Source organism: Diadema setosum, chromosome 11 (genome assembly GCF_964275005.1).
Source record: "Diadema setosum chromosome 11, eeDiaSeto1, whole genome shotgun sequence".
NCBI classification, from domain to species: Eukaryota; Metazoa; Echinodermata; class Echinoidea; order Diadematoida; family Diadematidae; genus Diadema; species Diadema setosum.
Window position 1 is genome coordinate 3,356,747 of NC_092695.1, and position 72,089 is coordinate 3,428,835.

The 72,089-nt window shown below is 37.5% G+C and overlaps 2 protein-coding genes and 1 long non-coding RNA gene across 6 annotated transcripts; all 3 read right to left on the reverse strand.

Annotated features, from left to right (window-relative positions):
- Positions 1–8,362: 8,362 nt before the first annotated feature.
- On the reverse strand, positions 8,363–27,855 carry LOC140235220 (uncharacterized). 4 transcript variants are annotated; one of them, XM_072315254.1, is made up of 14 exons: positions 27,696–27,855; positions 26,664–26,918; positions 26,181–26,335; positions 25,316–25,595; positions 24,124–24,394; positions 23,321–23,531; positions 22,116–22,266; positions 21,172–21,378; positions 15,514–15,642; positions 14,574–14,696; positions 12,999–13,036; positions 11,835–11,933; positions 10,545–10,592; positions 8,363–9,822 (listed from the first exon to the last, which is right to left on the reverse strand). In XM_072315254.1, the coding sequence occupies exons 1-14, from the start codon at positions 27,835–27,837 to the stop codon at positions 9,325–9,327; spliced, it is 2,607 nt and encodes an 868-aa protein (XP_072171355.1). In that variant the 5' UTR covers positions 27,838–27,855; the 3' UTR covers positions 8,363–9,324. The 4 variants fall into 4 exon arrangements, 2 of the variants coding, with proteins under 2 accessions (XP_072171355.1, XP_072171354.1); XM_072315253.1 differs by having other exon boundaries at positions 8,363–9,821; positions 10,541–10,592; XR_011901684.1 differs by having other exon boundaries at positions 9,732–9,822; positions 14,574–14,611.
- Positions 27,856–32,205: 4,350 nt separating this feature from the next.
- LOC140235221 (uncharacterized) lies at positions 32,206–34,742 on the reverse strand. Its single transcript, XR_011901686.1, has 3 exons — positions 34,565–34,742; positions 33,333–33,488; positions 32,206–32,360 (listed from the first exon to the last, which is right to left on the reverse strand). It is a non-coding gene; the product is annotated as an uncharacterized lncRNA (long non-coding RNA).
- A 12,199-nt stretch (positions 34,743–46,941) lies between these two features.
- LOC140234948 (sushi, von Willebrand factor type A, EGF and pentraxin domain-containing protein 1-like) lies at positions 46,942–53,232 on the reverse strand. The gene is made up of 6 exons (XM_072314986.1): positions 53,052–53,232; positions 52,163–52,315; positions 50,714–50,902; positions 50,169–50,375; positions 48,324–48,518; positions 46,942–47,195 (listed from the first exon to the last, which is right to left on the reverse strand). The coding sequence occupies exons 1-6, from the start codon at positions 53,230–53,232 to the stop codon at positions 46,942–46,944; spliced, it is 1,179 nt and encodes a 392-aa protein (XP_072171087.1).
- Positions 53,233–72,089: the final 18,857 nt, after the last annotated feature.

The following is a 72,089-nucleotide window of genomic DNA, read 5'->3' on the forward strand; positions in this document are numbered from 1 at the left end:
TGAATGTTTTACCCTTGACCTTGAAGCCCTTCTAAAAATGGCTGTAAATTTGCTAACTACAAATTACACACACGACAGGTGTATTATGGCATGATATACTTGTGATTCTTTCACAAACACAAAAGCTTTTTATGGTGTAAATGTATATGCTGGAATTAATCTACACTCATGCTTGCAAGTTAAGTTACAATTAATAACTTTGATCTGACAATGACCCTCAATTTCAATAAAAAAAGGGGACAGTAACATTTTGTGATTTTGTGTGCATTTCCTATGGAAAACAGTGCTTTGTTTGGAAACTCATAAAAACTTGACCATTTTTACTATCTATCACTTTGATTGATTAATTTTATTCTGGTTATGGTAGAAAAGTGGCCCGTGACAATTTCCAATAAAAGAAAACACAGTTATGCTTTAGAAAATGAAAAACAAAGAAATACATAAGAAATTCCAAAAACAGGAAAATACATAAGAATTGAAATGATTTTGGAAGTTTTCATACGGTACAGAACAAATCCCCCGAAAAAGAAGACTCTCAGTCCTTTTAATGTGCGTTTCACAGGCTAGAATAAGAATCTATATTATGTTGGGCGCAACGTCCATATTATCAACTATTATTCAGTACATAATACAGGTCTTTATGGAGAGGAATAGGCATTTCTCATGATTTTGAAGGTCATAAATTGAGGGTCATTGTCAGAACAAAGTTATTAATTGTAACATATCTTGCAAGCATGAGTGTAGATTAATTCCAGTATATACATTTACACCATAAAAAGCTTTTGTGTTTGTGAACGAGTCACAAGTATATCATGCCATAATACACCTGTCGTGTGTGTAATTTGTAGTTAACAAATTTACAGCTATTTTTAGAAGGGCTTCAAGGTCAAGGGTAAAACATTCATGATCAAATTGACACTAAATCTGAAAGAAGAGCACAAATACTTTAGAACCTTAATAAGGTAGGCTTTCAGCTTTCATAATTCTTGAAATATTGCTCTGTGAAATGTCTTTCAAAACACATATTTATATGCAGTGCAATGAGGAAAATGGAGCAATTTATTGTTTTTGTCAAATTTTGGATTAAATTTCAAGGTCATTATTAAGTAATAAAAGTGTTTTGTGGTATAGATTACTGAAATATGTATAACAGACTATGCCTACTGCAAATATCACAGGGCTAGTGCTTTTCATCTTGAAAGTGTGGACATTTGAAATGTCCTCTAAACCCAATATGTGATATTACATGGAAATCTGGCCGTTTACGACCATTTTCGGTGGGGTAAATTTGCCATTGAACATTTCGGTAGCAAAATTTCTTTGGTAACCCAAGATAATATAGGTAAATGTCTATCAATACACAAAAATTGATGCCATTCCTAGGTGGGACGAAGGGTGATCCGTGACCTTGAATTTGGCACATTTTTCATTTTTGTCAACTTTGAGGGCGCTCTCCGTAAAAACGGTGCGCATGAATGCGCTGATTTTTTTCAAAATTACTGAGCAAGTCAAAGCCTTCAACAGCATAATATTTTAGAACCTAAGGTGATGAAATGTGGAAGATATTAGCCTCTAAATATGCATTAAAATTTTCAAAATTAACATTTAACACCATTTTCGGTGACCTCGTGCACGTTAACGAAAAGTCAATTTCGCGTCACAGTAAGTTTTTCTTGCAAAGACTATAAAGTTCTCTCAATTTCCACATAATGAACATTTTTGCATTAATATCCATGCTAAAACAGTCAATCAAAAATGCCTAATTTTCTTTTAACTAATATTTTGGAATGCGCACCGGTTGCTATGTGAGGCTGTATCTTAGCAACCAATTGACCTTGGGGCAAAATATTTTGGGATTTTCCGTCAGACACTTTGGGGAACATTTGGTGCGATTTTAAAGAAAATCGGAGGGGGTCGGGTGACAACTTTTCTGAAAATTGGATGATTTGACGTGGATTGACCCATAAGCCTATGTTTCTCAAGAATGTAACGTGCTCTATTATATTCGAAGAGATTTTGGAAGAAAAATATCCATTTCAACCTCGACTTGTTTCGCCTTATTCACAAATAATTTACCTTTATTCTCTCGATAATAATTACCCATATTGTGTGATAACAATGCAAAGGATGTTCTAAACTTTCATCGATGCTATATTATGACGTCGTGCTTATGTTTTTCTTTGTTTTTAATGCGTACGGTTATAACGAGGTACCGGTTGTAACGAGGTAATATCGCCGGTCCCACGGACCTCGTTACAGCGGGGTTTCATTGTATCAATATTTCAATGAAGAATGTTGGTTTATTGTAGGTAATGTGCCGTTTCTGCCATTTACAACAGAAATTTCTGATAGTGTGTGAATATTGGGTTGTTTTATACTGTCTTTTTTTCTATACATAGTAATACTTTGCTGTTTCAGCCATTCACAACAGCAATGGGTTGACTTATCAGTGTCACCCATTGGGTGTGAATCCTTGATTGAGACCAATACATGATTATGGTATAATTGAATAGAAAGGTGATTTTGTTTTTGAAGCAAAGACTGTAAGGCCGTATGGAGTTAATGATAGCAATGTATTTAGATGAACATTATGTATCTTGACTTACAACTCATGATTTTATAGTCGCCTATATAGAATTTTCAAGTGTATTTTCCATTGTGTTTTATTTAACATGAAATGATTAATTCAAAGTATTTTTTAAGGGTGAACAAGAGAATTTAGATATCAAATAATGGTATTAAGTCAAGGAACACACCAATGTATGAATTCTGTTTGAGGATGTCCAAATTGTGATCTTAAGACTTAGGGTATCCAGTGACATCCCTGAATAATGGAACTATTTAGACAGCCACTCTGCTATTTGAGATTTAGGTAAATATGAATGGGGCTTGGTTAAAAATACTGTACATTATAAGTTAATTTCCTATGCGGTATAATAAGATTTGGCATGTTGATGAATTGTTCTAAGTATTTGAAATGTCTATGGTTACACTTACGGTATGGTATTTGTGTAATAACTCATGTATGAGCCATGCATGTGAAAGGTTAGATTTTGATCCAAAGGTTAATGTCATGTATCATGTAAATAACCATCAAGTGGATGGTGCAAGATGTCTTACAAGGAAACACAGTAACCCTGAAAGTAATTTTCTGATGTCAGTTTATTGACGATGTTATAATCAAAAGCGAGGTTAGAATACAATAGAACATAACAGAGCATGTTTGTTTTCATACAAAGAGCTATACAGTATAGTTTTATAAGCATGTGTAATTCTATTTTTCTTTGGGTGGGGGCCAATAATGTCATTTACAAATTACAGTGCTATTGTAGAATGTTGAGTATTTCACTGCTGCTATGTTAATGAAGTCAAACATTGGCAAGAATAAAGTCTCTTAAGGGTAGGAACCTCACACTAGTATAATTATGTCAATGTGTGATTTATTTTGTGACAATGTAAGAACAGTAAAAACCTATTTGAGCTAGAATATTTACCTTACAGTGTGATTTTGTGCTGCATTAAGTCATTGATTATAGGTTTAAGACATTGAAATGGACACTTCTTGAAAAATTACTAAATCTGGAAAAATTACTAAATCATGCATCCAGAGGTTGGCAGCTCTGTTTCAGTCAAAATATGATTTCTTGCATAAATTGGAATATTTAAAAATAGATAGCGAATTCTTTTTTTTTTTCTAATATGAAAGTTAAATTGCCCCCATCAGTAAAAATCTGGTCTGAGGTTAAAATAGCCTTAACCACAGGTACTACCAAGAGGTTTGAGTTTTAGTCCATTGTATGATTTTTTTTTTATAGCAGAAATAAATACATGCATGAGCATCACTTAGCTTCTACATAATTATTATTGCAATAGCTATACTTAAACAGTAATGCAGATTTACTTATAATAGTAGTACCGACAATAAGCCACTTAAAAAAAAAAATCAAAAGTACTGCAGTACTCCAACTTATAAACTGCAGAAGAATCATCAATAAAACTACCTCTCAAGTACTGCAATACTACTACAATGTACTGTGCTGCCTCAAAAAAAGTACTACAAAATTTAAATGAGAATGGCATGAGTACTGCAAGTATTTCGATGTAAGGTACTGCGATTTACTGCCGTATATATACTACCATAGAAGTACTGTACTACAGTACTACCTCAAAAGTACTGCAAAATAACGAGAATGGCGTGAGTACTGCAAGTACTTTGAAGGTACTGCGATTACTGCCGTACTACCATAGAAGTACTGCAGTACTACCTCAAAAGTACTGCAAAATTACAAGGAGAATAGCGTTAGTACTGCAAGTACCGCGAAGGTACTGCAATTACTGCCGTACTACCATAGAAGTACTGCAGTACTACCTCAAAAGTACTGCAAATATACTATGATTACTGCAAGTACCTCAAAGGTACTACGAGTACTGCAGTAGTTCTGCTATAATACTGCCGTACTACCATAGAAGTACTGCAGCAGTACTATCTCAAAAGTACTGCAAATATACTATGATTTCTGCAAGTACTTCAAAAGTACTACGAGTACTGCAGTAGTACTGCAATAATACTGCAGTATTTCCTGCAGTACTTGAGGTACTTTTTCACATGGGACACGATTCAACAAAACACAATTATAATGAAATCAAGCCAAGCTGTACTTTCAGCTTGAACAGTGCATTCGTAAAGAAAATACAATGCACCGAAAAAAAAACCAAGATACTCTACTTACTTACTTTCATTAAAATCAAATTGAGCTGTCCTTTAAGCATGACAGCGCATTCATTAAAAAAAAAAATTATATCAAATGGAGCTGTACTTTCAGCATAACGGTGCTTCATATAAAAAAATTAACACATCAATATGCACCCAAATAAAATCGATATACAACCAAATGGAATCGATATTCCCTTTAATCACCCCTCTCCCCCTCCCCCTCCCTCTCCCCACTACCCTTCCCCTCCCTTCCCCCCTTCCCCGTGGACATCTGGCTCCGGGTCCTTCCATACTTATTTTCAAATTTTCCCATTTACTTAAATGAATGGTTAAAGTTCCCCTCATTGATGCTAATTTCTTTTCCTCAAATCTCTCCTCTAAAATATTTTTTTTTATTTCATTATATGTAGGCGGCTTTTCATATTCTCTACTTTTAAAAATCAAATATTTAACCAAAATTAAAATATGATTTAACAACTGATGATTTCCCCTACTATCCTCCTTCCACCCAAACAGAATTTCTTCCAAAGTACAATTTTTTAAATCAATATCCTCTATCATTTCTTCACATAATTCCCAGAGTAATTTCGCATGCTCACAAATGTAAAATAAATGTTTGTATGTTTCTTCTTCTTTTCAACAAAAAGAGGATAAGTTACTTGTAGTAAAACCAAACCTGAAAAGATGGTGATTTGTATAAACAATACCATGCATCAGTTTAAACTGAAACTCTCTTAATCGGCTATTTAATGTACATTGTCTTGGCCTTAAAAATATATTTTGTATCTCCTTAACAGAAAACCCATAATTTTGATTAATTCTATCAAAAATCAATACTGCACTTTCTTTTTCCTTAAGAAATTGCAAATACATTTGTTTTGATCTTAAATTGCTAATATCAATTGTTTTCCCTCCTATAATAAAATCATTTTCCAAAATATCTTTTTCTTTTTCTTTCATATTTCTCCTCCAACCCATCGGTATATTTTCATAAATACATTTTAGCAAGAAATTATATCTTTAACTCCTAAACCTAAATCTCTAAAATATCTATCACATTTCAATTCACCATTATTTCCTAATATATGTTTTAATCTATAAACTCCCTTTTTATACATATTTTCATCATATATGCAATTTCTATTTAATCGTATATATTTACTATTAAATATCATAACATTACCACTATACAAAGCTACTACTAACATTGCTTCTCATTTGTTTCGTTTTTACCCACACTTCTAATAAATCCCTATAAGATAATGGAGCTTTCACTTTCAACAGCGCTGGTAAATAATCACACAAAAATATAAATTCTTCTCCTATGTCCCTCGTAACAAAATTAAAACATTGCTTCCATTTCATATTTTCATCTTTATTAAGAAGTTTCTTAACCTACATAACTCGCTGTGCTTTAACTAAATCAACAAAATTCATCATTTTTAACCCACCTTGTCTATAATCTAAAAATAATATATTTTTTTCTAATTTTATCTCTTTTTCCTTTCCATATAAAATCAAAAACCAATTTGTCTAAAGAGTCAAAAACCCACCTGGGAACTGGAGTGAGAGAAGCTCGATATATAACTTTTGAATAAATATGTACTTTGAGTAATTTAATCTTTCCCATCAAAGTTAGATCTCTTTGTTTCCAGAAATTCAAAAGAACTTTTATCTTACTCAAAATCTCTTTATGATTCATATTTTCCTTCGTTCCCTCATCTAAAGAAAAGAAAACCCCAAGTATCTTCACAAAATCAACTGTTTCTGCAATATTAGTATGTAAATGCTGATGGTGATAAGCACAATCAGGGTATGCAATCATGACTTTCTCACTTTAAAAAATTTTAACTTCTAAAAGAATGCACCAACTGACTTAAAAATTCACATGCAGCATGCCAAGACATCAGTAATCACATGTGGTAAGACAATAGCTAATTTCTTCTCATTTACTGTTAATTATTAAAGATTAATTACCAAAAAGTCCCCCCAAACCCACGTAATGCGTCAAAAAAAGCGTTTTACAACTTACATAAATTAATCAAGATTTGAGGTCCATATTTTAAGTCTACCCCTATGTGTTTGGTATCAAATCAATGGATTTTTTCCTGGCATTGCTTGCATGCAATAAAGAACAGTGGTTCTTTCAGCTGGAGAAAGTTATAAGGTCTGAAGTCCCATCCTGGTAGGAGTGTAATGCTGGCTTATTTTTGTGACATTGTGACTTTTTAACCCATGCTGTACAGCTATACATGGAGAAACAGCTTATTTTTTCGCTTTTCCTGAAAGTACTGAAGACACACTACAATATGGTGTGCTGTTTCCCAATAAATGTTCAGCCAGTTTTGAGTTTTGAGCCATTTTCAAATGCTGAGTAAAATAAGTGCAGCCGTTTTTCAGTACTTTCAGTTAGGTATATCCTGATTTGACTACTTTAAAGAATCTTTTCCCCTTATTGAATATCCTTGTTTTTTTTTTTTACCATGAATTGTACATATGTAGAAATCTATTGTGTGAAAATTTTAGCAAATTTGAGCAATAGGAACTTATTTTTTTATATTTTTACAAATTGCTGAGCATAAAAAAAGACCGATACACGCCCATGTAATACTGCATGAAGGTCATATGATAAGTGTTCCGTGTTCATATTTCAATGCTTGTTCAATTTCTAAAGATATCATCAGCAAAAACATAGTATTTTGGCTTAATATGTCATTGTTTGAGTGTCACAGCTTGGATATCAACTCAAGTCATCATAAATCTCACATTCATTCTTCTATCTGTGTTTACAAATATGAGAATTGATCCAAACACTGTGCGCACATTCAAGGTCAAACTGTACAGATAATTTTTTTGATGAAAAATATAATATCTTCCAAAGTACCAGCCCTAATTTCATAAAAATTTGTAATAATGGCCACTATATGTCTGTTACCTATTCCTGAAAGTTTCGTCTCTTCACTCTTTGGCAAAAATGAAATATGATAAAATATGTAAAAGTAGTTTTATTTGAATTCAAAATAATGCCTACAAAATTGATCATCCATTTCGAGAAGTGAAAATATGAAATTCATTCATATTTTGTGATATGTCATGGCTATGTGCTGGTGGTGAATGAAAGGGATATTTATCAGGAATATCTAACAGCAATATCAGATGAAAAAAGCATTCTCCTTTTTTTTTAATGAATTTTTCCAATATATTAGTCATTTCAATGTAATTCGACACCCCTAATTTAAATGCTAATTTATGCGCAGTTAAATGCAAAATTTTGACTCTTTACATGAAATGAAAATTTGAACACTCAGCTACAACAAACAACAAAAAAAGCATTTTCACCAATTTTTTACTTTTGCCCTGTTACACAATTGCATACCCTGATTGTGCTATTGACCTGATATGATCCCAATCTTAATACTTTAGTCTAATCCATATTTACCTTTAATCCCGACATTTTTTCATATTCTTCAAACAACATTTTTAATCTATGAATTGATTTCTCATTACGTATGAAAATAGTCATACCATCTGCATATAAAACTAATTTAATTTCCTCATCTCCAAACTTTATTCCTTGTACAGAATTATCTCTTCGTAATCTATCCATCATTATTTCCATGCATAAAATAAATAAATAAGGAGACAGTGGGTCACCCTGTCAAACACCTCTCTCCACTTTAAAATAACCGTTAGAAACCCCCTCATTCAAAACACAACTCAAAGCATTCGTATACAAAGCGTGTACCCACTTTTGAAATGACGGACCAAATCCAAAAGAAAGCAAAACCTTTTGAAGAAATTGATGAGAAATAGAATCAAAAGCCTTTTCAAAATCTATAGCCAATAAAAACCCTGGTAAATTATAATAAGATGTATGAAATATCATATCATCTATGATTGGAATGGCTACCCCAATATTTCTTCCCTCAATATAACCTACTTGATCTCCCAAGATAACTTCATTCAAAACTTCCTTTATCCGTTTAGCTAAAATCTTTGTTAAAATCTTATAATCTACATTAAGAAGAGATATCGGTCTATAATTCTTCAGTAAAAAAGGATCTTTCCCATCATTAGCAATTAAACTTAAATACTGCTTGCTTCTGTGAAGATGACATTTCCCCTAATTTATATGCCTCATTTAAGGCTTCTCTTAATACTCCTCCAATCTCCAGCCAAAATATATTATAAAATTTAGTTGTCAGACCATTTGAATCTGATAATCGATGTAAAGTATTGTTAAATACACTAAACGTGAACAATAGTTACAATAAAAACGGTTCCAGACTAAACCGTCTACAATTATGGTTTATTGAGAAATATACTGATATCTCCTTATATTTTAGGCTTTATTGTGAAAATTTTATATGGTAGGATTTTTCTTTTATACAACAGACCTACACATATGCATCAAATGTGATATCTTGACCATTTTTTTTTTTTTAATTCATTTTCCATCTGAGAAGATGGCTGGATAGCCCATATTCAGCTACGTTAAGCTGGTCTTCCATGGGGTCCAGTTGGGTGTGAGGTGGGACCACTTCACCGGGTTAAACACCCTGCTCTTTGCGATGAATGAATGAAGCGGGATCTTTTACGTGCATGAGTTGTTACTCTTTCATACACGGGACCTCCATTTTATGTCCTATCCGAGGGACAACATTCGTCGGCCTCTCCTCGTTCATGTTCCCGCACAATCCACAGGCCGTTGACCTATACTGAGTCGAAAGGCGCACCCGAACCTCTGTGGACGACCATTCAACAAACAGACCTTTGTTCGTCGTCACCAAGATATCATCCTCACCGATGTTTTCAATCCTCACATTCTGTAGACTATCGTGCACATACGGCGAAGCCAGAGTTTCATTGAAGACGTTCACGGTGCCGTTTGGACTTATTGTAATCTCTACACAGTCGACGTAGATATAGAGCGTCAGATTCATAGGGGTTTCCCCGCTGGTTGGTTCGTGCTGAACGCGCACCTCGAAGTTGGCCGTGCCTCCGCAGTCCTGCGTGAGGACGTAGCGGCATTTGCCCATCCACTCGAATCTATCCCCGTCAAAGGTGGTGTGATTGCCTGCTGTATCCAGTGAACATGTTTTAGTTTCTGTTGACACATAATGTAGAAAAGGTGAAACATATCAATTTCATAAACGATTACGACGTACAGACACAAACAAACGAACAAACAAACCAAAGTTTTAGTGTATATCCAAGATGGACATTACTAGAGATTTAATGTGTATAGATACACTTGTAGAGAAAACATAAGAGACAATACTTGGCTCAGCCAGTAGCGCGTCTGCCTCCAGATCCAAAGGACCCGGGTTTGATTCTCGAGTCTAACTGAACAATTTCATATGCTGTCATCCCGTCCCCCTTTGTAAGAGCGAAAACACTTTGTCCCTCGTATGGGGCATATGATGGAGGTCCCGTCCGTGAGAGAGTCACAACTCATGCACGTTAAAGATCCCATTTCATTTATTCATCGCAAAGAGCAGAAAACCCGGTATGAACTAGTGCCATTGAACATGGGCCATCTAGCTATTCTCTCAGTTGGAAATTAAACAAAACAAAACAAAAAAGACATGGAAGGTACTTCGGATGAGTTAAATGGCATACGATAGAGGGGTGAGAAGCGGAAGCAGGCAGAAAGCGAACATGAGAAACAACTCCACAATCAGAAAAGATTATTAGAATACTTTGTGACGTCATGAAAGACCGATAGACAGCTTAGAGAAGATGCAGAGAGGAGGATATGATTAACCCGTCAAGTGTTCGCTGCTGTTACCTTCTAAATAAGAGATTGAGAAGGGAAAATATTACCTGGTAGACATGTGGGACAACATGCGCCAGGCAGCCAGATCTCGGTTTCATCCTGTTACAGGAAGAACAAAATAAAAACATCGCAATAGTGCATTCGAGTTACGGAGTATTTCCAGTGATTTAAACAATATATTATCATCGGAGAAGAACTGGACTCGTTTCTGTTTTTTTTTTTCCTTATCTAGCAGCAAAAACGAGTTGAATCAAACGCATATAAAGATTCGCCATTTAGTTTACACTTTGATTGAGTCACTGGTTTACGTTGGTGACATCCAGAGAGGTCGAGTTCCTGATTGACAACTTCAAAACGCTAACAGGCCCAGGTTGTTATCAAACAGGATATGTGAGTGACTTTGTCGGAGCACTAATGCTTAATTGACATCAATAAAAATATGGACGCATTCCTTTTGATTTCCATTGCACATGATAATAACCAATTGTGCATTTTCATGGTGGTGAATTAAAGGACTTATCTGATTAAAACACCACAAAAGTAGGCAAGCTTTTGAGCGCCTACTAATACGTTAGCGTTTCGTGAACTCTCTCACCACCACTATCTAAAATTCTACTGCTGTTACATTTGTCTTGCCTCTGGACACGGTATATATGACGTATTATTTTCTAAGTGCTGCATATTCTAGGGTTGTTGTATTCTTTATTTACGAATGGCCTAATTATGTCAAGTGAAGGCAGAAACTTGATGTTGCAACTGATTGACAAATTGCCCTACATCGACGTAAAATAAGCACTGAATTGGTCAGTGTTTTAGTAGTAGCCAAATTAGTAGTCAAATTCATGAATTTGAATAACAAAGCAGTACCCGCTGCATTTAAAGGATTAGAACCAGCACTTGCTTTCGGGCGAAAGCTCGGTGGTCTAGTGGAGATGATGCCTGTCCGGTGATCAGGAGGTCTTAGGTTCGAATCCTGCTCGAGTATGTACGCCCATGGCTACTACTAAAACACTGATCAATTCAGTGCTTATTTTACTTCGATGTAGGGCAATTTGTCAATCAGTTGCAATGAAAACATCTCGACGGAAGAAATTCATGAATTTGAAGAACTTGATGTTATACACACATATGAACATGTGCAATCACTGTGTATAGACAAGCATAATTATATTGCGTCCTTACGTTTAGACTTTTTTTTTTTACAACTGCACAAACGACATGCATCATCATATCATTAAAGTATTACTGTATTTTAGGTATTATAGTTTGAATGCGTATGTCTATTAACACTGTTAGATGCCTGTTACAACAATACATACACAGCGACACGGGTTAACCTACCGCGTTGCAGTTCAATACAGGACAAGTTCTCGGTGAACATTGCGCTCTCCCGTTTTGACAAATACATTCATCACACCCGTCTTCCCACGTGTATCCTCTCTGTGACAGGAGAGAGTAAAATAAAAAACGAAAAAAACATGAAATGTAAAATAAAAACAAACAAACAAGAAATGATTAACTTGTTAGCACTTAATCTTCAACCGTGCTACTTGAAAGGATTGTTGCTTCCTGGAGTGTGCTGCCCGATCTGGGTGCCGTTTCATAAAGGTGTTCGTAAAGTTACGCACGACTTTACGAACAACTTAAATATGGCAAGCCTAATGGGTATCCTAATCGCCGTTCATTTCAATAGCCAAAGTTGAAATTAGCAGATGTTAGATGATCATTCTTACATATCAACACACATTTTAGTTGAAAGTGTGTTTTTGGACCAATGTAGATGAATCATTGATATACAGTTGTTTACTTTGTTCAAACGTAAGGATAAAACTGGGCACACATATTGGCACTTCAAATTCCATTCGTTCGTAAAGTCATGCATAACTAACAGCTTTTTGAACCAGGGCCCTCGTACATGAAGTTTTTACGACGTCGAATATCAACGATCTTCATACGGCGCCATCCAACATGACAAACCAGGCCTTGTCTGAAAATTTAATCTTCTGGCTACGGTATTTTGGTAGCTCCTTAGTAAAGTGTGTGGAGATTTCTGGACTTCGAAAACATATGAATTGATATATGATTGGATTTCTGCCGTAGAACGTATCTATATCTACAGATTATTTAATTCAATTTAATTCATATTTATTTGCAATTTTCGACAAAACATATCGAACACTCCACTCTTTTTTTTTACAAACGAATAATGTGAACATTGCAATAACGAAACATTGCAATAAATCACCAAGGAGAACGATCATGTAGGTACGAAAAGTGGAGGGACCTAACGAAAAGAAACTATCGTCATTATGTGGGCCCCTCTATGTCCCAGCATGCAAGCCACATGTTTTCATCACAGTTTTTGTGCCACTTCCTCTTATTCTACGGTGAAATCACCATGTGGCATATTGTTTGAAATACTACAAATGATAATTGTCAGCCTATTTATGATCTTAAAAGCCGTCATCTGGTCATCTCGTGGTCAAAAGATCTGGTGACACTCACGGCATAAAATGTCCCTTTGTACTCGCAGAAACTGATATCTGTGAAGGTAAGTGAACACACAAAATATTATTTCGTTGCAACTGACAGACAAATTGCCCAATCGACATTTGATTTAAAATCATTCATTATATAATTTGTGACCGTGCACCTCAAAACGAACATAAAGTCGCACACACTGATTTTGCGTGAGGACTGAAAATAAGTGAAATGGGTCAACCTAGCCGAACTTGACTTTTTCATATTTCCTGAGAGAGCGGGTCTTCCTTTACATTATGCTAAAATTTGGTATCATAAAACGGGCAGGAAAGTGTGTTTTTTAGCAGTTTATCTCGAACATTTTTGATAGAATAGTGTGATTAGGTGTGTCTTTAGAATCCCTTTTTCATTTCTGAAAAAACCTTGTCCACACTCTTCACTTTCATCTCTAATAACTTTTGAAAAGATAGTGCTACTGCTTTGAAAGTTGGCATTGATTATGTACAGAATGTGTTAATGAGGCATGCTAAATTTCAGTTTAATCTGATAATCCCTTCATTGTTGTTACTCTGGTGGTTTACTTCCTGTTTTTTGTCCCATTCATCGCACAGCCAGCACGGTTTGGTAAAGATTAAGCGCTTGAATAGACACTGTACTTCAGAGCCTCTTTTCTCACACGTTCACACTTTTCCTGAGTTTGTGCTTTCTTTCCAATATCTAGATAAGTTAGGAGAGTCCATTTGATTTGAGTTATACACTGTACATCATTTTAAAGCTTAAAGTCTGCTCTTTCAGAATATGATCATAACTAAAAATGCATATCTGGCGACTTTTTGTTTGTTTTGAGGTGCAGTGTCACATTTAATATTTATCAATTTTCATATTCATCATGCCATTCATATTATCATTATCATCATTCATTCATGCATTCATCGTCATGTTCCGTTGGGTTTTGAATCATCGATTCGGGTAATCTTGAATTCTTTGTAAAATGATGTTGCAACTCAAAGGACACCTTTGTTAAGTTCACACTTGTTACAAATATTTTTCATCTATCTATACATTGTATCAATGACTGATTAAAGGGGAACGACACTTAAATTTATCAGTATGTGGAATAAATGCAAAAATATTGGTAGAACACACAAGGAAAGTTTGAGGAAAATCGAGAAACCCTTTCAAAAGTTATGATTTTTTTAAAGATTTAGTATATACCCTTCGCTGTATAAGAAAACTCTAAAGATTTGTTTTGTCACACATGGAGAACAACATAAAGAACATATAACGAATATTCAGCAATTTTCATTTTGTTTTAGCAAAATGGAAGAGCACTTTGTCTTTGTCCTGCTGTGCCATCACAACTTTTGGTAGTCTTCTTGTACAGTTTCTCTCTAACTTCACTGATGCCTTCTGAAAATATCTCTGTATATACTCAATTCACACTTTTATCCGGGTTTTATTCCCTTTTGAGGTATTTCATTATTGCGGGTATTAGTCCGAAGACATTACGCAAGGGTTTGAAAGAAGGAAGTAAGGAGGTAGAGAAAGAGAAGGATGAGAATAGGAGAGTTTATTCCGCTAAATATATCATCCTCTTACCATTGCACGTTTTGCCATCTTCTTGAAGAACGTATCCCCTATTGCACGAACAGGAGAATGAACCAAAAGAGTTCTGACAGATGTGATCGCACCCTCCATTGTCAGACGAGCACTCGTTCACATCTATCGCAACACGGAAAAGAGCAATGAAATTTTAAATTGTGCGTCAAACACTCAAAATATGAAGACTGTCACCCACAAAATAAAATTCCACGCCACTGTCATGCTGTCTTTGAAAAATAAAAAAAAAAACACTCGTGTAGAATACAATTTTTTTCCTCAAATATGAATAAGAACATTAAAAATAACGATTTAAATGTCACCGTTTTCGCCAACTGACGACATTGACCGCAAGAACATTGTTCAAATCAGCCGCTGTCAACGGTTCACAACCTTCTTATTGTTTTGTACACCAATATTTCACACTTGGAAATATTATGTACAACCCCCCCCCCCCCCCCACACACACACACCGTTATCCTCATGATCACAGCTAGCTTATTGCAACAACAACAAAAACAACAACATCAACGACGACGACAACGACAAAATCATTTAGGCTAAGGGCACAACTTCTGCGTTTTCCCGTTTCATACACGAAAAACAAAACCCGACGACAATTTGTGTACGGATCGGAGGACTTGTGCAGATATATGTTATGCTATAGACGTGTCAGCAAAACTAGTGGCCTTTGATACGAATGCATGGCAATTTGATATCAAAATGTATGAAAACATTCAAGCTTTATTTTGTATGAAACACAAATAACATAATCTGATACGACCTGTGTACTGTATAAATCTAACGTAATGTCCAAACATGACAAATTTTACTTAATTGTCAGTATTTAAAACTGCGACTACACTTTGACGGAAAATAACACAAACATAGAAAGACATGAAAAAGAGAAAAAAAAGGATGGATATTCAGATGCACTCACCAAATTGGCAACGTCGGCCTGTAAAGCCACTGCTGCAGGCACAAACTGGCTTGCCCATACTAATGGAGCATATGCTGCCATTTTGGCATTGTAGACTGTCACAACCAACAACATCTTCGCAATTGCGTCCTTTTAGAAATAGAAAGACAATGGAACGAAAGGTAGGGAAGTATATTAGGCCTATGGATAGATGATCGTGCCAGTACACAGCGCCAACACCCATTGCCAGGTGGGGCGTTATTTTCAATCCTTTCTCTTTCTTTTCCCGTGGCCGATACAAGAGTCAGTAACTACGCACAAGATTCTGACTTTATATAAATTGATAGTATAGAGAGGGCAGAGCCAGGCAAAAAACTGCCTTTTTTCCAGTCAACGTTTTCTCACTTAATTCTGTTACTTTAGACCATACTTAACAAAATAAGCTTCTGCGCCATCTTGAAATCTGTCCCAAATCCAAGATGGCCGCCAAATATCCAAAATGGCCGCCAGAGGACCTAAAAAGTGCCTTCTGTGGTTAAGATTTGTCTGGGGATGGGTTTTTTTTTACTCTATTTGATGATAAATGGTAAGAGGAATACGATTCAGTGAATTAAAATCAAAATCAGTTTCTTTTTTATTGCGAAAATCCAACATGGCCGCCAGACGCACCTCCCGAAATTAATAAATGTCATAATAACCGGAGGGCCAAACCCTAAAAACTTGCTTACTTAACAAATGAGTTCCACTCTCTCTACAAACTAAGTAGACCATGCTTATTTTCAAATTTGTATTGTAACGAACAACAATCCACTGGTCTACCTCAAAAAATTTGTTGCGAAAGCCTCCAAATCCAAAATGGCGTCCAAGATGGCCGCCATATCTACTGAATTTGCTATTTGAAAGATAGAATTTGATAGAAACATCAGATTTCAACAAACATGATGTCATATGAAAGAGAATAATATTTCCCACAAGTTGATACCATTTTTGTGGGTGATTGTGATAGCTGAATTGAGATATAAAGGAAAAACTCTCATTTTTTGATATTTTTCTGAAAAAAAGGAAAATCATGAAAATGCTTGATTCAGCATAAATCAGAAAAGACTGAAGGATTATCTTGAAACTTTTTAAAGAATTTTGCTTAACATATAATTAATATTTGGAGAAAATTAGGGGTCAGTACCATATGCGGTTCAGGAGTTATAATGTCTCAAACTTGAAAACTCACTATGTAAAAATTTCCACTTCAGCTGTGACAAGACCTTGTTGGTCGTAAAGAGAGTCTGCACACGCCAAGACTACTACACGCACCACTGGCACTGACGCTTGCAGCAGTGCCAGTGGTGCGTGTAGTAGTCTTGGTGCGCGCTGACTTTTTGACAAACAAGAGCTTGTGCCTGCAAACTAACTTTTCATACCAAGTGGTAGCTCAGGTGACGCTGATCGTTATTATTTGGAAGTAGTTTGTTCTGATATGTTTTTATGCCTCCGCCAACGAAGTGGCCGGAGGCATTATGTTTTCGGGTCGTCCGTCCGTCCGTCCGTCCGTACGTCCGGACGTCCGTCCCGTTTTGTTTTTGTCGATATCTCAAGAACCGTGTGGTGGTTTTACATCAAACTTGGTATGAGGGTATATCCTGGGGGATTATACTTTGTTTGGATTTTAGGGTCATGGGGTCAAAGGTCACAGGTTATTTTGGGAAAAAAAGGTTGAAATGTCATGTTTTTCTCCATATCTCGCAAATGGTTAAAGGTATCTTCATGGAACTTAGTATATATATGCTTGTGCCGATGGGCAGCAATTATCTAGGAAAGTTTGGGGTCATGGGTCAACGGTCAGGGGGGTCAAACGTTGAGGTCAACTCCTCAAAATATCACTACTTATATTTATGCAATGCCGGAAGGTTTGTTTTTTCAACTTGATGTATGCATGTATTACTAAATATATATTCTGTGGGAAGTTTTTGCCAAAAGGTCAAAAGTCAAAAGGTCAAGTGAAAGTGCTTAATTGCACTTTTTCCTCCATATCTCGAAAGTAACTCAAGGTATCATCATGAAACTTACATATTTATGCATGTTCTACCTGACAGTGATTCTCTTTGGAACTGTGAGGTCAAAGGTCAAAGGCCAGGTTTAGATAATGCTATTTTACCATTTTATACTGAAATTCTACTTTTTCTCAATACCTTGAAGATTACTCAATGCATAAACTTATAAAAGGGTCAAAAGTCAAGTAAAAATCATCAGTTCCCCAAATACCTGCACTCTGACGTTTTAATCATTCATCCAATTGAACCTAGTTCTAGGAAAGTGAACATTCAGCACATTTGTGGCAAACCTGTCATTTTAATATTTTGCCAATTGTGTGAAAATGTCATCACACATTGTCAAGACATTGATTTGTGGCAAACCTGTCATGTTAATATTTTTCCAATTGTGTGAAACTGTCATCACACATTGTCAAGACATTGTACTATAGACCTATTAGGAGAACCATGCATTATGGCGGAGGGATACCAGTCGCCGTAGCGACATTTCTAGTTTCTTATACTATTGCTGTCAACAGTTATCAATGTTATGGTTTCTTGAAAAGAAATGGTGATATCTCCGTATGTTTTAGGCTTCATTATATATACATATATATATATAAATATATATATATATATATATATATACATTTTTTTTTTTTACATGGTAGAATGTTTTCTGATACAACTAACCTGCACATATAAATCGAATGTGATATCTCTTCCAATGGTAAACGATATCTTTAGTGTGTTGCGTCAGAGTCAAATCTTGATTAATAATTTGATATGTTTTTAGAATTTCTTGTATTGCTGTTTATCATATATATTGTCCTTGTTTAAACCATATTGAGGGTTTATTTCTTTTTTTTTTGGGGGGGGGGGGTGGAGCTCATTTTAGTGTTTGGGTAAGGCCCGATCTTTGATTTAAAAAAGAAATGCTTCTGTATCAAAGATATGCTTTTGAACTTGTATGTTACTCTGCTGTTGTAGAAACGTGAATGATGATGCAATATGTGTAATAATATCTGATCCGTACATGTCCTTGAAAGCCCTTCTGATCCGAGCACCCCCCCCCCCCCCCGAAAAATCCGACATGGCGGCAATTTCTCAAAGTTGCTTTAAAATTACTTCTCAGTACATTGTTCAAATAACACTGTCCAGAATGATTATTCATGCTGTATATTCACATTTCTGAGGGGCCCACATTCTACAAGACTTGTCTTTTTAGTGGTTCCCTCCATTTTTCGAATTATCCTTAATGTTTACTTCCTTCAAATCACTCGAGTTTTATGATAATCTGTAATGATTGTAAGGTGCTACAATAATTGTATCCTTTTCATCCTACATAGTTTTGAGCACCTGATTTTCTGTTACCAAAAAAGAAGAAGTGATACATGTTCTTGTCAAAAAATGAAATAAAATATTGAATTGAATTGAATTGAATTGAATTGAACTGAAAGTGTATTCACTGTGAATAGATTTTTCTTAAATCGTTTTAGGCTGATTTCATGTGGGTTATAGTGTCAAAATTGAATTGAACTAATGCCATTGGTAGATGCTTTCACATTTTAGATATCAGGATCACTCGAGAGTGGAAATGTTCATTTTCATTCCTTTTAGAGTGATCTCAGGGATCACTCAAAGAGTGACGAGTGATCCCTAAGGTCACTCCAAAATGAGTGAAAATGAAAATTTTCCCTCAAAATTCACTCCAATTTTACTTTAAATTTACTGATTTCCGTTATTAACTCCTTCAAAAATGAAACTTCCACTCGATTTTTTTTCTTTTTCGGAGTAGAATATCACTGGTTTTAAAAATATCTCCATAAAAACCCATGACGGTTTGAAATAGCACTACAATGTTCAAAATAAATAAAAACTATAAATAGATAGCACAACAGACAAAATTGTACCAAAATTAAAATAATACATTTAATTTTGCGCCATAAACTATGTCAGCTTTGATGGCCTGCAATCTTGAAGTTTTTGAGTGATTGACTATCCAAATTTTGTTTTAAACTTTCTATGGCATGGTTGTTTCAAGCTTCTACCTCTATTTGAAAGATATTTTTTTGCTTCATCTCATCTGCTCCAGAACAATCTACTTTGAAATGATAGCCATCGGCGTCACCTGAGCTACCACTTGGTATGAAAAGTTAGTTTGCAGGCACAAACTCTTGTTTGTCAAAAATGTCTGCGCGCACCAAGACTACTTCACGCACCACTGGCACTGCTACGAGCGTCAGTGCCAGTGGTGCGTGTAGTAGTCTTGGCGCGTGCAGACTCTCTTTACGACCAACAAGGTCTTGTCACAGCTAAAGTGGAAATTTTTACATAGTGAGTTTTCAAGTTTGAGACATTATAACTCTTGAACCGCATATGGTACTGACCCCTAATTTTCTCCAAATATTAATTATATGTTAAACAAAATTCTTTAAAATGTTTCAAGATAATCCTTCAGTCTTTTTCTGATTTATGCTGAATCAAGCATTTTCATGATTTTCCTGTTTTTCAGAAAAATATCAAAAAATGAGTATTTTTCCTTAAAATCTCAATCCGGTTATCACAATCTCCCATAAAAATGGTATCAACTTGTAGGAAATTTTATTCTCTTTCATATGACATCACATTTGTTGAAATTTGACGTTTCTATCAAATTCTATCTTTCAAATAGCAAATTCAGTAGATATGGCGGCCATCTTGGACGCCATTTTGGATTTGGAGGCTTTCGCAACAATTTTTTTGAGGTAGACCAGTGGCATGTTGTTTGTCACAATAGACATTTGAAAATAAGCATGGTCTACTTAGTTTGTAGAGAGAGTGGACCTCACTCGTTAAGTAAGCGAGTTTTTAGGGTTTGGCCCTCCGGTTATTATGACATTTATTAATTTCAGGAGCTGCGTCTGGCGGCCATGTTGGATTTTTGCAATAAAAAAGAAACTAATTCTAATTTTATCCACTGAATCTTATTTCTCTTACCATTTATCATCAAATAGAGTAAAAAAAAAAAACCCATCCCCAGACAAATCTTAACCACAGAAGGCACTTTTTAGGTCCTCTGGTGGCCATTTTGGATTTTTGGCGGCCATCTTGGATTCGGGACAGATTTCAAGATGGCGCAGAAGCTTATTTTGTTAAGTATGGTCTAAAGTACCAGAATCAAGTGAGAAAACCTTGACTGGAAAAAAGGCAGTTTTTGCCTGGCTCTGCCCTGTCTAGTATTATTGTTTAAAATCGCACACACACACACACAAAAGTATAGCAGGCCAAATGTCCCATAATCGAAAAGCGTTTTCGATTATTGGACTTTTCCCTCTTTTTCGGGGGCCTTTTGGCGATAGATATAAGGTGAAATCTATTTTTTATCGTTTTTATAGGATATTTGCCTTGTGGCAAGCCAAAGCTTAAGAAAAAAAAAAATGGTTTATAGACCGGTCCATCAGTCGATAATCCCAGGTTAATTATGACACATTAGGCTTTCCGTACACAAACATCTTTTTTTTTTCCGAAGTAGAAATCAATGAATTCTCTATCTTGGTACAGTTATCCTTTTGTTTACATGGTAGACACACGTACTGAGACAAGACAATAACAACAAGAATAAAAATAAATAAATGTCAATGTGCATTTGGAGAAGCACCTCACAATTTACCTTCCACTCCTATCGGGCATGCGCAAACATCATTTTGTCCCATGCAGCTCCCGCCGTTCAAACACTGGACGCCTAGCGCACACGGTACGGCCTCGGTCTCACATCGCGGTCCATACCATCCCCGAGAGCACACGCAGAAACGTCCGGACTGATTCTCCACACAGGTTCCTCCGTTCATGCAGTATGATTCGTCACACATGTCGATTGCTACCGCAACAAAATTAAAACAACGAATCAATAATTGAATGATAAGCCACATTGGAATATCCATCTAATTATTAGCATAATCACACCGTGTTGCCTGCACAAAATTACAATGTCATTATAATATTTATCGTCCGAAGTCCACTTGTCAGATTTTGATGAGATTTTCCGTATTCCAACGTCGCCTCCGACGTCTTCAAGTGGAAAGGAAAAATAAGCAATGATGTTTCGTGAAATTTCCCCTTTTTGCGTGCTTGTCTTTTCAGAGGAATCATTAACAAAAACTATCAAAGTGGTTAAAAAATATAGATCTTAGTTTTGTAGTTGCTACTTCTGTTACGAATCAATTAATCCGTTTCTAATGAGGACTGCAAGCAGAAATGTGTTTTACTTAATTTCAAGTACATTATGTGTACATGTCTAGACATAATATTCTCTGTTTAAATGATGTTACATGCTGTCTTTAAGTTGGCCACATTTATTCGCGTGATCTGTAATTTGATTTCTTTGGACTCTCTTATAGTGTTTAATTCATTGCACATTAGGCCCTAATTCCAATTCCATTTCATCTAAACATTTGGTCTACGACAGTGTATATATACATGTATCTATTAATGACTGAAGTAAAAACACTCCATATAGACCCTCTGCCGAAAAAACAAACAAACAAAAACGTCGGTTAAGTATTTGAAATCATACAAACTAAAATCATCTATAGCTGCAGCACAGCACAAACTTACCACCGCATTGCGCGGACGGAGTACGCGCTGTGATTTGACCCCTAATCCCTGTGGACAGCTGAGACCATGAAATGGCGTTGCCAGAGTGTGTGCACGATGCATGTACGTCCAGAATCTCGTCCGGATTCATCGCATAGTCCCACACATTCACCTGAAAGTAACATGTCAGATCAAACGTTTGCTGAATTCAGCCAAAGTGGTATGATTATTCGAATGAGATGTTCATCTCGTAAATTCAAACAGATTGCAAACTCGCCCACCACCTTGGGTTGAACCTATGGTTTCATGAAGTTAAAGGGATGGGTACAGTATTGGTGGAGATCAGAATTGGGCTTTTAACTTTTTGCGAGATACCAAGAAAACACTTATGAAATAGTACAGAACATACCATTTTAAGAAGAATTCAAAGTTTATTTGATGAAAATCGGGTTTGGAATGACTAAAACATCCAAAAACAAAGTAAAAAAGCGATCATAATCAAATGTGGGTCCCACACTTTATTAGAATCGCTCTGTTTTGGATATCTCAGCCACTTCAAAACCAATTTTGTCAAATAAACGTTGAATTCCTCGTGGAATTACATGCTCTTTGTTTCATAAGATGTTCCTCATTATCTCACCAAAAAATGTTAAAAACCTGAAATGAGGTCTCAACCAAAACTATACGATCCCTTTAACTATTTCTGGGCACTGAAAAAAAAAATCGACCGACTTAGTCATTCGATTTATGAATGTATTCCACCATCTATTCATTTTCTCTTCATAGCAGGTATTCGTCTGTTGATACATTGTAAGTCAGTTTTATGAGCTTTAGTAAAATGACTTTACATGGGATCAATGAAAAGAGAAACAGGATAATAGCTAGGTTAGGCTATCATGCAAAGTGTAGAACCAAGACTGCTCATCCTGTTCACCTTAAAGATGATTCGTACCATCAACCACTGTCAACTACCTTAGCAAAGGAAGGGCAACTTTAAAAAAATCTGTCGCAAGATTTCGTTTTGTGTCTATGGTAACTGCAATCGCTGCACAATGAAATCGTTAGACAGTTGGTAGATCTTTCCGTAACCCTATTTGTTCCAATGAGTCAAATGTGCAGAAATATACATTACACACACACACACACACACACACACACGCACACCCCTTTGGATAAGAAATTAATGTCACACACGCAGAGGGTTAAATTAAGAAACATATCCTGACCTGTGTTATTGTCCCGATGAAGGATTCCCTCGAAACATAGGATCCCGCGTGGCTATCCTGCTCCTGGCCAACCACAAACATGCCCCGCCCCCTGATCAGGTTCCCGCGGGACAAATCCGAACCTGAATTTTCTCGGCGTCCGTCGACGTAGATTGCCCACGCCCCCGTCTCGCTGGTCCACGTTACTGTTATAAAGCGCCAGTTACTGTCTCTGAGAAAAGAAAAATGAATTCGAAGCTCAATTTCGGTGTTGATTATAGAAAACATCGAGATGGTATGGCGCGCAGCTACTCGACGGACGGCTTCGTGTCCCCTCCGAAAGATCTGCCAATGACACTGGAATATCTTGCTTCAGCCCACTATCACTTCTACCAGCGGGAACACCTTTTTAATGAGTGTTCTTTGATCAATGAATTGACCCAAATCACCTCAATTTTGACTTACACCAACAGAGAAAAGCATCCTGCTTGATTACATAAACAAACTTAAACAAAGAACCTATCTTGACAGTATGTCATTTGATATAATCTCCTGGTAGCGCCATTTCGAAAATGCTTTCCTGGGGATCTATCTAACCTTCAGCTTTGTAAGAACAATTGAATAAGGTAAGAACAATTCCATTCACAGAATATGGAGACCATGCTGCAATCAAAGAGTGAAGTCATTTAATCACTTAATGACAAATGAAGCAATAATTTTGTGCTCACTGCCGACTGAAATCATACCAAAGGAAGGATCACCCTCACTCTTCGGGCACTTATAGGATTCATTTTGATAGTGCCTATTGAAGACCTTGCGCTCACCTATTTGCCTGAACATACGTGAAAGCTGCCTCGCCATTCACGAAGAGAACGAGGTTGTTATAATCTTGAAGTGTGAGGGCGTTGTCCATATCTTCCTCATCGTTTTGACCTCTCACTGCGTAGGAAACTGGAGTGCCGTAGTTCTCTTGGTCGGACGTTGTCATCCAGAAAGAGAGAGTGAATTCGAAGAGATCTGGTAGGACGCCCTCTAATTCGGCTCGATCTGTCGTTCTGGCCGACGGAAACGGAAGATCGAAATCCGACGACAGCACTACAGACAATACACACAAAATAAACCAACAAACAAAAAGCTCGAACATGGAGTACTTCCTCATATCAACGTATCAAAACTGTCAATGCACATATTTGAAACAAAAGTAATCCCGGTTGACATATTATGATACGATTTTACTGCTGTAATGGCTTGCCAGGGTCTTTAGAATACCATCAGACTTGTTTCATTAGGAAATGAAGAAACAACCAGGTATTGCCCCCATTCCTTCAATACATATCACGATGAAATTTTGACAAGTGAACATTTTCATTAAGTAAAGCGATCATGTAAAAGAATACTGTATATACTACACTGTATAAAACGTCGGGTAATTCCACATGTAATGAGACTTTATGATTGCCTACTTTAGGGGACACTGAATTCTGAATTCCTTTCTGGTACAAATCAGTAAAGATCATGATGTCAAACTTTGGAGATCAGCACATCGAATAAATTGTCGGCAAAATTGTTATGTCAAAAATCTAAAAAAGAAAAAAATGACATCATACACTAGTTGGTAGGAATTCACGAAGGTGGTACAAATGAAAGCATGGAGCGCCAAGTGTCGCACGGAATATTTCGTTACGAAATTGGTCATTTCGTCGACGAAATGACCTTTTCGTTAACGTAATTATTATTTCGTGGACGAAATGTTCATTTACTCACAAAATGTTGTCATTTCGTTACAAAATAATCATTTCATTGAAGAAATGACTGATTTTTGTCACGAAATATTCCACGCGACACTTGGCGCTCCATGCTTTTTGTCCATGGTTTAAACCATGGTTTCATTTGTACCACCTTCGTGAATTCGGGCCAGTAAGTTTTGTTGCATGTGCATGGCAGGGTTTAGAACACAACCGAATGATATTTCGATTAACTTCCCAGGATGTGACGAGAAGTGATGCCGAAATATACCTTGTTCACATTGCTCTCCGATGAAACCAAGAGGACAAGCGCACTGAAATCCGTTGATGAGATCTTTACAAGTGCCGCCATTTTCGCAACTGACGGCACTGCACTCATCGATGTCAACATCGCAGTCGCGACCAGTGAAACCAGGGGGACATGCGCATTCGTAGTTAGTGGTGGTAGAGGTACAGACCGCACCCCCGTAACACGGAGCTGAAGCACAGTAGTCCTTTATCTCCTCGCAAAAACGACCGGTGTATCCCGGGAGGCAGCAGCAGGAGAAATCCTGTAACCATAACGACGGGGAATGTGGATGAAGTGGCATAGACTTTGGGCAGGGGTAATTTTTACCTTGTTAAGCCTGCAATTGCTTGCTAGACAGGGATATTATTGTGCAGGTTACATAGGATGTGTTCTCCAAACCTTTCGGATACTTTTACACCTAAGAGAATGCTGAGCAGAATCTCGTAGATGTATCTCGTTCTTATTTCATCAACACACATGCACACACACCTATCATTTCTCACAGGGTGTACCCTGCTCAATCATTTGTCAATTAATGGTTATCATATCATCATCAACTCCCAGTAACTCAACAGATACCAATTAATTACGCGTTAAAGTACACGGTCATTTGAGAGCGGACTATGCGAGAGGTGTCTCAGTAAGATACATGTGGCTTTTTCAAACAGTGATCTCGGGATGAAAACAAAGAGAGGAATGAATGAAATAATAAAACGATGCATTGAAAAGGACGAGTGTATGAATACATTCATTAATGCACATTGGTAATGTCAGCATTGGATACAGAGGGGAAATCATTTCCGTATGGATAACACTCGGGAGTGGGAATAAAGTTCAACGCGCTTACCGCCTGTAGATCTATACAGGATGCACCATTCTGACAGGGGTCCAACGCGCAGTTGTACAGGTTAATCTCGCAGTGTTCTCCTGCAAAACCCTCTTGACACTGACACGTGTAGGAGTTCAGACCATCGATGCATGTGGCACCAAATCGACAGTAGGCTGCATTGCAAATATTGATGTTATAAACTAATTTACTGCATTTGCGGAATAATATCTTACTAATTCCCCTGCATGAGGGAAGATAACGGAATATTCCTAGATACCTTCCACTGGACCTATCGTTACGAGGATTGTAAGAATGTTAAACACGAACAGCTGAAGAAGCTTGCATTACAAGAGTGAAAAACTTTACGATCAAGGACACTAGCTGAGCTCCTGAGAACGACATACGTTTTCAAAGTCATGGAATGGCTTGTTTGAACGATCCCTTTATCGTCTGTGTTGTATAAGTCATTCAACGACACAAATCATCGGCGCTATCACTTACCATATATACAGTCGTCAACGTTTATCTGGCAGTTGGCCCCTGCGTATCCCGTCGGACATTCACACCGATATCCCGCGACGAGGTCCTCGCAACGACCACCGTTTAGGCACGCGTAGTTGTTGCTGCATTCGTCGATGTCAACTTCGCAGTGCTCGCCGGCGTAGCCCGGTGCACAATCGCAGCGATAGCCATGAGTAAGGTCCACGCAGGTCGATCCGGGACCACATGGTTGGTTCAATTCACATTCATCGATCACTGCATACCAAAAGAGTACGAACCAGAAAAATAGATTAAGAGAGAGAGGGAAAGAGAGAGAGAGAAGAGAGAGAGAGGGGGGGGGGGGGTAGGAGGAGGAGGAGGAGGAGGAGGAGGGGAAGGGAGTGAGATGGTCCTTAGTGTTTAATAGAAAATGTGGAAAGAGTAGGCTCTGTAAGACCAGGAGCAGATATTTTAAAGGGGAAGGCTAGTAACTGATCAGTGGGAATCAGTGGAAATGCTGGGAGATGATTGTTCCACTCCTTATGGGATTCATTCAAGAGTTCATTGTATATCTATTGTTGTGTGAAAATTATTTGCTTCAGAACGGTCTCATGTTCAAGTAATGTGCAGATTAATGCTCCGTCACTGACCAGGGACGCTAACCTGGAAGCATTAAACTGCACATTACTCGAATATGAGACCATTCTGAAGCAAATCATTTTCACACAACAATAGATATATAATGTACTCTTGGATGAATCCCATAAGGATTGGAACAATCATCTCCCAGCATTTCCACTGATTCCCACTGATCAGTTACTAGCCTTCCCCTTTAAACGAAGTCTGTTCTTAATTTGATTCGGATTGAGATGTAACAGTATAGGCTTATATCCTAAGTCTACATTTCGTCTCAATTTGGATTCATCATAGTGATCATAGTTTTTCTCAGTCATTTTTCTATCCCCATCCCCCCCCCCCCCATCATTAATGCTCTTTCGTTCTCACTGCAACCTTTCATTCCGACATGATTGGAATATCTCCTCAGGAGCTCACCTTGGCAGTATTCAATGGCGTGCGCACCAGTCTCATTTGTGTACATTCCCTCGGGACAAATGATGCACTGGGATTGTTGGATATCCGGCTGGTAGAATCCCCGTGGACACGGAGTGCATGGTTTGAATCCGGTGTAAGACATGTAACCCTTCGGACATGGATCTGTCGAAAGATGACCACAAATGGGCACATTATAGGGCTCGTGATTACGCGAACACTTCCACACCAGCTCTTGCACATAGTCATAAAACATGCCTTGTCGGTCACCTGTCTACAGGGGTCACCTTCCGTATACGGTCACTAAAAACAACCCCGCCCCGAAAAGTCGTGTTTAAGATCCTCTCTGTAGCGGTCACCTGTCTATAACGGCCGCTTTTCCGTCTCCGTATGTATAGATGAAATAATGGAAGAATATAATCTTATTGATGTATGGAGATTTAGAAATCCTAAAACACGTACATATACTTGGCACTCGAGAAATATCTTTTGTCGTTTAGATTTTTTTCTTATATCATGTAATTTAGTTGTTCAAGTTGACAAATGTGAGATCTCACCTGGTTTTAAAACAGATCATTCAGCAATATCCCTTAATTTTTTCTGTAGTAAATGAAATCAGAGGACGTGGTTTTTGGAAATTTAATACATCTCTTTTACAAGATGAAACATATGTTGAACAGATTCGTAATTGTATTAAAGAAACTAAAACTTTATATTTTAAAATTTTAGACCCAAATACTTTTTGGGATTTTTTGAAATGTCAAATGAGATCTTTGACTCTTAGATACTCTATTAAGAAAGCAAAACAGAATAAGATATATGAAAATGATTTGCTTGAGAAAATAGGTAATTTAGAATCTGATTATGTTCTTAATCCTTGTGATTCTCTGGCCCAACAGATAAAATGTTACAGAGATGATTTAAATGTTTTGTATGAAAAGAAAACTCAGGGTGTCATTACTAGATCGAGAGCAAACTGGGTCGAAAATGGTGAAAAGAACACTCGATATTTTTTGAATTTGGAGAAAAGGAATCAGAGACAAAAACTTATTACCAAACTTAACAGTGATAATGGTGAACTTGTTTCATCGACAAAAGATATTTTAAACACTGTCAAAGATTATTATAAGGTGATTTACACGTCGTGTAATCCTCCTACTGTAGAGTTTGAACATTTGTTACCTAAAGACACTCAGGAAATTAAATTGTCTGAAAATTTAAAAGAAAATGTGAAGGTTTGATCACACTCAATGAATGTCTATACAGTCTTAAAACTATGAAGAATAATAAAACTCCAGGAACTGACGGCTTCCCGTGTGAATTTTATAAATTCTTTTTTACAGATCTTGGAGAAATGTTACTTAATAGTTTCAATTTCTCTTTTACTTCAGGCAAATTATCCCTGGACCAAAGGAGAGCAATCATTAACCTTATTCAAAAAAAAAACAAAAAAACAGGATTTACTTTTTTTAAAGAATTGGCGGCCCATATCTTTTCTGAATACTGATTACAAGCTTTTGGCAAAATGTCTTGCCCAAAGGTTAAAGAAAATGTTGTCTGATATAATAAGTTGTGATCAAACCGGTTTTATGAAGGGGCGATTCATTGGTGAAAATATTAGACTGACATTAGAAATGATTGACTGTGAAGCTACTGGTTTTATGCTGTTAGCAGATATAGAAAAGGCATTCGATAAACTGGAATGGTCATATATGTTTCAAGCTTTAAGATACTTTAACTTTGGAGATGATTTGATCTCCTGGGTGCAAATTTTGTATACTGATATTCATTCTGTGTTGTAAATAATGGTCATGCCTCTGAGTTCTTTAATCTTACGCGAGGTGTGCGCCAAGGATGCCCCCTTAGCCCGTTACTGTTTATAATCTGCAATGAAATAATGAGTATATGGATTAAAAGAGATGATAATGTTAAAGGGATCATAATCAATGATGTTGAAATAAAGATTTTTATTCTCTGTTCTTCCAAAGCCTCCAGATGATTTCATAAAAGAAATTGAGTCTGTTATATATTCATTTATATGGAGCAAGAAGCCAGATAAGATCAAACGTAAAATTATTATTGGCGATTATAGTGAGGGAGGACTACGAATGATACACATTCAGTCAATGATTGTTGGTCTTAAAACCGCATGGGTAAAACGCTTGTTAAACCCTGATAGTAGGGGTAGCTGGAAATGCTTTTTTGACTTGTCAATGAAAGATCTCGGTAGAGACTTATTTTGGATTTGTAATCTTGATTGCAAGGATAAGATTAATCAGGTCGGAAATATATTCATACGAGAAATTCTTGTCTGCTGGAGTAATTTAGTTTTTTTTTTTTTCAGAACCCTCCTGACAGATATATTCATAACCAGGTTATATGGAATAATTCTTGCATAGAATTAATGGAAAAGTTGTTATTAAGCATAATTGGATAAATAAAGGTATTACGAGAATTTATCATATTTTGAATGAACAGGGTAATTTTCTTTCATTTTCACAATTTAGAAATAAATATGAAATTCAATGCAATTTTTTGGATTTTTTTTCCATCATATCTGCAATTCCTCTTAACTGGAAAGATGTTGTTAAAAAACCTCAAACTCAAGATAAAAATTATCAAGAAGAACTGATTCTTGAAATTAAGAAAGCTCCTAAAGTATGTAGATTTATTCATAGAAAATGCGTAAATAATTTTCGTGAAGTTCCAAAATCACAAGAAAAATGGAATTCAATTTTGATACAACCAGTCACTGACTGGAAAAAAATCTATCTCATTCCTTTTAAAAGTTCATTGTCGACAAAATTGCGTTATTTTCAGTTCAAGATTCTACACAACATCCTCGGGGTGAATAAACTGCTACAACAAACTGGTCTGTCAGATTCTGATTTATGTACCTTTTGTTTAGATACAACCGAGACAATTACACATTTGTTCTGGGAGTGCCCTTATACTCAACGTTTTTTGAGAGAGCTCCAAAGACAAGTTTTGAAAGACGAAGTTATTCTCACATTTAACGATTTTATATTTGGAATCTTAAATGGTCCTTTCACTACATTGAATTCTGTTTTTTTATATGCCAAATATTACATATTCGCCACAAGATGTAAGAACGGTACATTATCTTTGTCGTTATTTCAAAAAGCTTTGAAACATTATTATGAAATTGAAGAAATTATATATCTAAAACAAGGTAAAATCACTGTGTTTTTAGATAAATGGAGACATGTTCAACTTATTTGAACTGTCTGATGTTGTTTCGCTAATATAGTGTATTTCATGTTTCTAGATTATTCAAGGATGGGGCTGATGCAACACTTTCATTTGGTTCGTAGTCAAATATATGGAGGTATTTTCTCTCGGAAACTGGTAACATTCGATTTTGTTTGTAGAAAATAATTCCATACTTGGAATCCACCTTGCATACATTTAGTTGTTGCAACGTCAGGTGGATATTGACGTGTTTACGGGTTGCCTGGAGCAACCTTTGCTGGGGAGGTATGCATGAAAATAGTTTAAAGGTCTATGTACCCGCGAGTTTCTTTTAACGTTGTTATGATGTAAGTTGATTTATGCATCCTTTGGGCAGGGTATGTTCGTGGCAACCCGGTGGCTTTCTAGGAGCCTACCTGGGTGTGGCGTGTGTAATGTAAATGTATACACTGTACATACTTTCGGGCAGGGTGCATCCTTGGCGTTCCAATGGCTTGCCGGAAGTCCGCTGGGGGCCTGCCTGAGCGTGGGGACGGCGGGTGAATGTGGTTTGCTAATTTCTAGATTTTCTGTCCATGGGGCCTATTAGTATTTACGAATTTACTTTTATTAGCTGTACATTGCAATTTGGCTGTGCGCGGCCCTGTCGCTGTGCTCAAGTGTTACACTTGTGTACGGCGGCGGGGCTGTGTGTAGTCAATTACAATGGTCCTGTGGAAGTTATTCAATGTGCACTCGTCGTCGCCATGTTGGGCGGGCCTGGGCGGGCTTTCGGACTGCCAAAAGTTATTTTATCCTATTTTCGCATTCTCGCATGTACGACCCTTTATAGTTTGTTTTTTAGTAAGAAGTTATTTAAATATTTTTTAAAAAAGCATAAAAAACACATATATGTGTTTAAATTGTTTGTATCAAAGAAATGTTTTTGTGTTGAAGTAATAACTTTGTAATTCATTTATCCTCTGTAAAATTATGTTGCTTCGAGAAATCAATAAATTCTATCATTTGAAAAAAAATGATTGTCGTTACAGACATGTTTGACTGTATACTTGCGAAGACGTTCTTCACACCTGGAATATCTCACTTAATGAAACCACCGAGTTTGTTCTTCGCTTGACGGAGAAACATTAGAAATGTGTTCAGAAATATTTTAAAATCATTATAGTAGTTTCATTATAACATTCAGATAATGAGCGGACATAAAGATTAAAAAAAACGATTCCACCAGAACGAGGGGACATCTACAATTGATAAACACAACGGAGAGCAAATTTCGAAGCTTGATGGATTTACTTGTGCATTTGTCTTCGGACGCAGAACCAATGGTCCATGTGGTGTAACCTTCTGGACAAGGTAGACACGATTTGCTCCCAAACCCCGGCTGGTAGAAGCCCTCGCCACACGCTACGCAGGATTTTACTCCTGAGGCCGAGTAAGTCCCGGGTTCACAGAGGGCTGCGAAGGGTAAAGTCAGTCAGGGGCTGCCCACATTAAATTCTGATTTTCAACTTCGGCTTGTCAGAAATATATGAAAAGATTAACGTATTGAACTAAAAGCACGCACAAGATAATAATACATCTCTCCTGATGCTGCCTTGTGTCAAAATATGCGGGCTTCTTTTTCACAGATCCCATTCCAAATCATTGATTTGAATTATCTTACATGATGATATCATTTTTATTTTCTTGACCAATTAATGCCGAATGGGGTTACCGCACAGGACATAATGAAAACAGGTCTATAAAACGTCTATAATGGTTGCAATGCATTACTATCAAGACACAATGAAAATATATCAAACTTCGATACGGGATACAGGCCATCGTGCTGAAACCAGGGTGTACAGTTTTTTGTCCCCGAAAAAAAAAAATACAATCGTCTTTTCGCATTTAATTGATTACTCCCTATTTGATCAAACTTCTAAGTGCTACTTCAGGGTCTTGAAATACAACATCTTAGCTCTTTTCAGCAGAAAACCCCCATTCAATTTTGTTATTGTAAGTAGTCACAGAGAAATGTGAATTGTTGTAAAGCATGTCATTGGTCAGATTTTTCCAAATTCAGCACCTGGATCCTCTTGGAACTGCATATTGATATGTAAAGATAATGGACAGAACTTGGAGGGAAGGAATTCCTGACATGCTCTACACAACTCCTCATTTCTCTTTGACCACTGATTGAAGAAAATCGAATGGGGTTTTCTGTGAGATGTGGGCAACGAGTTATTATTTCACATCCTGAAATTGTATTTGGATTAATTCACTATTTCTAAAGATGTCATTGCGGAGGGTCCCGTTGTATTTTTTTTTTTTTTTTTTTTTTTTGGGGGGGGGGGAGGAGTTCATACGGTATAGGATAGGACAAGTCTGCAGGAAAAAGCGAAAGCCGAGAATTGCAATGCGCTTCAGGACAGTGGACATACTGACCTCTGCATCTGTCTGAAGAGCTGCTTCCGCGTGACACAGTGGACGTGCCATCGGAACAATTCTTGCACTGGACTTGTCCGTATTCGTCCTGGTATGTTCCCACTGGACACCTCTCGCACCTATTGTCACTTTGTCCAGTTCCAGGGGGGCATTGCACTGGTTCCAGGGTAACATTTATGTGGAAAATCAAGAAAAATAAAGGAGGAAAGGCAAGGTTATATCGAATTCACATTACTCGAGATTGTCTTTTGACGAGCGGTAACGTACATAGTAACGCATTCTGTGATTATTGAAGTCCTTGGGAGCAACAAATTTGTAGGTCTACACATCAAGAGTGCAACACTGTACGAAATCATACTCTCTCTCTGGACTGTCACGGTTTAATACCATCAAAGTCCAGACCATATGAGTGGAATACCATTTTTTGTTTATTACAAAATGCCCACAAGAGGACAATGTTCGGATCGCCCATACAATATCTATGTGCTCATATATCCTCAAAGGAGTCTTACATGGAAACCCTGGTTAAAATTAAGACTATACGACATATAAGGTAAATACTTACGATCATGTGGATCTTGTCCAATGTATTCATGAGTGATCTCGACATTTTAAGATGGAGTTTGCATCCGGAATAAGGTAAATTTATTGAAAGAATGTACATGAGGAATGCAGGTCACCTAGATTTACTCCAAGTATGTTTACTGAACAAAAGAGGACTGGTGGTAATAGGTTGTGAAAACTTAGGCAAGGTTTTTCGCAATGGTGCCTTGGTGCGTGTTGGTGGGTCATCGGTTATCAGTCAAAATAGTCATCATCCCTTCCCCTGATTATATACCAAGGCAGAACATTGTACTTAAGTTTCAGTCCAATGCCCATGTTACTCATTTCTTTCATAACTTCCAATTATCAATCGTTAATGTAACCCAATACTGCAAAAAGCACAGTGTCCCACAGTTAACCATAGTCGACTATATGTGAAAAAGCTCGAATTTAACAGTGTGAAGATGATTTCACATTGTGGTGTGGTTTTTACAGAGTGTTCACATAGTAATGCTCTGTTTCACACTGTGAATTGATGACTCACATTGTGTTCACAACACCTGAATTCAACAGTGTGAAGAGATTTCACACTGTGTTCACACTGTGATTACACTGTTTTACATTGTAGGAGACTGTGTTCTTTCCAGCAGGGAATATACAGATACAGGCCTTGGAAGTGGTATACTCACAACACAGATCGTCTACCAAGATTTCCCCTGGCTCACACGACACAACGTAGTCATCGTCAACGTCGAAGCTCGTTGCATCCAGCGTGATGTTCGTACCGTCAATCGAGATGTCCCCGTCGGTAAGCACGTTTCGTATCGAATCGATGTATGTATCCAGTGCAATACCTTCGGGTGGTACCCCTCTCTAAAATGCATTAATGTATGTAATATCAATCTTGTGATGTCTGGTAAGATTGAGGAACATTTAATCATCCAGGGCGGTCTACAGGACAAGCATGTAAGTAGCCGGTAACTTTTTATTTTATTTTTTTTGCTTTGAGTCTTCTGCATCCTATTAAACATCCTAGGAATAGTCTTAATACTTTTCAATACTACATTTCGTGAATTTGGAAAAAAAAAATGCCATTTAAGAAACACAAATAAGACTAATGACTGGCATATAGCATAATACTCTTGGCGAAGAGCTTGGTAAAGTTAGACATCATCCCAAATTATCATTGAACAATCTGAAATGAAAGAGTCAACATTTGTTTTTTCTAAAGGAGACTAACTTTTGTCAGCGCAGGCCAGGAGAAGCCCATTATCCCTTCAAGAACTTTGAATGGACATACTGTTTGTATTTTGTTATGTAGTTTTTGTAGAACATTGATTGCCGATATTGCCTTCATAGGAAGGTGGGAAGAGCTGTGAAATTAGTAAACCACAGAAACACAATTATTACATTATTATTACATAGGCCTATACTTTCACTAAATCATTATTACATATATCAATTTACACAGAATTTAAATTCCCTATTGTAAGATGATGCTGTAACGTATGAAAAAATGGTATACTATGAGAATGCTTTGCTGTGTTTATTACATCAAAATTATTGATGAGGCTCTTTGGAGCTGAAATGAGGCGTAAGAAATTTATAGTGTGGATAGTTATTGATTTCGTTCATGAGCAGTTACCCCGATGTTTTGAGGTGTGTAGACAAGTTGTACTTAATATCATCGAGGTGTACCGATAAATATAATTTCGGAGTAAGAATAATGACAGGAGGAGGCGGTTTGGATGTGAAGGAACTGCAAATTCAAAAGGGCATTTATTGGTTTGTGAGGTGTATTGCACAGATGTTGTTATTATTATGCCGTAAAACTGATAAGTTGGTCTGTTGGATGTTTCATTCAAACAGACTATTTTCTTGTAAAGATGAACGTGGCAGAATGAAGCTTAAGGGAGATGTGACAAATAGTAGGGATGGTAGAATTATTTTCCCCTTTTGATAATCCAAAACTTAATTTACTTCAGGGATGACCTGGGCTCATCAAGTGCATGTTATTCAGTATGCAGTACCCATCATACGTCATTGACCGTCACAAGTCACGCATCATAGTTATGTCCTTGTTCGCCAATAGTTCGGCACATTGTTCGTCCCTCATCGGTTTTCGCATCAACTCGGAGCATCGCCACCTCATTCCCCGTTCTCGTCCCGCATGCATGACGCGTACGGCCGACACTTCGTGCTGTGAGCATTATGGGAGCGGACTGGAGGATTGATAATTTGTGGTTCTATTCACCATCCGTAACCCCTTCACATTACTATGAGATACCATCTTTACATATATGTTTCCCACAACCCTGAAGTAGTATCTATTGTGCAGCAAGTTACCACCTTGTATACATGATGTATAGGTTTGTTGATTTATATACCGTTTGATTTACACTGTATTTTTTAAGTACATGAGCCTGAACGTACCAACATTGTTCTAAAAAGTTTATTTCAGAGTATACGCTATGTTGTGTGAAGCTACCCTTCTTTGTAGCATTATCATTTCCATTAGCACGACCTAGTTTATTTACCGGGTCACCCAGGGCTAAGAGCTAGTGATAGAGACATTTTGACACCTGAGTGTGTGTGTGTGTGTGCACGCGCGCGCGCGTGTGTGTGTGTGTGCTTCTTTTCTAGCCGCTCTGGTAGGTAGGTAGATTCAAAAGTTGATATCAAGTCCGCTCAAAGGTGTTGTCCCCATAGGTAGAAAGACATGATGTCATTGTGTTCTGGTTACGCCCTGTGCCTCAAGTCACCCCCCCCCCCCCCCAAGAAAAGAGAGAGAGAGAGAGGGGGGGGGGAGTATCATTGGTCTTGTTTAATTTAGCAGCTGTACAGAAGTAATCCCATATCTTTTTGTCCACGAGGAGACTGCAAAATACAAGCTTAGCTTTTTAGCATGTCTCCTCCATTTCCTGCAACTTTAGTTTAAATTCAATTTTCACTTGCTTTTGTAATGCGTAATTATGAGTGTTAACTTCACGTATATTCTTTGTCACTACATTGTATTGATATTGTGTTATTTTGTGTATGAAAATGTTTTGCATTGTTGGAAAAGAAATAAACGAAATGAAATGAAATGTCTCTTACATGACTCTTTGACATCTGCAGACTATTTTTTTTTTTTTGGCTTACCTGATCAAAGGTATCTGGGTCTTGTGGTGGAGCCACAACTGTAGCAGTGAATGTGACAGTGAGCACGCCCTCACCGCCCACCTGCCTACGCCGACGATCCGCCTCACTGCAAGTGACTTGGACATCTGTGATGTTGCATCCCGCGCTAGCGTTGCAGGAGAGTGTACCGTTAAAAGACTCACGCACGAGTGATTCAAAGGAACTCAAGAACTTTTTTGAAATTGTCTTGTCTTCAGTGTCGCATTGACCAGCGTTGACGCGGAAATCCTTAGAGATCTTTCGACTGGCATTACGCGGTATGACTGAAAAAGGAAATGGTTGTTGGGTAGGGAATGAGTTTATGGCAGACTTAAGAACAGCATACCGTAATGATTATTGTATTGTGTAATACAAAGTTGATAGTTTCACTGGTCCCGCAACCAATCAATGTACTTAAGATTTTCAATTTCCTAACGTAGAAAATGAAATATTAGAGAAATATCATGAAGTAGACTTAAAATTATTGGTTTGCAAATCATTGCAAGTAAGTTTTGATCTGCCGTTGAAACACACTGATTTGGAATAATAGATGTTTTGTGATCATAATGACAAAACAGCAGGGTTGAAAGAGTTAGATATGTATGTATTATCTCAATTTGTTTCTTTTGATTTGTTTCCGATGGAGGATTTTTTTTTTTCAAGAGCCAAGTTATAGGTCGTTAATCAGAAACCGGGAGTTACTATAAGTAAGTACTAGTTACTAATTGTTGTTTGCAGACACCGAGTAAATTACATTCCAGTTTGCAAACGACAAGCTGCACAAGCAGATTGGGAGGTTTGAACGCGTGACATCATTATCCAAACCTGCATCTGACCCAATATCACTATGTAATAGATGTAAACTTTTATAAAGTTGAATCATTATCAAGCAAGTTTTGAATTTCTCTAGGACCGAAGGAACCACTCACCAGTGCAATCGGGCCATGGCATAACTGCCGGTCGCAGCGTAGATACACCAGTCACCCATTTCTTCGTGGCGTCACAGATGTATATAGGTTCCGGGACGCCGGCGAACTCGTAGTGCTTGTTACACAGGACCGAGCAGGACGTGTTTTCCCCTGCTTCATGACATGTCAGGGCCCCGTTCAGAGGAGGAGGGTAGTACTCACAGGAATGTTCTACGAAGAAATATAGGATTAGCAAACGGTATATGTTGCACTGAGGGAGAAATACAGTACATTTAATTGGCCTTCGTGTTGTGACTTTCGCAACGCATATGTCAAAACTAATTTTCATTAGCTTGTTTCTCTTTGATTGCATTATCTTTAGATGTCAAATTTGGGAACTCGTCTTGCAATTACTTTTATCACTCTTATATGAAACAAAACGGCTTAAGAATAGTAAAATTGTCTCAGTGGAATTGATATTTCAATCAGGATTTGTAGGCCAAACAGTGCCAAATGAAATCCCATTGCCCATGCGTCGATTAGCATATAGAATACGAATACACATGAAGGCATACGCCTTACAGAAACATTGTTTCTTTCTTTCTCTCCCTCTCTCTCTCTCTTTCTCTCTCTCTCTCTTCCACTTAAACGTTTGCAGTTACGCGAGCCTGTTTGCCGATTATGACGCAGATTTCAGTCACCGACAGAAACATTCAAATCCAAACTGACGTTCCTCTCACATTGAGGATTATAATAACTGCAATCTACAGTGCTCAGGAAAAGTGTGTTCTTTTTCAGGTATCAGTGTTTGTTTGTTTTGTTTTGTTTTGTTTTTGTTTGTTATCTTCTTACCTGCCCTCATGTTACGTGTGTACATAGTATTTTTTTTTTTTCTTGAAGCGTCATGAGCACCGAAACTGGACCTGTGCACTATGCAAATAACCACTACTGTTATCATGGTTATTATGAATTGAAAGACAGACAAGAGTATCCCTTAAAGGAAACCAAAAGCTAAAGAGAAATGTGGATTAAAGGGGCATTACAGATGATTTTCATAATTTCACATCATGTAGTACATAAAGCAGCAGCTCCATGTATAGATTTATGGAATTCATTGCGGTTCTTGCGCAGAGAAACAATACTTTGAAAAGCCTTAAACAAATTACACTGAGCAAGAATGATGACATAGGAGGCTCACATATATCAGAAATGTAGCAGTGTAATTCCACTAGAATACTCCTTTTGTTCTGCTGCTGTGAGCCCCAACCCATGCATGCTTATGGTGACCCTGCCATGTCATCATCCTTATTCATTGCAATTTTTTATAAATTTCAAAGATATTCTTAATTTTCATCCGAGTTATCATGAATTCTGAAACTCTGTCCTCAGTATAATTAACTAATTTATAGCTGTTCAAATGTAAAAATCTGATAATCATCCGGAGGTCTCCTTTAAGTGAAAGCAGCAAAATTAGTAGAGCACATCAGTGAAAATTTGAGGAAAATCGGACAATCGATTCAAAAGTTACGAATTTTAAAATTTTGGGTGTTGGAACCACTGGATAAGGAGACTGCTTCAGTTTATAGGGCTCACACGTGTAAATAAAATGGAATGTCCCCGACCCCTTCACAAAATCGTACCAAAGATACCAAAATAACTGAAGAAAAAATTTGATTGAAAATCAATAATGCAGTTTGGCAAAAAACTGAATAGCTGCAGATATTGAGTGTGAATTCCTATACAATTTGCATTTTGGTTGAAAGATAAAAGCTTCTCTCCTGGAATTTAAAGGGACTATATTTCATTTGGTGCATGTACAGAAAATAGACGTTTTTTGTTTGAAAAGAACTCGTAGTCTGGCTTTGCAGACCCTTGGACAGAGTTTTAGCCAAAGAACCCGCCTTGGAAATTTGATGGATGAAAGGGTACCTCACTTATCCGGGTTAGTGAAGATGAAAGACCTTATTTCTCCCAGCTATTTTACAGAATTTTTTGAATTTTGAATTTTAGAACACGCCTCTACGGTGAATTATTTACCCATGTGAGCCCTATAACATCATGTGTGGACAACAGTATGAAGAAAATATAGAAATTTCAGCATGCTTTCACTTTTTTAGCGTAATAAAAGAGCACTTCACTAAACTACTTTCAGAAAGCAGAGGGAATAATTGCTACCCTTAACATATGTCAGTATCGAGTTGATGGAATGTGTAATTTTTTTTTTGAACAAAAAATGAATGTTGGAGGATTTCTCTTTATATTTTCTTTATATTGTTGTCCACACATGACGTCATGAAATGTGGGAGTCTCCTTAGCTATTCATTACAATACCAAAAGTTTAAAAACGACAACTTTTCCATCGATTGTCCGATTTTCACTTTCACCGACGTGTTCTATAACTGTTGCTGCTTTTATTCAATCCACATTGCTCTTCGGGTTTTGGTTTCCTTTAAAACAGTCTACCTGAGCTGTACAAAAAGTGAGGAGGCGGGGGGGGGGGGGGGGGGGGGGGGGCAAAGTATCTTATCCTCATTGCCTATAGTTTTCAAAAGAGGACTGAAAGCTTTTCGTTCCCTGGGTCTCGATTATGAGCATTTTCCTAACTTTGCTTTGTTTTCAACAGCCACCTCCATAAAATGAAGGTCCCGTGTATGAGAGAGTAACAACTTATGCACGTAAAATATCCCGCTTCATTCATGCATCGCAAAGAGCACCGTGTTTAAAGGGGCATTCGGGATGATTTTCATAATTTCACATCATGTAGTACATAAATTGACAGTTCCGTGCATGGATTCGTAGAATTTATTGTTGTCCTTGAGCAGAGAAACCAATAAACTGAAAATCTTAAACAAATTACACTGAGCAGTGTTGATGACATCAGAGCCTCACATATTTCAGAAATGTAGCAGTGTAATCCATTACAATACCGCTTGCTTACCAAGTTCACCTGTGTAGAATCTATACATGCCTTCTACTTTTGTTCTGCTTCCTTGAGCCCCTACTCATGCATTCTTATGGTGAGGCTGCCATGTCATCATGCTTGTTTATTCCTATATGTTATAGATTTTGAAAACATTCTCATTCCTCATCCTAATTACTATAGATTCTTCAAGTAAAAATCTGAAAATCATCCGGAGGTCCCCTTTAACCCGGTGAAATGGTCCCACCTCACTTCCAACTGGACCCCATGGAAGACCAGCTTAGCATAGCTGAATATGGGCTATCCAGCCATCTTTTCAGATGGAAATTAACAAACAAGCAAACCTGATATTATCTCATTTCAACTACACAGCTCTCATTTCACTCAACAACGCAATGTCCGCAACATCCAGAGATGTCGGAACTAGGGTTGGGTATTGGTATAGCAGAGAGTAGATTGGTGGACTGGTAAGAAGATAGGCTTTCAAGTTTCCAACAAAGTGCTTTGAGTACACCTCATTAGTTTGCGTCTTGGCTCTTGGCTCAATTGTGGCACAATAATTTTGAGTTGAGTGGGCATTTAAATGACTATGAAATTTCATGAGAATGATTATTGGGCCAAAGGTACAGACAGTTGAATTGCATTAGTGAAGTTCCATCCTGATATTGGTAGAAAGTGAAAGGTAATACTATATCCCTTGTGGAAATGAGTTTTGAATAATCAAATGCCAGTGAGAAATCTCCTGTCTTTGGTGGTCATAGATGCTGTCATTTCTTTATGTTGTCTAAAAAAAACATGTATGCTCTGAATGAGCACTTTACATGAGACATGCACAGTTCGTCGGTTGCCCTGCAGAAGGGCCTTAGCTTAGGTAAATGTTCCTGGCAGAAAGGTCTTAGCATAAAAGTGAGTGTAGCGTAGAAACTATCATAAGATTATTGATTCAAATTCTGAAGAACAGTGTACAACAATATTGACTAAATGGAGATAAATTTCTAGCCCAGAAGATTAAGAACTCCATTTTACAGAGACATTCGAACATGAAAAATGTGATTATCTAAAAAAAAAAAAAGGTACTTTTTTGTGTGAATAACGCATTAGGCAAAGCCCTTCTCCAGGGCAATTGACGAGTTGTATGCCAGAATCATGCAAAAAAAAAGTTATAAAATTGAACAAATTGAATTTAAATTGAGGTATTGGATTCAAATGAATATGTCATGAGTGCACAAGATGAATGCTGCAGTGGACTTTGAGGTAGAGTGAAACTTGCTATGATGTAGTTAAAACTTTCACAGAATGTGGGAATGTTTCTTTTCGACAATATATGAAAATTGGAAACATGGGGATGCCTATGTTCCTGGTTGTTTGGAGGTGAGAGGATGCATTACCTAAGGGAAATGCACCCTCTCACCTATTGACTTCAAATTTGAAATGATTGGATATTTGCAAATGTGTACATGAGCATTGTAAATGCTGCCCAAAGGAAATGCATCCTTTCATCTATTGACTTGAAACTTGATATTATTGGAAACAGTAAAACTGCGATTATAGGCGGATGTGGACACATTGTTCTATAGGGTATTTTTTAAGAGTAACCAGATTCTGGTAAAGAATAATACAGCAACAGCACAGATTCCTTTTGTGGGAGCCGCCCCGATATATTCCTAAGTTCAAAGTGAAATTCTAATGTGGGGATGATTAGAACATAGTGTGGATGAGAGGGATGAGTTTGAAGGGACCTGAATATCCATTTAACATTTTTGAGCAGCAGAGAAGGCTCCCACATAAAGAACTCATAAAAAAAAATACCTTTTTTGTATTCATACCTATAATGTTTTTTGATTCGAAATGGTGTATTCCTGGACATTTTAAAAAGTTTTTATTATGCCAATGTATAGCCAACAGGGTGGCAGGGAAGCAAAAAGCCAACAGTAATTGCTTGGATTCTTTTATAAAAACCAGACAAGTTTGGTATCACTGGATAGCTCCTGCCTAGAGAAAGACAATGGATCAGCTACATCGATAAAAAACTTGGTAAAGTTACAATCTTTTAACTTAAAAATTACATTTAAAAATTCTGCTGCAAAATCGGACTCTCTAGAACAAGACTAGCATTAAAATAAATGATCAGAAAATGATCCCCATACTTCAAGCTTTCATGTGATACCACTTCCATATGGGTTTTTTAAGGTCCTTCATATCCCATTTCAAATTTGACAAAAACTAGAAAATTGTTCAATAGGACATTTTTGTGTACTGACAGATATGATTTCAAAATAACCAGATTTCACTGTCCTCCCTACCAACAAGCATCTATTTTGGGCCCCCTAATTAAGTATTTTAATTTCTGAATTGACATTTTTTCTGTGAAGTTAAACTTATTTTTTTAACCTGAAGAATATTTGGAACTCGTATCATTTATGCCCCCTAAATAAGCTGGAGATAGTTTGAAGGTACCCAAAAATCCATTTAAAAGTACTATCTGCAGCAATGCTGAAGAAAATACGCGTGTACGCAACTCTTTCCCAAGCCTGGCCCTAGCCTTCGCGAGGGAGGTAAACTCTGCAAGTGGTGCAGAGCGGCTACAGCTACGACGTAACACAAATTTTTACCTTGAATTTTATTGAAGGCCACACCTACATAGTATTGTAGTCGTTCTTGGCGATATGATATCATCTATAAACGCTAAATGTAGCACGGTGTGGCAGGGTTAAGGGGGTCCCATGGGGCCCATGTAAAAACCCAAGTGGGATAGTTGCTTCTTGACGTTAATGAGTGTGGGGGCGTCAACAGCTGATTATGGAAGCTTAATTGTTCCACTCGTTTACTAGGCCTATGATTCTCTTTGGCTATACAAGTTTTGTTTTTTTCCTGATGTCCAGGCGACTCCTTGCTTTGGCTAGTTTCATGGAATGGCCTCTTGTTCTATGATAACCACGACTCACGAGTGCGAGTGGCAAGTTCAAAATAGTTCTCAATCTCAGGTTTTGAATTGTCAAAGACAATGTTTTTGAATATTCTGCCATGTTCTGCATGTTCGGTGTTCTGTATGATTGGAGTAGACTACATGTATGTCTTCATCTTCTCTCTTCTTTTTTGAAAAGTGTTCAGCCTTAGTCTTTCTTCGGCAGGCCTATAACTTTAGAGTGAAGTAGAAATACTATCTAGGCTATTTATAATAACGAACGTGTTGATTTGGCTTAAAATCGTGGTTTAGGCCTTGCTTGGATGGGCCGCCCTCATTCACCTCGCACACGTAACACTAACACACTATCGCTATACAATACAGAGTACGCAATGGGGACTTCAATCGGTACCCTTCAATCCACCTCTAATTGACTTTGCGTTAGCCTAACCGCAGCAGCGACCCCATACGGATAAATACGTACCGTAAGTGTTACAGCGCCCCGCGACGGGGTTAGCGTTAGCCATGCTTCACGAAGAATAGTTGATAATACAATACAGTTAGGTCTAGAACCACCGTGCAGCGGTGCGCATGTTGAAAGATTTGAACGCTAACTATAGGCAACACAGATGTTTATGTATGGGACAACAATCCAGTAGTAGAGTACGCGGCACAAATTGTAAATAAAAGGAATGCGTGCGCTCTCACTTTCAGCGAGTGGGGGCCTAAACCACGAAATCGCCGTTGATTTTGTACTGTATGTGCGACAGCGTGACATTACAAATAATGAAAAAACTTCAGCTTACTTACAAACACACCAGATTACTTTCATTTCTCACTTCTCATGAACTTTGTATTTGATGGATGCTGTCGAATGTAACACATGTACATGCGATGATGATCAACACCACAGAAGAGTTCTGTGATCAACACCCGATGCATCGATGGCGTTCAAGTCGTTCGTTTGCGTTATAAATCGCCAAAAAATCGCACAAAAGATAATAATCTATAAATAGGCAGCGGCTTACAAGTCGCTTATAAATCGCCATTGACGTCATCAAATCACACCAAATGCTTGAGAGAACTATCATTTGGGATATAACTCGCCAAAAAATCGCACACGTGGCTTATACATCGCTTATAAATTGCCGATAACGTTATCAAATCAGGCCAAATCGCAAACAGTCATTTCCTTATGAAAGCATTTGCAGTGTTCCGATAGAGTTTTCGACGAATGGGGGCGCCTTCGGCGTTCCGTTCCGGGAACTTTGGGTCAAGGTGGTTACCAGCAGTAGCTAATTTCTCGTTTCTTTGAAAGTTGAACACATGTATTCTCTCTGTCACCTGTCTTTCTCTCTCTCCCTCTCTTTCTCTCTCTCTCTCTCTCTCTCTCGCTTTATCTATCTACAGAGGATCTCCACTTTTATGAAATGTATTATTGTGTATGTTTGCATATGACTGTTATGTATATATTTTATTGTATCATAAATGTGATTTGTTACAGCAGGGCTCTCTTGGAAAGCAGGCCTTGCGGCTTGAATGGGACTACCCTGCTTTTATAAAGAAGACAATAAATAAAAGTAAAAAAAACAAAAAACAAACAAGCACTCACGTGTTACTGTTATCGTGAATTCACAAGTGTTGTTGTTTCCAGACGGGTCTGTAGCTGTATAAACGACGTTTGTGTCACCCACCGGAAATGGCGACCCAGGTGTTGCATTGTATTTGTCAATAACGATTGTATAATTTCCGGCGTTGTCGACAAATTCTGGTTCTTCCCAGGTGACGTCAGCGTGCGTCGAAGGGGTATTTACTGTGAAGTCAGCGGGGCAGTCTCTTACCCTCGGCCTTTCTTCGTCTAGGAATTAATACATGCACAGTAAGAATTGACCTTCTTATAAATTTCAAAGGATCGCTTCGAGCCATTATACGCAGCCTACTCATCCTTCATAGAGGTACAATCGATTGCAAATTTGCCAGTTACAATCGGAACTATTTATACAATTAATATATAATATTCACTATGTACTGGGCGAGGAGAGTGCACAGGAGTAGCTTCCCTGTCGATATCTTCCATAACAATATTCTATCATGCGACATATAACTACAGAACAGTAGAAACATAATTGAAGCGTATCTTGGGGTTATCTCAAATAAGTGCAGTGTATCTATAATAATATGACAATTCAAGTAAAATTGTAAAAATTGAAAAAAAAAATCTTGGTCTTGTCTTCTCTTGTCAGTACTGCACCAACCGCCGCTGCTGGGCTATAAACGTGCAGTCCCTCATGCATACAGTTGCAGCACTTTCAAATCTCATTTTGGTCCAAGGTGGGTTAAGTGAGGTACGTTCATTTCCTTACAGAAATTATCCGTCCTTATGATTTCATTATAGGATGAAGTATTTTGTTTTTGAAATGTAAATTTGTTGCACTTGTGAACGATATCATAATTATCGATAATGCCCTCACTTTAATGTTATCAGTATAGATGTCACAAAGACAAAAGATCGCAGTTAGTTTGTGTGCAAAAATGAGGCACCAATGGCCCATCTTGCGCGCACTCTAGTATCTGGTATGAGTATAATAAACTTACTTTTGATGTATAGAGGTAACTACTATTTGGGACATCATTGAAAAATACAATTTATGCTGTCGTAGTTTTGTGTTCACTGTCCGCCGTCCACAGGTCGTCTTTTTGTGATTTTAACAGCCTTCTGTGAAGATGGCAGCGCACAACCCCACAGAAAATTGAATGTGAGACACTAACTGGTATCACTCACATTTCATGTCCAATTAGAAACTGAATTTTGGTAAAACCATTGCAATCACAACATCGCATTCAAAATGTCATTACCAACTGTAATACTAAAAGTGGTGACTTCTTACCTAGTCTTCCGTTATTGGCACCTATTTCAGCAATTTTAGCATTTTTCTTTATATATCTTTAGTCGTTATGGCATAATACTATTGCAGGGGCAGATCCAGGGATTTCGTAAAGAGGGGAGCCTTTACAAACTTAAAGGGGAGCGCAGCCATCCTCCCCCATTTTTTGTTCTTTTCTTTCTTTCTTTTTTTGACAAAAAACAAATGAATAAAGGGGGAGCGCGCCCGGTGCGCTTCCCCTGGATCCGCCAATGTATTGTCATGATAATACTTCTACGCCTCAATCGCTCTAGCTCAAACCTGTAATGAGAACTGCGAAGGTGCATTGGCTGGTTTCCCCTGCCATGTCGGTCGCATTGTACGTGACAACGGTCACTCCAATGGGGAAGTCATAGGGAGCCTCGTGGCTCGGTGTTAATGTTGGTGGAGCTCCACTGTTATCAGAGGCCGCTGGATCAGTCCAGATTACAAGTCGAGTTGGTTTGTGCTCGTCAGTAGTGCCGGTAATATCTCCAGGACACGTTATGCTAGGTGGTTCGGTATCTACGGAAATCGAGACAAAATCACTCGCATTAACTTGGAGAGTTGCATGCTAGATTTGTTGTAAAAGGAGGGAGAGAAAATATAAAACATATGGAACTGCTGAAACAGTTTTACCGATTAAATGAGGTGAATATAGGTTTTGACCAAATACGTTGATCAAAGAAGGGGTGCAATTACCTCACAACCCTTTAGCAACTGAAGATTCTGTACTTAATGAGGTATGGCTTTCTGGAAGGTACAGCAATGTTGCTCTCATTTCGACAACTTTCTAGACTATGTGAAGAAGCTCACTTAATGTTTATTTCTGTACATTAAAAGTTATGTTTATTTGAAAGCCTATTAAAACTTTACACTGTAAAAACATCGGTGTTAGATTTAACACCACAGGTGTTAAATCTAACACCGGTCAAACTTCAATAAAGGACCACACCCACAGGTGTTGAAAATGCACTGTGATGGTGTTGAAAAGTGTTCCCCTGACACTTCGTGGTGTTAATTTGACACTGTACCTGGTGTTATTTTGACACTGTGCTGGTGTTAATTAAAAAATGACACCACATGGTGTTGATTTGATATTTGTTGGTGTTAATATCAATGGTTTAACACCCGTCCAGCTTCAATAAGAGACCACACCAGCTGGTGTTACTGTGGTGTAAATTTATTTTCACATTTTTTCAAAAATCTAGTATTTTAATGTAAAATTCTTGATCGTCTTGTTTAAATTAAAAATCAACAAGAAGTGCAGTTACTTAGAAAATCTTCAAAAAACAGTTTAAAATTTTGAAATGACACCAGGAGGTGTTAATTTAACACCATAAATGAGCACCGAAAATTTAACACCAGCTCGGTGTTCACTATTTAACACCGGAATTTTTGCAGTGTACGGAGAGAATGGTATGTCACAGATTCTGACGTACTTTTATTGACATTTGATGTTATTTTTTGCATCTACGAATGATTCGATTGCATTTTAAGAAATGTGTTTGTTTGTTTGTTTGTTTGTTTGTTTGTTTGTTTTTGTGTTTGTTAGCTGTTCATGACTAAGGACTGACAACTTCAAGTCAAGAAAAAAGCTAGGGCCTACGCAAAGGCGGCTGCCCTGCGAGCATTACTCTGTGCGTGGCCTACCTATGCACTCAACTCGCGGGGAAGGGCTAGACCAGGTTCCGGTTGCCGTACAACTGACGGTGTCATCGGAGCTATTTAGACTATAGCCATTCCCGCACCTGTAGGTACACTCCTGTCCGTATTCGGAGATATTCTGGCAAAGCGCTGGTTCCACGAGCATCGGAGACACCACTTCGAGTGGTTGGCAAGTTTTCTCTTTATAAGATAGAGGAGAAAATGCCCGCAAAGAGGTATACAATTAATGTTGAACAAATGAAATCTTCTTCTTAAGCGTTCTCCTGGTTTTAAAAGCAATCCATAGCGACTCTCAATCAGACACACATACAGAGGATACAAACAGACCGGTATAATACTACTGTATAGATAGATTAGATAGATAGATAGATAGATAGATAGATAGATAGATAGAAAGACACATAGATAGATAGATAGATATACAGATAGATACACAGGTAGGTATGTATAGGTAGGTATCTATGATCATTATAGCTACAGAGAGAGAAAGAGAAAGAGAGAGAACGATACGTGATAACGCTATTATCTTGCATTCTTACATCAACCTGTGGAGTATATAGCAAGACACAGATCAATGTTTTCAATTCCTATGACAATGCTTAATAGAAACCATGCAGTTAAACATCATTGTTCCAAAGGAAAATGTCCGAAGGAATGTTTTTTCCATTACCCATATCGGCCAATCAATATCAGCAAGACCCATATCAATCGATAGTATTATGTCATGCAAAAAAAAAAAAATAGAAAGAAAGAATCTAGTAAGTAAAGTGCGTAAGAAATACCTTAGAACAATTAACGTTGACCTGATAAGTGCTTTTGACTATAATTGAATATATGCGCTTTCGAAAGCACACTAGATTCACGTTTCATAATACACGTTGAAGATTGTTGATTAAACAGCAAAAAGAAAGAGATGGGGATCACAAAGAGTTATTTGTTTATTCTAACATCTGACAGGGTTATTCTGGTCTTACAAGAAAAGCAACTGCTAAGTTTTCTCGTTTGGCTGATTCAGATGAAAGACAAACACAAAATATTCATCGTTATATTTAATGTGATCCGTTATCACGAGAGCCATGTAATGTCCGGAAAGTATGTGCGGTTTTGTTTGTCGTTTTGTTATATACAGCGGTGGATCCAGAGGGGGGCGCAACCGGCGCACGCCCCCCTTTATTTTTCGTTAAAAACAAAAGAAAAAAAATTGAAATGAAACCCGGAAGTGGCACCAGAAATATTAGTCACGGTCCCCTTTACAGAATTCCTGGATTCTCCCCTGTATAGGTTCACTTGCCAGATTTGGTTAGATTCTAAGCTTCAGATTGATTGGCCTCTATGATATGCACTTCTTCATATAAGGAAATTTGATATTTAGAAGAAAGAATAAAGATTTTAGAACACTGTAACTATCATATTGCCAAAGATGGCTTAACACACATTTTCCCCCTTTAATGATCTCTGACTTTAACCGGGTAACGTGATGACACACCACGTATATCGGTCCCCGACAATGACATTTTGTTTTTCCTCTGGCGGCCCATTTGGGCCACTGAAATCTTTGAGTATGAAATTTAAGTGGCTCGACAAAGATATAGAGAAGTGGCCAGAAATAAAAGAAAATGTAAAGTATCATTTTGGATTTTAGCTGCCAGATCTAGCTATACCAAAACAACTACAACAACAACAACAACAACAACAACAACAAAAAATGGTGGCCCGACAGTAACTTTTAGTGCTCCTTGGCCGTGCCATCGGACCACCGCTAAAGTCGAGCCATGTATATAGATAGATCAAGATAGATTGACAAATAGATTAAAAGAAAAGTTAACCTACTTTGACACTTCCAGTCATGCCGAGACCATTCACCGTTGGTGGCGCCCTGTGGCTCGCACTCGACAATACCTTGGTTGATGGCCGGTCCCACCATCTCGTAACCATTATGACAAGTGATATTACACGTTGTTCCAAGCCTGTTGTCATTTGGGGGGCTACATGTGACGTTTGCGTTTGGTGGCGGTGTCAACGCAGGACACGTAATTCCTTGGTTGCACAAGAATCAATATAATGCATGATACATTTAAGTGAAAACAAATAATGACTTACGAATTTGAAGATGACAATTTAACTCTCAAAATACCGACATGGACAGGATATCCATAGCATCTAGGATAAGCACATTAAAAGCAACATAAGATATCATATTTAGGGTGAAATGCTGTTGCAATTACAAAAGCTTCTCTCCTCTCTCTCTCTCTCTCTCTCTCTCTGTTGCCTCGAAACTTTCTTTTTTAAATTCTATTTTTTATTCACTTCTTTCAAGCTTGGTCCAACCACTGCTCAACTCTCGTGTGATCTTCGACGCCATGTTGTCAACTCACTTTCACACTGCAAGAAGTCATGTGACCAGTCGCCGTTCTCCGTGCACCGAGAGCTGCTCGACCCTCCGGAGACGCGGTAGCCATACAGACACCTGAACTGACACGGGGTACTGCTGTACGTATTCGGGCAGTCGGATGGGATCATGGCGACTCCACTTTGGTTTGATGACCATTCCGGACACTGAACAGCTGCGGGATTCGTATTAAAAGGAAATCTCATTAAAGTTCCCTGAAATACAAATGCATGTTGATTTTGTGTTGATTTATGACACCCTTAACATCACTTTTGCATGTTTCTATGATATTAATGTGACTCACAAAAGACATGGCGAGAGAACATCAAGTTATGCTGAGTCGAGGGGACTGAGGTGCATTCCGATGTTTTTTTGTTAAACATAACTCAGTAATGTAGCAATGATTGACAGATGAGGTCATCTCAAGAATATTGCTTTGGAAGGATTTTTGTAATCTGAAGAAAAGTAGAAGAAAAATTAGTCAAAAATATATATGGAATGTTTCTATAGATATTCGTTTCACCGCAAAAGTGATGTTTAGGGTATCATGAATCAACACAAATCAACATGCATTATTTCAGGGAACCTTAATAATAATCGACGTCTTATACCCTGGTGTCGCTACATGTGGTCGACTGTTCGAAGGAACAGGTGTTACTGAAAGAATACTTGTAATGGTTTCTTACGGCTTCTGATGGATTTTCTACCTGGGAACCTAATATCAATTAATGTCAAGTACTCTTTGTACTCTTTGTACAAACTCTTGAAAACTTAGAAATCAGCCCTTTGAAACGGTTTCAAAAAATGTAAAAAATAAAATTCCACAATCTTTTTTTTAACAATGTTTCATTGTCAAGCAGCATAGCTCCAAGGGAATACAAAATCTAAAACTAAAGCGAAATCAAGACAACAATAACAACAACAACAAAACAAAAACAAAAACAAGAAAAAAAAACTTTGGGAGCGTAAGTGTATTGGCACAGTACAATAATTTGCACAAAGAATGTTTCATACGTGACGCATGCTATATACCTGCATATATTGCATAAATACGTGCATCGATATACGTTCTTATTGAGGGAGACAAATTGAAGAAAACTGAAAAAATCACAACTCAACCTTCACCCCGCTGCTAAATATTCTCTTCCTTTCACCGTTGTTATTATACCATAGTGCATATATTATTAGACAAAGTATATGGCTACGTATACGTACGACATGTAGGCCCTACAATGATCTATTCATGTATTTTATCATTATACCGTTGTTATAATTACGTTTTATACCTACATTTTTCTACAATAACTTTCTATGAAAATGTTTCATGTGAGATGCAAGTTTTACGTCGTTTCTACGAATGAATTCTCCCAAAACAATACAGCGTATCTGGCAATTCTAGAAAGACAAAGACATGAAAATCGAAGGGGATAATGACCTTCGCAAGTATCGTTGCTGGTTCCCTCGTATCCTGTGTCACATTCACAGGCTGCGCGGCTATCGCTGCCGGTAGAATTCGTGGACGAGTGGGTCGGGCATGATTTGCAGTGGATGTTTCCTAGAACGGTTTTGTATTTTCTAGGCGGACAACCTGTGACAACAAATTAACAAGAAGAGAGCACATCAGGAACAGTTTGCCTGCAATTCGTTAGACTAAATAACAAGATCTGTATGCATGGTCTACATCATACAAAGAGAATTCAGTGCTCTAAGTCAAGAGTTCCATGCTTCCTCTGCTTAAAGTAGGATCTATACTCTGCCTGTAATTGACGTGCACCTGTCATGTTGGACCATCTTAACATGGGTATCCGTATGGGTGGTTAGCATTCGAAATTAACCCACAAGCATAACAGTTTATCACTTAAGAATTCATAAATGAGATGCTTAATTCATGAAATTAATGCCATTGTGTCCCTGATGGGTACAAACCATAAATGGGTTAGTTTACACCGTGTGTAGGGAGGAGGTATTTCCGTCCTACAGGTGATCGATTCATAAAACGGGACATTTTCTTGGCTATTTTCGAGATATTGATTGTTCGCATGCATTGTGCGTCAGTTTCCATTGGGCATCTATATTCCTTGACATATTCCAAGTTTGCTCTAAAATTGCCCCCCTTCCGTTTCGACCAGAAGAATTTCCAGAGGGAACCTTCGTAAAGTGATTCTTTTTTTTAAAGTTATGTAAAGAGCAAAAAGTGTGTGTGAGGGATGGGGGCGTTGTATAGCCCCCATCCTATTCCTTGATTCCACGAACACTGACGTACAGTGTAGATGCTAGGCCTTATACATATACTGGCAAAGAAATCGGAGCATAAGTGTTCCTACCAGTACATCCAGAGGATGTGTTGTAGAATCCCGCATTGCATACACATTCCTGGACCCCGCTCTTTGTAGCACAAGCACACACCGAGTTTGGGCCACACGAAGAAGGGCAATCACTATCATTCAGTACCAAGAAGTCATCATCCTTCACATCTGATGGGAGGAATATAGGAGGCGACTGCATTTCTAGTCAGTTCAGGCATTGCCAGTCATTTTAAACTCAAAACTATAATCACATTGTAATTGTCTGAGCGAGCGTTTGTGCATTACAGTGTATATTTTTGAAAAAATATCACATTTTTTTTTACCTTACAACATGAAAATGGAAATAGAAGTATACAAAAATTACAGAATTCGCTCAATCGCGGACGTACACAAGTAAAGTAAAACAAACTTGAGAATTTACATCTCAATCACTTACCCCCCCCCCCCCCCCCCGTGGGAAAAAACCCACACTGTTCCACAGTGTGAAATGCCAAACACAGTGTGAACACAATGTGACGACATTGTGAGCACATATTGAAATCTCTTCACATTTTTAAATTCGAGCGTTTTAACATTGTGAGCACATTGTGAATCATCATTCAGTGTGAAACAAAGCATTACTACTTGAACACTCTGAGAAAAACCACACCACAGTGTGAAATCATCTTCACACAGTTAATTCCAGCGTTTCACATAGTACTTTGTGGACACACTGTGGACGTGGCACACCGTGTTCTTTCCAGCAGGGGATCCGCAGAAATAAAAAAAACTAACAAACTAACAAACAGCAAACAAACAAACACACAAAAAAAAGGAAAAACACAAAAACCCAAAGAAACAAAACAGACAAAGAAATTACAAGCAAACAAACTAGGCATAATGATTTCGTATCTTTCTCCAACAAATACATTATGGCAGAGGACATCAATACTCCCATAGAATTGTACCTGTTTTGTGTTTTACAGGTTATAAATCAAAAGAAAATGTACATCATTGATGTTGGGGGGGGGGGGAGAAATCTCCGAAAGAGAAACATGGAATGTTATCTCCAGAGGCTGTAAATACACTGCAGCAACGTTATTTGTCTTTCACTTGATTTCTGATTGACAAATAAATGAAGACTATAGACGAAAGGAGAGAAAGATATTGAATATCTACTACATACTATGCGCAAGTCGTAGAGTTCAGACGTGTTTCTGGGTGGGCTCCCGCCGCATACTTCCTCCGTCATTTACACATATCGAAGTACTACCTCTACTTGTCGTCAAAGGTGCAATACCACGCGGAATACCATTTAATTCTACAAGTCATGTCAGATATTCAAAAAAACATATAATCTACGAACTCATATTTCAACGCAAAAATCTGACAAATCCGTCAAAGTCACATCGAAAATGCCAGGGAACAGCAATGCAAGGGGACCTACCACAGCGGGCACGAGGACGCGCTCATTGCAACCTGCGCCTCAACCGGCGCCTCAACAGGAGCCCCCACAAGCCACCGGTATCCCAGCAACGCCGACGCCAACTCCAACCCCAGGCCCTGTGAATGTCCTGCCAACTACAGGTGCTGGAGATTCCGGGGACTCTCGTGAACAGACATCCTGCCCACAAACCAACCCCGACTCTGGCGTTTCCACCATAATGAACGAGTTGAAAGGCATGATAACTGAACTATCCAACAAGTTGACAACGAAAATGGACTCGGTACTGCTGGAGATAAATACAGTGAAACATGACCTGGCAGAAACGAAAAGGTATGTGTCCGAAATTGAGGCAACCGTGAACTTCAACGCTGAAAAAATACAGTCGTTAGAGAAGGAAACCATACCTAACATAAATGAGTCAATGGAAAACAAAATAGACGATCTTAATGAAAAACTGATATCGCTGGAGCTGCACCAGAGAAAGCAGAATCTCCTTATCTACGGGATTCCGGAGGACAGGAATGAAAATATCTATGATACGATTGCTCATGTCTTCTGTCACTACCTCGGCACTAATTTAGAGGAAGCCCGGGCAATTCCAGTCATCAATGCCCACCGACTGCCCTCCGCCAGAAGAGACGCTCAACCCACAGGGCCCCAGCCTGATTGTCAGATTTGGCCGAATGGCTGACAGAAATCGTCTGCTACAGGCGTACGAGCATCCCCGAACTCGACCAGCCCCCGCCGCCCCTTCCGGAGGTCGACCGGACCCAATACGCCCCTCGAGTAACCAATCGACCCAATCCACTCCAGACGGCCAGCAACCCGAAAGCACGGAGAGAGTCGACAGTCCTACCCAACTGGGATCCACCAGCCCCGCCCGGAGCTATGCTGACAGCGTATCTCACGGATTCAACTTCGCCAGGGTGTCAATACGCACAGATCTACCTGCCAATATGAAACGGGAGCGGGCGCGATTAGCAACTATCGCCTATAAACTTCGACAAGAGAAGAATCTCTCAACCAGAATCCGGCTGAATGGAACCAAGGTGTACCTTCAAACGCGTAAAGCAAAATCGAATGGAGTGCCACAGCAAAATTGGAGTGACTGGAAAGAGTAAGCTCATTTCATTCAAAATGTATTCTACAGTGAAATTATGTTTTTAGAAATTTGATGTCTGAAAACGTGTCTTCTTTTTCGTACACTGCAACCAAACAAAGAAAAATTGTGAATCTTTATGTTACCCAAGATTACCAGCTTATTTATGGCTCACATAAGATTATCCATAAATGTAATATTGCTGTTTCTAATGCCAGGCAAAAAACAGCCTGAGTTAGTAGGTGACAGGAAAAAAAAAAATCTCAATTCAGGATGTATGAGGCACAAGACTCTTCGCAAGTATCCCTTTTTTATTCATACATCGGCATGATTTTTTTTTTCTTCACCATAAAGAGAGAGCGACATATGTTACTGCCAATGCAATCAAGAATATTGCTTAAATTCCGTGTGCATTTTATATGGAACTCTTATAGTTGCCGATTAGTTTTTTCTTTGTTTTGTGTTGTTTTTGTTCTCAATGTATCGGAATGAATTCAGTGGTACATTAACTCAATTTAAAACACTGGTATTTAGTTTACAAAAGAAAAGAGAAACGTTTCTGATAAGCCCGGTGTGACGCTTCTTACATGATGAACGAACGTTTCAACTTTCGTTTGAGTATTTTATTTCGTTTAAGTATTTTATTTGGTTTATAATTGGTTATTTTTTTTATGGCGAAAAAGTGGTTTTGCGTAGTACAAATTAATGATAATTTCTCCCCCGAATTTCTATAGAGTAGTCAATAGGATGCATAATATGAAAGTTATTACACCCTTTAAAAAAAAAAAAAAAAAATTTTTTTTTTTGTTCGATATACAGGGCACTAATGTCCGTGAGACAGAATGTATGTTATAATTCTTTGAAAGGTAATTCGCATATATATTCTCATTTGTTCAAGTATTCGGCGACTCTCTCGGGTTCACCCTCTGTATCTTGTCAATCTGATAAATCATCGCACTCATCAATGTTACTTTTTTCCGTTATGTTACAGACTAAGGGAGGTCGAAATGATATTTTGATGAATTCATTGGAATTGAATACTGACTTTTTTCTCGGCAATGGGTCATTTTTTTTTTTTATATATAAAATCCCTTTTGTATGTGTAGCGGTCTACCCCCCCCCCCCCCCCCCCCGGAAGAGGAGGTGATTTGCGACCAGGTTGTTACCGCCTGCTGGATGAATGATTATTTCAATCCTGTGTGCTAAGGTACAGCGACACTCTTTGCCTTGCCTATTGTGTGATGATAGAATAGACTGGAGATGCACTCCTCAGTATAATCCCCATTAATATGTAAATAGAAATTAGTGTAATGTAAGAATCATTATGGAAGTTTCTAGCAACGTCCACGTTGCCTGTTACACCTTAGCCACTGTTAGCTGCCACCTTGTAAATTCATCCGTGACTGCTACTTTTCTTGAAAATGCACCCAATAATTGTTTGTGTGTATGTGTGTGTCTGGCATACCGTCTCCCTTTCGACCACGGGTGTCCGTTTGATGCAATTTAACAGCTTGCGTTGCTTCTCCCTCTAAAATTGAGACAAAAATAATGATGGCTTTCCCAGTCAAATGAATGGATTGAAAGGCTGTTGTAAATTTGATGGCTCATGGTATTGTCGAGGCGCACACATCCTAACTTCCTCTTTTCTCTAGATGAGCGACTTGGAATTTCTTAGAATTGTGTTTTCAACTAAAGTAACTCCATACCCCTTCAGAGGTAGTCCACAGGCACTGCCTGGACTGTTTTCACCCGTGATCATTTACCGTGCGCGCGCACACACCGCTACAGCACGCGTATGCCCCACCGTACGCTCGTGTATTACTAGTATTTGCCACGCACGCACGCATCTCGACCTCCAAAACAGTCCAGTCTGGTTTGCCAAGTCTCCCCGAAATATTTCGGAAAAAATTGGCCCCACCCCCACCCGCTCATTAATTTCGAGCATCCTGATTGGTCGGTGAGATCGCATCCAGCAGGCAATTTGCGGGATCGAAACAAGTCGATCGATCTCTAATCTTGTAGTCTTATTGCAAACAGGTACATTGCATTTAGCAATATAACATACGTATTTTACGCCAATATTGGTATTAATCTCAACATATATTACTGGCATTTCAAAATTATTTTTCTTTTTATTAGAAATTGCTCAAATAGTATATCTTAGAGATCATAAGAGGAGAATGAAATTAGAACGTACATAAACCGTGTGTAAGATTAAGACTAACTTCTACTCGTTCCCATAATTGTTATGAATTAAATTATAAATATCATAATTATCAACAATTTGCATCTATTTTTCGACAAAAAAATAATAATTTAAAAATTAAAAATTAAAAATTGATAAATACGTATAGAAAAAATATTCGCCCATTTAGAGAATCGTGACCTATCGTACATGTCAATTTCGAGGTGGCTTTTATTTCCCGATCGGGGATCCCCCGGATCGCGTGTACAGCATACAGCTTGTGCAATGTGCTTTTCGTATTGATTCCGAGTCTTACGTTTTCCGACCAAAATCTGTGCAGCATTTCAAGTATTTCCTCCAAATCTTGTTTACATGATCAATGCATGTCAACATCAGCGTCTCGACGTCGCTTTTCTGACAGTGATAATGAGAAGAGCATTCAATGCAATGTGCTACTGAGAAGCTTGGATTCGTTGACGGTTTCGGGGAGCAGCAGCAGAACCAGAACTCAGAGTCCCTACTACACGTACTCGTTTCGTTTCTCCGTGCGTGGTCATGGTTTTATATTTGTTTATCTCCCTTCCGACTGGTTTCGGCAATAGTGTGGTGTTCCAACTTCCAAGCTGCACTGTTATGCGTTGATATTCTTCGCAAACTAGATCTACATGATGGACCAGACTCTCCGAAAGCCGTGGCTCCTGCTGTCATGCCTTTGAAGTCTTAGTTCGGACCAGATGAGCAGGGCTATGGATCTTGCTTGGCCTGCGTGACAAAGTCAAAGACTCAAGCAGCCTAGCGGTAAGCTAATCAATTTAGATCTATCCAGTTTCTAAAAATGATTCGTCAAGGCAACTTTCATTACGTGTCTCTTGTCTTGAATTACAAACTGTTAACTGTAGGCCCCTAGTTGAACAACAAAAAATGATTGTAAAACTATTTATGTCTGGCCTCTGGGCCAGGTAGGGTAAACACATGGCAGGCTTCTACTACAAGTGTTCCTACTAGGTGTACTGAGTTAAATCCTGTGTAATTGTGATAAATTGTTAACACCGTAACTGCACTGGTTTAATTGTTTTGTACAGTACAGTAACTACTGTAACTTTCTCGCATACAAATGCAATTACACATAGGCCTACTGCCTTTTCATAGCTTTAGTCTGTGAGCTACAGCCTGTACCTCGTCGGCTTTGCTCCTCTACACAGAGGAGCAATCGAGACACGCTGTGGCCCACAGACTAATTCTTCATGTGCATGTACATTGAGAAAAAAACTCAAATGGGAACATGCTTCAGTATGCAAATGTACTCATACTTGTTCATCTATAGAATAAAATTATGCAGTCTTATGGCTATGTGATATGCATCGTAGAGACTGCAGGCATTATTAAAATCACTTATGTGCAATGTAGAAAATGTTCTTTTTTTAAATCTTACTGGGGTTTTTTTTTCTTTCTTATTTTTCAAATAGGGGGACCGCATCTGGAGACACCAAAGCATTTCGAGCAGCGTATGGAAAATTGGGTGAATTACGATCGAAACTCAAGTCGTCAGTCAGTCCCGCTGTTGCCAGAGATGTGCGTAGCGGTATCATCGAAAACTTTGGTCTTCGCAATTATGTGTGGGTAAATCAGTTGCCGGACAAGCAAAATATAAAACATGTTGTCAAGTCTGCTGCAAGAGATTTAGATACAATGTTCAAGTGGCTGGCAGATGACTTGAAGACTCATGGTGCATGTTGTGAAAGGATGATAAGAAAACTGTGCAGTAATGTGTACGCGACCTTTATGGCACTGCTTCCAGAAGGTTGCCACAGGTATGTTAATAAGTTTATAATATGTACCACTGGAACACGGAAACTGATATCCAAAAGGAAATGGTTGACAGCATGTTGGCAACAGATGGTGAAATCAGAGTTCTGATAGCTAGCATTGCGTCTGGCCTGGGTGTTGAAGTAAGCAGCGTACACAGTACGGTTTTGTGTGGATGCCCAAGTGATCTAGACGATTATATCCACTTTTTAAAAGCACTCAATTTTCAGGCCTTATCAGATATACTGGTAACATGAAGAATCATGTACAGCTGCATGCTGTACAGTTGTACATCGTAGCTAAGATTTTTTTGTTTTTTAAACTGAAAAATGTTACGTACAGTGTATACACGTGTACATGTAGCTTGTACCTATGGGCTTTGAAAATTGTTTTTTAGAGAATTCATATGATTGTTTTAAAACAAGAATCCACTGTGGGTGTTTTTCCTCCTTAAGGTTTGTAATGGTGAGTGGTTGGTACATTGGTTTCTGGTGCACCTAAATTTTTGCAATTCCACGCTACATATACAATAATTTTCTTTTTATCACTGCAATTACTGTACCTTGCTCTTATTCATAGAAGCAAATGCAATGTACATTGTACACACCTACTTTTCATACTGTACTTTGTTTTTAGGCATGAATATTTTCATTTCAGTGGACATGTTGATGGGTACATATCGTAATTACAAGTGATAAGATTATGGAAAAGTTGAAATATTTTAGTTCAAGGTTGTGTTTTTGTGATGTAGTGCATTACATGTACGTATGTACATACAGACCATGCCAAGTGGGGATGGGCTGTGTGTTTTGGGTGTTTGGGTGGGTGTTTGAAAATTGAACTGTTATGCCGTTTGTCTGCACATGTAATTGTACATCGCATATTCATCTATGCATAAGTGTACACATGTGTACGGTATGTTTTTGAGTTGTACAACTACCAAGAACTTGTTTACATATACTTCCTTTACATACAAAATAATTCATGAGAAGTACAGTATGTTCTTTGGCCCATTTTGATAAAAATAAAACTAGTTCTGTTAATGCACATGAACATTTATACCTGTAGTTTGAACTGTGTAGCAATGAATTTATTTTCTTTTTTTGAACTTCGAAGCAATTTTTTTTTTTTTTTTTAACCAAGAATTGTTGTAAAACACAACAAATGAAAAAACAAAATCTACAGTGGGACCAGGAAGATTTCTTTGTCATAACTTGTAACCAGTTTGTGTTAATCCTGTGTTTTTGATGTGTAATGAGAGTCTACTACACATGGTATTTAATCAGACTGAAATGTGATATATCATATTATTTCTCTGACATCAAAATTCAGAGTCAAACAGTTTACAATGTATTTTGTTTGAAATAATGCACTGAAATTGAACAATGATCATGAACTATCATGAATATACAGTAAATATATTGGATATTACAGTACTTGTACATGTACATAATATACAAATGAAAGTGTATAATGAAGGAATTTCAAGAGCATGGAGAAACTATAGAACATTTAATTTCAGTTCCTTATGAGTACTTGGTGGCACAGAGTATCCAACTTTGAAGGCACTTATACACCTGAGGAATCATTTTGAACGTCCTTCCCAGAGTGACAACTTTTTGACCTCATTATTGGCAGTTGGGAGTGGGATGCTAGCTTTGAAACTTCCTTGGTAGTTGGTACAACATTAACAGTTTTACCATCATGGCCGAATTTTTATAATGAAGGCTTAAAAAGTAATGTGATTAAAAAATGTACAAATTACATGTTCAAATTACACTACTTGTAGTCCATTTGTTTTCACTTTGCTGTCTGCTCTTACTGGACATGAAATGATGAAGACTACACAGTGTATTTAACAGAACATATATTGCACATGTAATGTACATGTACACTGTACATTGTACATTTTAAAGTACAACAGTGATAAATTGACGTATTTTCTGACCACACCTCAACACTGAAAAAAAAAAAAAAAAATCTTAACTTATTTACCAATAATCAGCCGCCATAAACGTGGAAAAAAAGTAAAGTCTACTACATTGTAATTACAGCTGTATGTACAAAGTACATGTACAATGTTTTAATTTGGATGTGAATTGTAATAGGGGGTTTAATCAAATTGCTAACACGTGAGTGTGTGTATGTGTGTGTGAGCACATGCGTGTGTGCGATTGTGTGTGTGTGTGTGTGTGTGTGTGTGCACATGCGTGTATGCGTTTGTGTGTGTTGTGTGCATGGCCCACACATTTCCCAAGCATAATTTCATGCTGATATCCCCCTTAAATGTTTGTGAATTAGAAACAAACAAGTTGCTCTGTCATACAGTCTTTTGATATGAATAGGCCTACTTATCTAATAATGTATATATACATGGAGCTACTATTTGGAGCAAATACAGGTATGGTTTGCAAAAAAAAAAAAGAAAGGAAGATATGATTGGATATATATATATATATATATATATATATATATATATATATATACATATATATATATATGCATATGCAGAAGGGCAGTTCAACCAAAACTGTTCACTTCTGTAATTGCAGAGACCAATCTACCAATATCTCTGTAGCAAAAATGCCCTTAAGCGTCTTCATCTTGCTTACTAAATTTAGCTTTATTATCATGAAGACTAACAGACAAAAGACTGAATGACGGGGTATTCTTACAACAGGGATATTGGTCTGATTGTCTCTGTTACAGAAATTATCAAAGCAAATAGTTTCGGTCTAACTGCCCAGTAGGCCCTACATGAAGTGGTAATAAAATGATAAAAGTTTTACAAACTTAGCGCAATTCTTTAAATTTAGACTGCTCTCTACTAACATTTGGGGAAAAGAACAAACAAAAAAGGCATTTTCTGGTTCCTTACATGTACTTCAAAACTTTGCACTACAAATTGTGTAATGTATCCCCTTCACCTTCTCCACCCCTGAATATGCTTGACATCTTGTATACCATAGCTAAGTATGGTTTATAGAACCCACATCGCACAGCCCTGAGCTTATATTCCAAAATTACATTGTTACTTAGTGGGCCAGATAATATTGAAAACAGGTGCATACAAGTGCCTATGTCAATTAAAGAATTTCTTTAATTTCTGAATATTTCATCATACAATATTATTAATAAAGAATAATTAATGACAAAATTATTTCCTTTAATGAACATGATTGGCACAATCCCCCCAAAAAACAAACAAAAAACACATTGATCCCCTTTACCAACAATAACATCGCCAAACAAATCTTCCAACTTTTCTTGAGGTCCACATCTCACGACCTTCACAGAGTTCTTTGCAGTTTTATATAGTGTTTGGACGTTAGAAGTGGCACATCACAAATCATACATCGGCGAGCTGGCGATTTGTAGCTAGCCATTTCCAATCTCAAGAATAATATTCAAGTCATCATCGAATCTGGGCAAAACAAAGTCCAAAACACAACGTGAAAGTAGGTCCTAGATGACTGCAACCATAACTTTCAGCCAGTCAAAAACGTTGCACGAATCAGCTGTGCAACGATGCATGGTACGGATCACTGAAGTACTGAGTTTCGCATTGCATTGTGATCAAAGAGTTGGCTCTTTGATTGTGATAATGTGTGTTGTGCAAAAATGCAGGCATCTCTGTGCACATAATTAGTAATTGTTGCAGATCGCACTGTATTCACGGTGCAATGCACACAGCTGGCTGCAGATCAATCGATCCCACAGAACTTTTTGTTTCAAACAATATTTTATTTCGATTCCATCATCCATCGTTGATTACAATTCAACAATTAGTTGTGTTGCTTGCTGCGTGACATTTCAAACGTATATCAAAATATTACAAAATAATTCTTAGGACTGTCATTGTGTCAATTTCTGATTATTCTACTATACAATACACAGCAACTGCTTTACAAATATAGTCATCCCCGCAATAATTATAAGATCAATTTTTGATAATGCCTAATGGGTCAGCAATACCATTATGTATGTACAATACACACTACAAAATATATCCATTGACTGCGTCCTGTATACTCATCACAGCAGTAATTATTAGATAATGAAATCAATATTGTTGATGGATCAAACAAAAGGCCTGCATACCTATGTATCAGGGGTCAACAAAAAGCCTACATACCTATGCACACACATACATACAAAAGCTTTACAAATCTACATGATCAGTGTCTGTACATAATCCATACCTATAAAACATTACCCCTTCATCGCTCACCCGTATAACCTCATCAACACTTCCTCCTCTAGATAGGCATACTCCAGGTATACCTCACTCCAGCACAGATGCACACACACACACACACACACATACATACACACACACACGCCCACAAACACCGAACCTGTTCACCAAACAATCAACAGCAAAAAGCACAAAGAGGTAGCAATAGATGCGGAGTCCGAATCACTGTGTCATTAATTGATTCCATTTCCTGCTGTGCAAGGCCAGCGTCCCTCGTTTCATTGCTAATTTCCTTTCTTCTTCTCGACTTTCTAACATTCTTTCTCTAATTTCTCTTATCAATGGGGGCCTGCTCTTTTCCTTCGAAAATACAAATAATCAAATCATCCATTTTATCAATAATATTAAATGGTTTATGAGTTGCCCTTTTCCGATATCCTGCGTTTTAATACCGACATGAACAGATTGCCAATCTAACTTTTGCATCTGGGGTAAAACAAAAACTTCACTACACAATTTCCAAATCTGATTAACTTTCCTACAATAAAAAAACAAATGTTCATAAGTCTCGACCTCAGAATAACAGAATGTACATTGGTTATCTCCTACAAAACCAAAAGAAAATAACTTAGCTTTTGTATATATTAAACCATACAACATTTTATATTGAAATTCACGCAGCTTACAATCAAGAGTAGACTTCCGAGGTCTTAGAAAAATCAATCTAATATCTATTTCCTCAAAATTATATAAACCAACTAAATTATTATATGCTGATGATGTTCCAATTCCATCCCTCATCAATGCTTTATAAATAAGTTTTGACGTTATATCCTGTATATGATATATTTTATTCTGCAAATAAAATTCAATTTTCAATTGAGTATCCTCCATATTCATTTCTTGTTTTAATGTACCCTTCCATGATGACGGTAAAGCTAAAAATATTTCAAACATTTTTCCAATCATTTCTTCACTAAATCCTAATCTTAAAAACTCCCTTCTCCCTTTAAATTCCCCATTTACATCTACCAAATGATGAACTTTATATACATTCCTAAGAAATAACTCTTTATCAAATATTGTATGTCCATTAATCAAAATAAATTTATTATTAAAGATTACCTCATTCCTTTTTGAATCCTCTTTCAGGATCAAACTTCTACTTCCCATCTAAACCTGCAACATATCATTGTAAAATTCTGGTAAAGTTAACCTCAACAACCCTAAAATCGCCTTACTATAAAAAATCAAAATACCTCCCACCGATTTAGTGAAAAACTTAAAACATAACTTCCACTTCATACTATGATCCCCTTGCTAAAATCAAACGCTTAATCCACATAATTCTTTGTGCTTTAACAAACACTCGAAAATTAATGAACTTTAATCCTCCCCTATCATAATCTAAATACAAAATATTCCTTTTTATTTTATCTCTACCCCTCCAAATAAAATCAAACACCACCTTATCTAACTCCTCAAATACCCAATCAGGTGTTACCATGAGTGAAGAGATATAAATCAGCTTTGGTAAAACAAAAATCTTTACTAATTGAACTTTCCCCATCAGCGTTAAATCCCTCTGTTTCCACCATGATAATAATCTCTTTATCTTACTCAAAATCTCCTTATAATTCATAACTTCTTTAACATCAGGGTTCAGAGAAAAATATATTCCTAATATTTTTACCACGTGTTCTACTCTACCAAAAGGCAACACACATTCCTCCCTCGGAATACCTAATAACAACACATACGTTTTCTCATTATTAACTTTTAAACCAGAAATTCGATGAAATACATCAAATAATCTTTTAACCTCCTCAACAGAATATCGATCCTGAAGAAATAAAGTAACATCATCAGCATAAAGAATTTGTTTAATTTCAACATTATCAACCATCAACCCATGAATATTAGAATTCTTCCTTATTGCCTGTGCCAAAATTTCAATACACATAATGAATAAATACGGGGATAAAGGATCTCCTTGCCTTACCCCCTTCTGTATTGGGAAATAACCAGTAGACTCCTTACCATTTATAACACAACTGCAGCTATTCAAATACAGTATTTCAACCCAATTACATAACATTGATCCAAAACCAAATATATTTAAAACTTTCTGCAAAAATGTATGACGGATCGAATCGAAAGCTTTCTCAAAATCAATAGCAAACATATAACCAGGTAAACCACAACTCGATGTATAAAAGATCATATCATCAATCAATCGAATAGCCTCTCCAATATTTCTTCCTTCTATATATCCAACTTGATCGACATTAATTATTTCATGCAAAACATGCCTAATACGGTTTGACAAAACTTTCGCAAGTATCTTATAATCTACATTCAATAATGAAATGGGTCTGTAATTCTTTATATATAAAGGATCTTTTCCTTCCTTATGAATCAAAGTAATTACACCTTGTTTTTGAGAAGCAGACAATTCTCTTCTGTTATATGCCTCATTAAAACTGTCCAACATCACATCCCCTATCACTGACCAGAATGTAATATAAAATTCTACACTTAATCCATCATTTCCTGGAGATTTATTTAACTTCATCTGATTCAAAATAATTTCACATTCTCTTTTAGAAATATACCCCTCACAGGATTGAATAGAATCCCCACTCAATGTTGGCAAATCTTGAAAAAAGTATCTACTATCGCCAGATGTATAAAAATCCAAATTCTCAGAATAAAGGTTACTATAAAACCTTTTTATTTCTCTAATTATTTCCTTAGAATCACATACTAACTCATCATTAACCCATACACTTTTAACAATCATTTTCCTCTTATTCAATTCCATTAACTGTTTGAAATATGATGAGTCACCTTCTCCACCTTCATACCACGAAGCCCTTGAACGAATTTTTATCCCTTCATTCACATAATCATAACATTTTTTCAACTCTTTCTTTTTATCTTCCAACAATCTAATTCTATCACTATCTAACCTCAAAAATACATCATTTTCTAAAATCTCGATTTCTTCCTCAATTCTCTAAATTTTTTCCTTACGTTGTTCAGCCAAATTTATAGAATATTTTCTAGTAAAATTACAAATTTTCATTTTCAAAAAATCCCACAAAACCCTTTTATCTTCTATTTCATTCCGAAATTCTCCCAATGTTTTAATTATTTCATCTTTCATTTTACTGACATATTCACCATCTTTACACAAACTGTTATTAAATTTCCAATATAGCGCCTTAAAACACCTATTATTTCCCTTATCATCATTAGGTTTATTCAAAAGTTGCAAAAAAAAAATAGCTGAATGATCTGGCGCAATAGAAGTTAATATCTTGCATTCCTTTACAATATCATGCAACCCACTCGAAATAAACCAATAATCAAGTCTACTTTGCATAAATGGAAATACCTGTCGATAAGTATATTGTCTATGTAAATTATGGGTGACCCTCCATATATCTATCAAATTACATTCCTCGAGAAAATTATCAAAACACTGATCAAAATTTGTATACTTCTTGCCATTGCTCTCCCATTATAATCTAATTCAAAATTTCGTATCAAATTAAAATCTCCACCAATAATAATTAAATTTCCTTTATCAACAAAAGAATGCAGAATCTTTTCAAATTCAGACAGAAAATCTCTCCTCTCTGTTTCTTTACCCCTCACTGGAAAATATACATTTACAATGACAATTTCCATACCTTGTATAACACATTTCATCAAAATATATCTACCTCCTTGATCTATATACACATATGAAACATTAAATTTTAAATTTGCATTTACTAACAACCAAACACCTTTACTATGTGGTGTACCATGACTAAAGTAGGATACTCCATCCCACTCCTCTCTCCACTTTTCTTCAACTTCAGGAGAGCTATACGTCTCTTGTAATAACACAACATCTGCTTTTTTATACATACACCAGTTAATAATGTTCTTTCTTTTCCCTGCATCCCTAATACCTTTTACATTTAACGAAAGAAAATTACAGCAAATATCTAAATCATCCCAAGCCATAATTACAGACGAGTACTGCCAGAACAAGCACAGTTAATTCACCTGACTCCGAGATACATCCACAGCTACCATCTGCACACACACACACACACACACACACACACACACACACACACACACACACACACACACACATACATATACACACACTCACACACACCGATTACACTCACAATTACACTTACACTCACAGAGTCCGGAAGGACGTCCATGTACACTTCCATAACCAACGAAACGAGTCCCCCCCCCCCCCCCCCCTCCACCTCCCACTGCGTTGAACTAACAAAGAATGGGCGCAGGCAATGATTTCCCCTATACCTATACAAATGCATAACACTTGATCAGCCTCTGAAAGAAGAGGAAAGGAGTAAGATGAAGAAGAATAATCAAGAAGAAGAAAAGATAAAACTAACACCCGACTTATACAGATTGACCTTATATTGTTCCTTTCTTGGTGCCTCTGGGATATGGCTAACGAGGTTGTAATGCCTCCGAGACCAATCGGACTGTGCATAGCTATGACAAAAAAGACAGCTTGAGAGGGATACGCCCTGTTCAATATAAAATCTACTAAAAAAAAACACACACTCAAAAAAAACACCACAGTGTTAAGGGGGAAAAATTTAGAATCTGATCTTCTGTTCTATTTAACAAAGGAGCATTTCTGTCGACATTTCTGTTCTATTTAACAAAGGAGCATTTCTGTCGACCAGACAGGAGTCATTATCAGACTACCAAACAAATTAAACTAGGACATGACAAAAGGAAAAGAAGGAAGAGAAAAAAAAAATCGGGACATGACAAAAGAAACAAAAGGTACGAAAAAGAACTGAAAAGCCATTAAGGCTTGACCACTATGTCCTGCCATCCCATTTACTGCACATGCAGAACGATCTATCTGTGTCTACTCGTTATCGGCGCTTGAGGGCGACAAACATGCTAACTGATTACCAATAAGAGGGGTCATTGACTAACAAATACAAAAGGGTTTTCAGTGGTATTACAAGAGAGTTGCAATACAAAAGAGCTTCGAACATGCATTCATGATTGACCAATAACTAACACCTGGCTTCTTAAGCAAGTCATTACATCAGCTTTGTATTGGTCTTGAAAGACCCATGGCCCTATAAAAACGATTTGCACTACTCCCGAAACCAGATCGGTCCACAGGCATGACAAAACAAAAACGAAACAAAACAAAGCAAAAGAAATCTTTAGAGGGACACGCCTCACGTAATTGTACTCTACCACCAATATTAAGTACGTCCAAGCACTAAAGGAGGTTCTAACTGTAATGCCAGTGAAAATTCCACTGCTGTAAGTTTTGTTTTCCATTCAAACTTTTAGTGGGCCAGACAGAAGACATTAATGCTGTCATCATAATAAACGTGCCTTAGCCCAGTTTCCTATTTTCCCTCACGGCCAGAAAAGAAAAGAAAAAGAGGGCAACGCCTTGGGAGGTCGTGCCTATGAAAATCTACCCAAACAATCAACTTACAAAAGTGAAAGAGTGCAGCTATTTTTGAAGGACACACCCAGAGACAGATACTTGCATTGCTTCCATCTGCATGCAATCATTACACACTAAATGGGTTATGTAGCAATCTCTTCAAATAGAACAAACAAAAAACGACAAGCGCAGATTGTTCTAACTCGCTTGTATTAACAAGAATCTAGTTCGTTTCCATTTAGAACTTATTGTAGTCAAAAGTAGGTATTCTATGTTGAACCTAATTAACGCATATGCTGTTACCTGATAACGAGGAATAATGATGTGTTTTAAAAAAAACATGTATGAGTTACTGCAACCAACAAAATATTCCTATCTCGGTTACGAGGAATTGCTGTGATTGCTTGGGTAGGTTTTAAAAATTTGACAATTGACAAATAGATCAAAAGAGAGAGAAAAAAAAACCCTCTGTAACTGAGAAACCTGTTTCAAAATCATGTTCATATTACTTCTGTCGAAACACATAAAACGGCTCCATATTATTCAGTTATAATCACAAATATTCGATGTACACATTATATATCGTGTCACATTCCCTCGCACTTATATTACGCAGGCTCAACGCCATCGTGATTACAAAACACACACAATGACAGTCCATATCTTCCGATCTCAAACTAACTCTGATCAACGGAGAAACGAGCATATGACATCATTGCAAGTTTCCTGCATTCAATCTGATTTGCTTTAGCGGAAGAAAAGAAAAAAAAATGGTATGAGTTGCTGCCATTAAAGCAATCAACCATGGTCCTATCTCGGTTACGATGAATTGCTGTGATTGTTGACAATGAAAATGACAAATAGATCAAAAGAACCTCTGTAACTCTGAAACCTATTACTTCTGTCAACACCAACAAAACGACTCCATCTTATAGTCACAAACAGTTGATGTACATATTGTACATCGTGTCACATTCCCCCACACTTATATTACAGGCTCAACGCCATCATGATTACAAAACACACACAATGACCGTCCATATCTTTCGAACTCTTTTCTGTGATCGATCCCTTAGTTTTCATGCATACGCAATGAGCTTGCGCGAGAGATAGGGCATTACGTCAGCATACCTAATATGAACTTTTGACCCTACGCACTGTCAAACCATTCTGGACGTTTTTTTTTTTTTTTTTTTTTTTTTTTTCCGGACAGGTTTGTTGGCGCCCTCATCGATATCGAGCGGTTACAGGGGATAGCGCGATAAGCTGTGGAGCGCGCGTGGATGCGTAATGATAAAAAAACGTCCAGAATCTGGACTACTTCAGAGGATGAGCCCAGATGTTAGAGGTTTGCAGTTTACATAACCCCATTCTTTTGTTCTAAAAAATGCACTCCTTGCAGTGGATGCACTCTATGGTACATCCAACTTAAATCATGGCTATTGTGTGTCTTAACACTGGAGTCGAGACACGCCCATCATGAATATCCAGCCCCCCTCCCGTGTGATTTGGGATTCATTAGCCCCTATCCGATAATGAGACCAAATGTGACAGGTTTACGCACTAAGCGTAACCCCATTCTTTGTAAAACTGCAGCATTGTTCCGCATGCACCCTGAGATTTTTTGTCTCTAAGGAATTCTCTAACAATGTATAGCAAATTCTCGCACTTGAAGTGCTAATGCGCTTTTATCTCATGTCATTACCCTCTCTCCTCCTTGCATTTACAAATGAGTTGAAAGTACGCTTTTATCTTATGTCATTACCCTTCTTTTTTGTATTTACAAGTGAAGTGAAAAAACACACTTTCATCTTATGCCATTACCCTTTGCCATGACGCCTGTATTTGTTATTATGTGTCAATCCCTTCTGTTCATTTATCGTGAAAACATTCCCTGGATCCCTTGAACTAAAGTAATTTATGTAAAGTACATTATTATCCCACACTGGTTTGCTCCGGTTTGTAGAGTACCAAAAGAGTCTGTAAACATACAGAGAGGTTTTATTACCCATACCCAATCTGTCCTTCCCGTTCTATCCTGCCACCGCGATTTCTTGGCTATACCTTAGAAGTTGCATACTGTTTGTCATACAGTGCAATGCACAAGGTTTTAATGTTTTCCGTAAATATTGAGCACTATAAATGTACATTATTTTGTAGTAATGGAAGTTTTGAAATGTCTTTGAAAGATTATGATACGCTCTGGACCTTAAAACTACTCCAGATGTTTTATGTATTCAACACACAGGTGACGTGCCTTGTACTAAATATCACGCGAATGACTATTGTGTATGGTCTAACCGTGGTACTTTGTTAGTTTTCTTTCCCTTTTTTATCCTTCTCCTCCTCTTCTTTTCTTCTTCTCTCTCTTCCTGCTACCACAGATCCGTCCTGCAGACAAGTGCACAATAAATTGTCCCACTTGTATAATTATTCAAAAGCCTTTATTCATACTGTTCATTATACTCATAGCCACCAGGTGGCAGATTTCGGGTGTCTCGCTGGGACAGTGTGATGTTTCCGGGGGTCCCTCGGGAATTATCATTTCCTTTGTCTACAGCCTTATTCTCATTTTGTTCCTATAACCTGAAGTCATGAGGTACAATTTTGCACTATCCTGTTTGATACCTGTATTTTTTTCTTCTTTTTTTTTTGTGCGGATATTACTTCCCATGTTCATAGTATACATGTTGTCTATTTCAAAATGCATTGTACACTGTATAGTTCTTCTCCCCTTTTACTTATATGTTGGCTTACACTTAGTCTCAACAATGTTGATGTCACACGATAGAGACGCTAGCTTCCGGCTCTATGCCGCCCTCTCTCGCTTGCACTGGCGTTCCCTCTGATTTCCTGCACACATGGTATACTG

What these genes read in the sequence shown, in the direction of transcription:
- LOC140235220 (XM_072315253.1), bottom strand. Translation starts at nt 27,837, where the DNA reads ATGTCTTACACCGGATTCAAACCATGCACTCCGTGTCCACGGGGATTC. An exon ending in TCCGTCCGCGCAATGCGGTG is followed by an intron (nt 21,379 to 22,115) that starts GTAAGTTTGTGC and finishes TTGTTGCGGTAG; the next exon opens with CAATCGACATGTGTGACGAA. An exon ending in CTGTATTGAACTGCAACGCG is followed by an intron (nt 10,593 to 11,834) that starts GTAGGTTAACCC and finishes TTCCTGTAACAG; the next exon opens with GATGAAACCGAGATCTGGCT.
- LOC140234948 (XM_072314986.1), bottom strand. Translation starts at nt 53,232, where the DNA reads ATGCAGTCGCCTCCTATATTCCTCCCATCAGATGTGAAGGATGATGAC. An exon ending in CACATCCTCTGGATGTACTG is followed by an intron (nt 52,316 to 53,051) that starts GTAGGAACACTT and finishes TTGTTGTCACAG; the next exon opens with GTTGTCCGCCTAGAAAATAC. An exon ending in CAGCAACGATACTTGCGAAG is followed by an intron (nt 50,903 to 52,162) that starts GTCATTATCCCC and finishes CGAATCCCGCAG; the next exon opens with CTGTTCAGTGTCCGGAATGG.